Genomic DNA, 72,089 nt, shown 5'->3' on the forward strand with positions numbered 1-72,089 from the left:
TGTGACTCAACCAGACATTGCACATGTCGTTCATGTTGTTAGTCAGTTTGTTTCAACTCCTACAACCGTTCATTAGGGTGTTGTTCTTCATATTCTCAGGTATCATCGGGGCACTCAGTTTCAGTCTCTTTGTTTTCTTCTGTGTTGTCTTTATACTTGCATGCATATTGTGATGCAGATTTGAATGGTGATCCTAATGATTAAAAATCAATTATTGGGTGGTGTATTTTTCTTGGTAATTCACTTATATCATGGAAGAGTCAGAAACAAGAAGTTACATCTCAATCATCCACAGAAGTTGAGTATCACGCCATGACTTTGACTACTTGTGAAATTATTTGGCTACGTTGGTTACTTGCAGATATGGGTGTCTATTTGAAAGATCCTACGTCTCTATATTGTGACAATAAAAGTGTTATTCATATTACTCGCAACTCTATTTTTGTTGAGCGAACCAAGCATATTGAAACATATTGTGATTTTACTTGTCATCATCTTCAACTTGGACCTATATATTTACCATGTGTTCCTTCGACTCTATAGATTGTAGATATATTTACCAAGTTGCATTATGTTTTACGGTTTTGTTTTTTATTTGACAAACTCTCAATTCATTTAGCCGTAGCATTGTGAGTTTGAGGGGGGATGTTAGCATAAGCCCATTTACTTGTGGCTTCTAGGATTAGCTTTGTGTGTATATGTAAAACACCTCTTGTAACGTTTTATATGCAATCAATACTACAAAATCCCCTTCTTCATATATTTCTTTGTTTTCTACATATTTGAAGGTAAAGAGGGGGTTGTTTGGATTAAGGAAAATATAGTGTGATTTGAGTGGATTTGAGAGGAAAGTTTGTGAACATTTGTATATGATGTGATGACTATTATAAATTAAAAAATTGTTTTAATACATAAAATTATATTATTATTATTTACATTATTTATTTTATTATTATTATTATTATTATTATATTGTTATTATTTGGGTTAAATATGTTTTTTGTCCCTTAACTTTAAGTGAAAGTTGGAATTAGTCCATGTTCAAAACTTTGGTCCAATTTAGTCTCTCAACTTTCTAAATGTGTGAATTTAGTCATTTTAACCAAATTTTGTTAAATTTTTTTAATGTTTCAAACGTGTTTCATGAAAGTTTCTTAGCTAACATTGAAGTAGAAATATGTGAGACGATATAAATAACTCAAATGTTATCATAAAACACGTTTGAAATGTCAAATAAACTTAACAAAATTTGGTTAAAAATGACTAAATCCACACATTTCTAAAGTTGAAGGACTAAATTGGATCAAAATTTTGACAAGAGACTAATTCCATTTTTTATTGAAAGTTGAGGGATTAAAAACATATTTAACTCTTATTATTATTTATATTATTATTATTTATTTTATTTATTATTTTTATTTTAATAATAATAGTTAATATTTTATTATTTTTATTATAATATATTATTTTATTATAATAGTATAATATATGATTTTATTAAGTTTAGCTTCTTTATGTGTTCTTTCTTCGCAAATCTTCTCATATATGCAAAGAGAGTTTTAGCAAAAACATATGTAGTAGAAATTGCATTTGTGTCTTGAAATTCTAACTTATTAATCGGCCCATGTTGTGTTTCCGTTGTTAGAAACAAACACAACATTCAAATTCATCTACTAATTTTTTTTTTCTCAAATCCATCATTAGAAGCAAACACACGAAGGAAAATGATGTTTCTGTTTCGTCTTTTTGTGTCAAGTTTAAAACTATTGAAAAAAAAAAGGTTAAATATGCTTTTTTTCTTTAAATTTAAACATAAAATTGAAATTCATCTTTGTCTCAAACTTTTATACATTTGGTTCCTAAATTTTAAAAAATGTATGAATATAATTTGTTAATCTAATTGCATTAAAATTTTTTGGTCAAACACTGCTTCTATTGGTGTTTGAACTGTTTAAATGATTCCAGTTCAAATATCATTCTGCAATATCATTTGAAAAAACGAATAGCTTAGTTAGGTTAATCCATTTATTTTTAGGGTTGTGAACCAAAATATATCAAAATTTAGGAGAATCATATTTTAAAAAAAATAAAGAAAAACTTTACAGTGATCAAAGAGATATTTTATTTTATCTTTTAACTATAAAGAAATATATTATTAAATAAATTTTTTCTCAAAATATATGTTTTTTAAAATTTTCATAAAATAACAATTACATCTTCAAATTTTTTAGGAAATAGTAACACTTTTTAATTTTTAATAGGTTAAATCATTCCAGAAGTCCCCATTTTTGTAGTGAAATCTCAAGTAGGTCCCCCCATTTTCATTTGACTCAATTGAGTCCCTATTTTTGAAAATTCGTTGCAATCGGTTCCTTTCCGTTAGTTGTCCAGTAACGGTGCTAATTATGTGCCACGTGTCAACACGTGGTTTTTTTGATTTTTTTTATAATTTTTTTTCAATTTTTTTGCAATTTTTTTAAATTTTTTTATAATTTTTTTTTTTAAAAATTAAAATTGCCACGTGTCAATCTGACATTGTGTCACGTGGCAGAGACAGTGTAATGTGGCAGTGACAGTGCCACATGTCACTATTGGATGTGAAAAGTCTCAATGTAATCCCTATATTTGTTATTTTGTCTCAATTTGGTCCCAGTTTTGTTAAAACTAAATCAATTTCATCATGTATCAAATTTAAATTTTATATAAATTTTACAATGGTATTTTTATTATAGTTGATATTTTTAACAAAATTAAATTTATTTAAATGTATATTTTGCACTGATATTTATTTAAATTTTATTTTAAATATTTATATATCCTTAATTTATAGATAAATGTTAGAGTGGCTTTAAAAATAAAAACTTTATAAATTCAAATATAAAATCTTTCAAAAAAAATTATAACAATTCTAACATTTGTCTATAAATTATTGATATATAAATATTTGAAACAATATTTAAATAAAGTTTAATGCAAAATATACATTTAAATAAACTTAATTTTGTTAAAAATATCAATTATAATAAAAATACCATTGTAAATATATATAAAAATTAAATTTGATATAGGGATGAAATTGATTCAGTTTTTAAAAAATTGGGACCAAATTGAGACACAATAACAAATACAGGGACTACATTGAGACTTTTGACATTCAATAGTGGCACGTGGCACTGCCACTGCCACATCACATTGTCTCTGCCACGTGGCACAATGTCAGATTAACACGTGGCAATTTAATTTTTTTAAAAAAAATTAAAAAAAAAATTAAAAAAATCAAAAAAATCACGTGCTGACACGTGGCACATAATTAGCACCATTACTGGACAACTAACGGAAAGGAATCGCAATGAATTTTCAAAAATAGGGACTCAATTGAGTCAAATAAAAATGGAGGGACCTACTTGAGATTTCACTACAAAAATGGGGACCTCTGGAATGATTTAACCTTTTTAATAAAATCGCATCTGTCTCTTTTTTGTTTTAATAAACTGTTACTTATTTTCTCTTATTTTATTTCAAAATGATATATTAACTAAAGCATAATTAAAAATATTAGAAATTTAAAAGTTAAATATTTTATAAATAAAAATTGGATGATTTAACTATGTAAAAATTGTATTAATCTCTTCTCAATTTTGTTTTTCTAAGTGGCATTTCTAATTTTTCTGGTTTTGAAATTAACAATTGCTTATTCTTTGTGTTATAATTAAAATAACAATCATTCTTTATCGTATTTATGTTTTACTTATATTTGTATTAAAATCATATATATTGAATATAATTACAAGTTAAGAAATCTAATACTATATACAATTGGGAACTAACAAAAGGTAAGTTTTTCAATTGAATAATATATCTGAGCTACTTCTCATTTCAAATTTTTATCTACAAAAGGAAAAAACGCTGATGTGTCAAGCTCTCAGCATTTTGAAGGTAGAAAAAAAATTGAAAAACAAATGGAAAAACGAAAGTTTTTATTCAAACTTCATTCTCTCTTGGAAAAACGAAAGTTTTTATTCAAACTTCATTCTCTCTCTTCCTCAGTCTTCTCACCTTCCGCATTCTCAATTCTTTCTCTCTCTTTCTCATTTTCTCTGCTTCCGCCTTCTCACTTCTTTCTCTCTCTTTCTCATTCTCTCTGTTTCCGCCTTCTCACTTCTTTCTCTCTCTTTCTCTGTCTCTGTTGCTCCGCGTTCATCATGGTTTCTCTGCCTTTCTTAGCTTCTTATCTAACATCTTCTTTTGTTCATCTTCTTCTTTTGATCGCGCTGTTTTTAAATCGCAAAAAACCGACTATGGAGATGCTTTATATTTTTTTCTGAGCTTTCTTCTGTTCATCTTCTTCTGTTCATCATGTTTTTTTTTTGTTTACAGGCTTCAACTGAAGATTACAAACACATGCATGTGAGATTTGCCGTTCATAATGAAAGATTTTGTTTTTTTGGAGATCTTTATTTTTTTACTGAGATCTAAGTGATTCTTGGCTTGATCTTATGTTTCAGGTGTTTAAATCCTTGAAATGAAGAGTACAACCACATCCATGTGTTTTAAACTGCAAAAACCGACTATGGAGATGCATTATTTGTCTAATTTCTTCAGATCTGTAGTTATTTTTATGGTATCTCTGTTTTTGTCATTCTTCGCAGATGAATGAAATGAGAAGATCTGAAGATATCGTTTTTTTACTCAGATCTGAAGATGTTGTATCTCTGTTTTCGTTTGTGTTTTTACCTTTCTCAATACTTTCTCAGATCTAACTTTTTTGTTTTGCGTTGATGGTATTTTTCTTTTTTTACAGGTCTAATATGGGTCACTGCGACATATGGTTTTTTTACCCAGATTTCGTTTTTATTTTCAGTTTTATGAAGCAAACAACTCATATTCTTCTTATATTTACTTTGATCTAACTATTTTTTGCGTTGATGGTATTTTTCTTTTGTTGACAGGCTTCCAATGAAGAGTTCAAACACATGCAAGAGTCTTTTTCGCTGTACAACTTAACTGGTACGTAATTTTTTGGTTTGGAGTGATGTTTTGCTCTCAGATCTACTTTGTATTTGTTTTATTTTTGGTTTGGAGTGATGCTTAGCTCTCAGAATCATGAGCACTGTCAAGAACACCAAAAAGGTAAGAACTTTTCTACTATTTTTCGTTCTTCTACCATATTTATCTTCTTTTCTTTGTCATATTTATCTGTTTGATGGATGTATTGCTCTCAGATCTACTTTTCTTTGTATATGTTTTGCTCTCAGATTCATAACCATCAAGAACATTAAAAGAGATTTTTTCTTCTTCTCCAAGATCCGAGTACTTTTTTTATGTTTTTTTGTCTTTGATGGATGAATTTATTTGACAGATGGATGAAATGTGTCAAGAACACAATAAAGGTTAAAGGTTGAAACTTTTGCTCTTCTCGCAGATCTTTTCTTCTTCTCCCATATCTGATAATTTTTTTATGTTTGTTTTTTCTCTGAAGAATGAATATTTTCTAGCAGATGGATGAACTTTCCAATAACACAATAAAGGTAGGTCGAAGTTTTTTTATTCTTCTTACTAATCTTTTCTTCTCCAGATCTGAATATTTTTTTTATGTTCTTTTTTCTCTGATGAATAAATGTTTTCTGTAAGATGGATGAACTATTGAGGAACATAATAAAGATAGAAACTTTTGTTCTTCTCGCCAATCTTTTCTTCTTCTTCCAGATTTGAATATTTTTTTTTGTGTTTTTTCTCTCTAAATATATGCTTTCTCGCAAATGGATATGTTTCAAGAACACAATAAAAGTATAAGTTTTTGTTCTTCTTGCGAATCTTCTCTTCTTCTCCCAGATCTAAATACTCTTTTGAAGTATTTTTTCTCTGATGGATGATTTCTTTATGTCAAATGGATGAAATGTTTGAATAACACAATAAAGGTACAAACTTTTCTTCTTCTTGCGAATTTTTTCTTCTTCTCCTAGATCTCAAACACATTCATATTTTTTTTAATGATTTTCACTTTCGATTTTTTATTTATGAATTTTTATATTTTTGAATTTTTAGTTCTCTTTGACTGAAGTTTTTATTCTACCACAACGAAGGTTATCTTTTTTTCTTTTCTTCATTTTCTACATTAGAATTTGTTTTTTCCAAAGGTTCCATTTCAAATGTTTAAATTTAATTTATTTTTTATTATGCGTTCCATTTTAATAACTCTAACGTTATTATTTATATTTATGGTTGGAATAGTCATATCAACACATTTATAATTTTGTCTTTATATATGAATTAAAATTAATTTATTTTTGTATTTATTTAACCATAATTTTTGCTATTTAATAAGTTGTGTAAGTGCAGGATAAGCAATAAATGTGAACCATCATGGTGTACAATTGTGACTGTTAGAATAACCATCATTATCGTATTCTCTTTATATAAACTACGAATGTTGAAATGTATTTATATCTCTCAATCTATTCACATTCTATGAGTAGCAATCTTCTCCCACTTCATTCTCCATCTATAAGTAACAATCTTTTCTGTCTTCTCTTATTGTTATGGTTAAATATCAGTTAAAATTAACGTTTTTTTATCACTTTTTCTATGTTGTATACTGTCTTAAAAGTCGTAAATTATGAATAAATTTATCAACACTTATCTGTATCCATTGTAATCAAAGTAATGCCAAGAAATAAATATTTAAATTTAATTAACTTAATTAAATATTACAAGTGAATAAGCAAAATAAATAATTAATAAAAATAAAGTTTGGATGAGAAATATTTATAACAAAATAAATACTTAAGAAGAAATAAAGTTTGGAGATACCTTTATTATGATGTATTCATATTTGTCAATAACGTTTAATGGTTAATAACGTTTACAAAGTTTAGTGGTCAATAACGTTTACAAAGTTTGAACTTCAAGAACGATAATCGCTGATTTTTGAAAGTGATGAAGACAAAATCAACAAAGATATCATAGTTATTTATCTGTTTGATTAATTTTTTCTATTTCATTTATTTTTCATTGCAAGTTTTTTATTCTTATTTAAAAGACCTTTTATGTTTACAATGTTTCATGTTTTCTATTTTATATTTTAAAATAATATTGTTTTGAATTCTAATTTTAACCATTATTAACTATTTTATATTACTTACTTTAAATACATTTATTTACCAAAATAAAAATTAAGACTTTTATTTTTTGTTTTACCTAGCTTATTGAAGAAGCTTTTTATACTTTTCAAAACTTAATTTTTCTCCTTCAAAAATTAAAAGATATTGAGAAGAATAAAAATAACTTTTCAGTTTCTCCAAATACTACTTCCAAGGTAAACTTTTGAGAAGAATAAAAACAACTTTTCAGTTTCTCCCAACACTATTTCCAAGGTAAACTTTTGTCTCTTCCAATGTGTTTGTATCATTAATTTGCATTAATTATGAAGAAACAAATGACTTTTCATGTGTCTCAATGCAATGTTATATTTGAATTTATTGTATTATAATTTTAAATGAAAAATGTTTTAAAAGATTTACCTACCTTTTTGAAAAATTTTTATACTGGTTTCAAAAATCTTATCACCTTCCCATAAAGTAAAAGTCATTTTGAATTATCAAATCTCTAATGATATCTGATCTAATATGTAATAAGTTTAACCATTATTAATCGTAAATATTACAAATAAATAAATAAATAGTAAATAGTAGGCAATAATTAACTTATAATAAAGAAGAAAGATAGAAAGAGAAATAACAAAGAATAGATAACAAAATAAATAAATATATATTTATTATATATAATATATAATAAATACATATAGTTTAGACTTTATGAATTTGTCCATAAACAAATAATAAATTTAAAGAACTTGATTGCATACCTTTATCAAAAATTTTATTCTACATTAAATGAGTGTGCATCTTTTCATGCATCGAGTTTAGCACAAACATTAAATGAGTGTGGTATGCACTTTTCATTTTCTTTTTCATTTTTTCAATTGTGTGATACAATGAACTTTTATGCAGAAATGTCAACTGTTTTTTGTGATTTGGTCGACAATGTCAAGTTTATTCTTTTATTATACTTTCTTTGATTTTTTTTTATATGTGCAAAAAGTATAGTCATAAACAATATGTACTGTTTTCAAATTCACAACATTGTTAGTGATTTTTACTAACAATATTTTTTAAAATAAATTTTTTCAGTGATAAACTTATTTAAGTAAGTTATATTAGTAACCTTATTGGAAAAAATAAATTCAAAAGATGTATGAGTGAAAAAATAGAAGTAATCTTCAGTTACCAAAATATCTTATGGCAACAAGACATTCAAAAATCTTAATTGATCTTAGGTGTACAAAGTTATAACCTACAACTTTTTAGAAAATAATGTTTTTAATTATATAAATTATATATATATATATATTAAATAATAATAATAATAATTTAATTTAATACGAAAGTAAATACTTTCAAACATAAATATATAATTAAATATTTCACTGTATATATTTTGAAGTAAGTATTTTAAATAATAAATTTAATTTCATAACATAAAATTTACTATTTGACAATTATAAAAATAAACTAAATGCAAAGCATAAAAGTAAATCATAAATTATAATTTATTTTTATAATAAATGCATATCATTAAGGTGAAATCCAAATTTTCAAAAAAATTAAAATTAAAATCAAGATCACACTCCAATAAATATTTATTAAAGTTTAATAAGTTAAATTTATGAAGGACTCTTTCAACATTGACTTATTTTTATTTAACTTTCTTGAGAAGGTTTATACACCTTTTAAAAAATTTCATTTTTCCATACCTACTTTTCATCTCCAGAAATCAATTATATTGACAAAAGTATAAATAACTTAACATACCTCTTCTCAAAGATGATAGTTTGCTTTTTTTTGTTTCCATACACTTAAGATTCATATTACAAATTTTGAAATTTGAAATCCAAAATCACAAAAAACTAGAATAATATGGTGACAAAGTTTGATTAATTATTTAATTCTTATTTAATTGATTTGGTAGAACATATATCGTCAATATTAATTAATTCTGACAGTGACATATTTTGAAAGTATGTTTTATATGAGTATGTATGCCCACCAATTGAAAATGACAATTTCATAATTAAAATTTTAAATTACTTTAATATTGTAGTCGGTCACTCAAGTGTTATATCTTGGAAGCGTTTTGTGTTTTCAAAATGTCTTTGATTTAAGTAAGGTGAAAAATTCTCTGAAACGATTTTTTCATGATTTAAGTCTTTATACTTAAGCTTTTTAATTATTTATTTTACAAACTTCATTTATTTATTTTTTCAATTATTATTTATATTTATTTATTATTATATTAAATGCAATATAATCATTGTTTTTGGATTGCTAAATCACTTTTTCATATTCATATTTTTAAATAAATATTAACATAATTGAAATACTGATAAATGACGTACGCATATTTGTTCAATTTATTTAATGATTTAGGGATTTAGTTCTTGCATACAAACTTCAGAATTTCAATATAATTATTTTTTTTATATTTACTATGTATTTTTTGATTCATTTATTTATTGGTTATGATAATTAAAAAATAATCTTAAATAATATAGTATTTGGGAACAAAATCTTAAAAATAAAGAGTTGAAAAACTTTGATGATTCTTAATAATAAAATAATATGTTATAATTCATAATAATATTCAATAATAATATAATAATATATTCTGCATTAAATGAGTGCACATATTTTCATGTATTGATTCTAACACACACATTAAATAAATGTTGTTTTCTAATATACGCCTTTTTCCAACACACATTCTCCCATCTCTACCAACCATAAATATTTTGGATGAACATTAAATTTTATCAAAAAAAATAGATATGCACTTTTCATTTCCTTTTTCATTTTTTCAAATGTTTGATACAATGAACTTTTATGCATAGATGTCCAACGTTTTTTCAAATTCCATTATTTGGTTTACAAGGTCAAGTTTATTCTTTTATTCTTCTTTCTTTGATTTCTTTGATATGTGCAGAAAATAGGGATAAAAGCCAAAAACAATGCATACTATTTTGAAATTCAGAGCATTGTTAGTGTCTTTCCTCAACAATATTTTTCAAAATAAATTTTTTTAGTACACTTAAGATGCATATTACCAAATTTAAAATTCGAAGTGGTAATAAAGTTTGAATTTGAAATTTAAAATCGCAAAAAAGTATAATAATATGATAACAAAGATTGATTAATTGTTTAATTTTAAATTAATTGATTTGGTACAACATAAAGTCAATATAAATTAATTCTGACACTGACATATTTTAAAAGTATGTTTGTAAAATAATAATCTCATTTCTCTATGTATAAGTGTTTGAAAATGACAATTTCATAATTAAAATTTTAATTTTTTTAATATTATAACTGATTATTCAAGTGTTTCATAATTTAAGTTTTTCATAATTTAAACCTTTTATTTATTTATTTTACGACCTTCGTTCATTTATTTTACAAACTTTCAAATATATACAACATTCATACATACAAATTCTAATATATGTTAAAGGCATTGTAAAATGTATTTTGAAACTAAATATAAATAGTTTATTAACAACCGATATGTTTTCTGCTTTTTAAATTAGTTTTTTGAAACTAAATATTTTTGATATATAAAATAATAATGTTTGGATTTAAAATTTGAAATTGTAAAAAACCGTAAATAAAATTAAATTTAACATTTAAAATATAAAACATGTACAAAAATTTTAAGTTTTTCTAAAAAATATTCTTAATGTTTCTCATAAAAAATACAAAAATTCATAACGATATAATAATTATTATAAAATATAATAATATTTAATAAAAATATAATTATAAAATAACACAATGATATCAACCTAATAATAATAATTAAAATATAATGTAAAAATTACAAATTTTTTTAACTTTAAAAATATGAAAATACTCAACATTTAAATTTTAATCTTATTTTAATATTGTGAAATTTGAAATATATATAGTAATAAAGTTTGAATTTGAATTTTGAAATTTCAAAAAGCTATAAAAATATTCCACTTAAGCTACAAAAAATATTTCAAAATGTAAAGTGAAAAGGCAAGGAGAGGCAAAATGGCCGGGCTGGTACGTTTTGACACCCTACAAAAAATTGTAACATTAAAAACTTTTTAATGAATTTTTAAATGTTTTTGAACAACTTTCACACATTTTTGACATTTCACAAAAGCTTAAACAATAATTTAAAACATAATTTTTATAACATAGACATACGTGTATCATTGCAAAGTGAAAATTATAAATTCTTGAAACTTTTAAAGATTTAAAATTCACTAATGATTTCAATTTCAATATTTTTTTTTCTAAATTAAGATTCATATTGACAAATTTAAAATTCAAAATATAAAGTAATAAAGTTTGGATTTAAAATTCTAAACTGTAAAAACTATAGAAATATGGTAACAAAATTTAAATTTGAAATTCAATATCCAAAAAGAAATAGAAAAATGACTCCAAAAGAATAGTCTATTCTTTATATCTTTCTACATTGGATTTACATACGTAGCTTTTGATCGTTTATATCTTGATGTTTTGTTTGCATCGTCTATCTAATCTTTGTATTTTGAAAGAATCCATTATTTAAATTTATATACACGGCCTATCATTTATAGTTTTATATTGTCTACTCTTTATATTTTTTTATTGTCTATTTTTGTATTTTTATAGAGTCTACTTAACAATTTATATATCGTTCATCATCTTTATTATTAAAAAATCAACTATTACATTTTTCTACATTATCTATTAAATATTTTATTTAATTTCTTAATTTTAATTAACTCGATTTTAATATATTATTTAAAATAATTATATACAATATATTTTGTTAAAAAAATATATAAATAATTTAAATAAATTTTTATCATAAAATTAATTAAAAATTTATTTAATTTTATAAAAAAAATTATTAAATTTAATTATATTTTTAATTTTTAATTTTTAAAATCTTGTGCCCCGTGCATTGCACGGGTAAAAGTACTAGTTTAATACAATATTAAATAATTATTTATTTATTTTTATATTAAATTTTTTTTTTGAGATTTATAATTTTAATAAGAAAAATATAAATGAGTGACAATGTGAGTTTTTTAGATATTGTTAATATAATAACTATTCTTTTTCATCTTTTATAAAAAAGTATTTAATTTTTACACTATAAAACTATACCTATTCCGTTTTCTAATTTTTATTAAAGCTTTTGGTTATTATTTTAGATTTAAATAAAATAAGAGATGTAAATATTATTTATTTAAAACATAAGAAAAATGAATGTTTAAAAAAAAAACTATAAGAAATACAACATTGTTAAAATTTTAAGAAATGAGAGTATTTATTCGAAAACTAGAGTAATTTTTTTCTTTTCACTCACTAATAAAAGAAAAATGTCCATAAAATTAGAAAAATGATGAAAAAAATGTTTATGTATAGTAAATATTTGTGGGTTTAATCCCACCCATTAAAATTTTAGAGATATAAAATTGATTTGATGACTTTGAAGATGAAAGTGGAAGAGATTGCGGATTTAATTCTTCCAACAACAAAAAACTAACCACCAATATTTTCCATAAAAAAATAGATGTATAACTAACGTTGTCGAAAAGAAACATATATAGTAGATATGCAATGTTCAATACTTAAAAAATAAATCATGCAAGAATATTAGGTTTTCTTTCACCACTTTTTTTCCTAGTTTAGTTCTACAAATTTAACTTTCAATTGTATCAAACATTTCTTTTTCATTTTTTAAGTGAGTTTAAGATATTTAAGAATTAAAAGTTTGAATATGTTTTGAAACTTTTCAAAATTAAATTCTAAAGTACACGTAAACAACAAAAAATATCAAAGTGGCTTAAAAAGTTTATTGAACTTTAGGTTATCATTGTGATGTCCAGCGTGCAAGGTTGCTTTGAACGAAAGGAAACAACAAAAACAAAACGAAACGTTGCTTCGTGGATACTTTCATAGCTTAATTATTTGAATTGATTTTTTATTTTCTTTTCGGTTTCTGCACACTCCTCACTAAAATAGTAACATACACTTACAAAGAATGTTTTAAGATGAGTTTGAAAATGCAGTAGCTATTATTGAAAGTTCCATATGCAACAATATTTTCGTCTATTATTTATTGTTAGTGTTTGTCTATTTGCATCACCAAATGCATGGATTCATTGAATCATGTTGTGTCTAAGATCATCGCCACGCTTCAAAAGCACTTTTCCCTTCTCTGACTTTTGTTACAACTACTACCACTACAAGGTGCGTTTCATCAACCAATCTCTCTTTTCCTCTCTTCATTTTAGGTATGCAATACTCATGATGGGAATTCTTGTTCTATGTCAAAACTGTTGATTCTTATCAAAACTATCTGCTTATTGGTTATGTTCTTTATTTTGTCTGCCAAGAATTTTCTTACACAGGATTACCAAATTAGTTTATTGAAGAAAAGATAATTGTTACTACTACTGTGTATGCTTGTTTGTGAAATTCGAATCCTTTACGTATGTGTATGTGGCTCGATGCATGAATTACAACGAATTTCTTGCTGAACTAAATTTTGTTTTGCTGCATTTTTTACTTTGAAGATTTGTTGCTGTTTGTGATTGGTTCGTAAAATATATTCTGTTAGCATCTTGTTGGGATGGCACGATCTTCGATGGATGAGATTTCAGACTCTGGAGCATTTGTGAGATCTGCTTCCACTTTCAGAAACTGGATTTCAAGTGACCCGAATTCGCCATTTCCACCGGAATCAGGGAGGTATCATCTCTATGTATCATATGCTTGCCCTTGGGCTTCTAGGTGCCTTGCTTACTTGAATATCAAAGGACTTAACAAAGCCATCAGTTTCTCGGTTAGTTAGTAGCCTTCATGATGAGTGTTTTTCAACTGGAAAGAATACATGCTTACTTCATTACGCGATTTCATTTCCTTCGTGTTGAATGAACAGGCAGTCAAACCCATCTTTGAAAGGACTAAAGAATCAGATGAGTATAAGGGGTGGGTTTTTCCTGATTCAGAAACAGAGGTGCCTGGAGCTGAGCCTGATAGGTTGAACGGAGCAAAGAGTATTAGGGAGCTTTATGAAATTGCAAGTGCTAACTACACCGGGAAGTACACAGTTCCTGTATGAAGATACTATACTCTGTCTTCTTTCATGATTTTTTTTTATTTGCTTTGTTGGGTAGACTTTTTTTATTACCAACTAATGAATTTTGATCTGCACAGGTGTTGTGGGATAAGAAACTCAAGACAATTGTTAACAATGAGAGCTCAGAGATAATCCGCATGTTTAATACTGAATTCAACAACATTGCAGAAAACCCCTCCATTGACTTGTACCCCGCTGATTTAAAAGCCCTAATTGATGAAACCAATGAGTGGATATATGATAGTATAAATAATGGTGTTTACAAGTGTGGTTTTGCAAAGAAGCAAGAACCACACAATGAGGTACGAAGCTATTTTTAACCTTTTTCTAGCAACTGTTGGTTCTTTAATGTTTGCACTTGTTTAAAAACTTGTGTATTCGGTGACTGCGAATGTTTATCTGATGCTTTCTTTCTGCAGGCTTCAAGACAATTATTTGAATCTCTGGACAAATGTGAGAATCTATTAAGCAAGCAACGCTATATATGTGGCAACACACTCACTGAAGCAGACGTTCGCTTATTTGTCACTCTTATCAGATTTGATGAGGTAAAGTGTGCGTATGGGTATTTATTTTAGACATTTGGGAATATATTACTTGTATTATACGAATTATAACACAAGAACTAAAGCAGAAACAAAGCAAAGAAAAAAAACAAATTAACTTTGTCCTCGGTCTTTCATAAAATTTAATTTCCACACCCTTTTGTTCTTTTAAGTGATACAAATTGATCACGAAATGCTTAGTCTTTGCATGAAAAGCAAGATCTTTTGTTGTTACAGTTGCAACATGATTATCTGCATGGTTTGTTCTGGCTCATTTTGTTTCATATTTTTATTTGCTAGCATTTTTCTGATCCAAATTGCTTGATTTCTATATCATTTTTTCCTACATGTTCTTCCTTCAGATTAAGTTTGTCTAATTTAACCTATGGCACTTCAAATTCTTAAGCTTTCTATCGCCACAGTCCATTTTCCCTTGCCTCAAATTAAATCACTAGTTCCAATTTTCTTTTTAGAAACAATAGTTTTCTTATCACTGTGAAGAGCTTGTGGTTATTGGTCATGTGGTTTGTGCAGCAAATGTAAATCAGCCATGAATCACTAAGAACTATTGAGTGCTCTATGCTTCCAAGTTTACCACAGTTTCCACACTCAACATTAGGCCTCCACCAACACTTTCTTTGTGGGTGGTTCATCTTTAGTATGGACATTATTTATAAATCTCGTCCTTATTTTTGTTTTTTTTGTCATTGTTAGCTTTGTCACTCTTCTTCTCATTGTTGCTCTTCCTTCTTCCTGAACCTTCTGTTTGAGCTTGGAGAGCACCCATCAGATTGTTTTTTCTCTTCATTCTCCTTTTTTTCTCGTGTGTGCAATGCATTTTCAATTCTTTTCTAAAGCAAAGAAGATATGAAAAAGCATCATTATATAACTTGCATTTCCAATTACGTTGACACCCCAAGTTGTATCAATCATTTGCAGCATATCCAAATTTTATAAAAAAAATAACAAATACAATTCGAATGGGGGATTATCCCAAAACCCATTCAGAAAACAAACCTAAAACTAGGTAGATTCCATTTGTTCCTATAGAAATCAAACTTAATAGAACCAAGAATACGATCCACCTCCTAGTACATTCGCATCTTACCATAAAAGAAGCAAGTTTATCAATTCAATAGTTTAGCTCCCAATATATGTGAGACACCAAGGAATTGTATGTTTATACAGCAAGGAATCTCACACTCTTAAGCTTTTACAACATATTCTTCTAACAGTTACGAAGATACAAAATAACTGTATGTTGGTCGGAGAAAGCTTTCACCACCAACATAGAATCACTTTCATGCCATAGGCTATGCATCCTTCTCAATTGCTATTTCAGGAGCACGAATAGCACTAAATATTTCTGCAAATGTAGCTGTTTTCACAAGCTCCTTTATATAGCATATCTCTTATATTTCCAAAACCCAAAATCCCAACACCAAGATTGAGGATAGCCCATACTGAATCATCAACTATTTTGTCCCAACCAAGTCTAATCATTGAAACCCTATTCATGTCAGTATCAAATTTAATTCACAAGCCATTATTCCTGCGAAATTTACATACTTTACTTCATGTGACCAGACCACAAAAGTTTATCATCTAAGAATGAAGCAATTTAAACAGACTAGTAGGTTACTGATAAACCTGAAACTGTGTAGCAACAAGCTCTGAATGACATAAGTATACGTTTCCCTTCACATGTATGACAAAGAGCTACCTTTTCACTTTTCTTACTTATTTTTAACCGTCAGCAAGGGTTTGTAAATACTACCTACGAGGCTTACCTTTAATCAGAGGTACACCAAGTTAAACAAAGGGAAGATCACCCTGTTTGAATCCAAGAAAGGAAGAACATCTCTCTTTCCTAGTTGCTGTCCAATTCAGCACATAAAACTTTGGTTTTGGTGGATTAATGGCTTTGTAATAAGTGGTATTAGGGGTCTGTTAGCAAAGTTAGAATTATAGAAAAAACAACCCGCTGATACCATCAGTACCAGCAGCACTTTTATTAAGCAAAAACTGCATGACTAACCTCCTCCATAGTGGTAATCTTATACCAATGTTAATATCACCTCATCAATCGAATTATTATCACTATATTCATTATTACTGAAAAAGATAGCAAAAAAGTAATTAGCACCATGATCCTCCAAGTCGTTGTTGTCACTGATATGTCTATCCTCGATTTTTCAAAGAAGAGGTATGTTTCATTGCTTGATTAATATTGACAGACCGATGAAAAAGGGAAGTGTTTTTTCACCCTCAATATGCCATGTAGATCTAGCCTTTTCCCTCCACATTTCATGTTGGACAAAGCATTTTTTTTTTCTGCAAAATAAAGTCATCATTTTCAGCATGAGAATCCAAGTTTGTTTGAAACCTAGCCAGATTATTCATAGCATTAGTGACTGTGTCATTCACATTGCCAAAGACATTTCTGCTCCAATCAATAAGCCTTCTCTTAACTTTTATCATCTTTTGATTCAACATATATGACATCCAAACCAGGAAGTATTCCAAGCATCGGAGACCAACTTCTCACAATCAGGCTGTTGCAGCCACGTAGATCAAACTTTAAAAGGCAAAGAATTCCTTTTGTTTGATTCTGACAGAAAAAGAACAGGAAAGTGATCAGAAAGGTATTTAGTTTAAGTATTACAAGAGATACTATTCCAGGAAACAATAAAATCTGAATTGCAGCAGGCTCCATCAAGGCGTTTGTCAATCCTAGCAGAGCCAACGCTACCATTGGTCCGAGTGTATAGCCAATAGTGGGAAAATAATGCAGATGATTCCCATCTATATAAGCTCCAAATTCTTTAACAGGAAGCCTAGCCACAAAATTGGAACAGCTATGCTCATGACTATCTAGGACCACATTGAAATCACCGATAAAACATCAAGGACCAGGATTAGTACTCACAAGAATAGATAAATCATGCCACAAGGATCTTATCTACGCTTGATTAATATGCGGATGCATAGATGGTAGCAATATGAGAAGTGACATTAGCAGCAAAAGAAAGGGTCACAAATTGATCGAAAAAGCTCAGCTACTTAACATTATTAGTAAAACGCCATATATTTGAAATTTCCCCAATATTTTGAGTAAACAACTGAAATTTTCAAATATCTCCAAAAGTTGACCTCAAATTATCAGTGCTAACAAAGGGTTCAGCAAGAAACAGAAAACTTGGTAGTTAGATGAACAAATCTTTTAATTGGGACTTCTTATTATTCCCAATGCCCCTAATATTCCAAAGTAAATCTTTCACCATTGGTAATATTGAGATTTTCACCCCTAGCTTGCGTTCAAATGAGTAAAGCCTCCTTTTAGAACTCAAAATTAAATCAAATCGCTGGTAGACCCAAGTTAGTGAGTCTGTGTTTCGTGACCATTTTTCTTGTATAAATATGGAGTTTGTCCTGTCATAATCTTATTCCATTTCTATCGTGAGATTAAAAACTCAATTTTCTACCCCAGGCTTGGAAGGTACATAGTTGTTGCTCTGAGTGTCGTCTTCCAAATGTAAACATAAAGAGAAGAAATACATTTTCTATAGTTCAGACTAGTCTGTTTTTCCTGCTTTTTGTGTAATGCTTTACTCTGAATCAGACTAATGAAAACAAATCATCTCAGTTAGTTCATTGTTTTACAGTGGCTATAGATAATGAGAAAAATATAAACTTCTCACTTCAAGTAATTGACCTCTTATTATTGTAGGTTTATGCAGTTCACTTCAAGTGCAACAAGAAGCTGCTGCACGAATACACAAATCTTTTCAATTACACTAAAGACATTTTCCAAATTCCAGGCATTAGTAGCACAGTGAACATGGAACATATCAAGTTGCATTACTATGGAAGCCATCCTTCTATCAATCCATTTGGTATTGTTCCTGTTGGGCCAAATATTGATTATTCTGCTCCTCATGACAGAGAAAGGTTTTCTGCATAGGTGGTTGTTTTGTATAATTGTAAGATTTTTATGAGAATTTTCCTGTATCTTCCAAGTGATTTGCTTTGTTGAAAAAAGTGCAGAATCAACTATGCTTTGTTGAAAAACGTAATTTCAAAATAAACTGAGGCAGGTCTCTGATTGTGAGTATACCTCTAATGTTACAATTCTTCTGTGATCGAGCTTCATTGATTTGTTTGTCAAAACTGTTTGAATTGTAGCCAGACACATCCCACAAATCATATTATTAAATGGGTTGGAAAGATCACCTGTATTTGGTGTTGGAATTTGAGCTCGACAATTTAGCTTGTTGGATCTAAAAGAAAATGATAAAAGTGATAGTAACTAAGGTACAGTGATAGAAACCTTTAGGAAAGAACTTGAAGAACAGAAATTCACCTGGAAAGAGTGCCATGTGATCAACTAGTTCTTGTTGTAGTTATTATTATCAGCTATCATACCAGATATTATATCTATATGCAATTAAATTGTACAATTTTTATTTTTACAAATAATAGAGATAACAAAGAGAATAGAGAAAATGTAGGTTATATGATGGAAACATAGAAAGAGGGAGAGAAAATAGTGGCATTATACTGTCAGGAACTCTCTTCTCTCTTCCTTGTATCACTCGTCTTATCTTTCTTCTGTCCTTGTTTGTGTACTGAAAAAGTTGTATAACTTTTTGTTATAATTGAGTGAAAATCTGTGGTTTCTGAGTTTGCTCTGTTCTGACATAATTTGTAACAGTGTATTAGCATACTTCGAATCTAATAGCCTCTTAAAATCGTGCGTTGGAATTTCAGGTTCTCCAAATATAAAAGATATATTACATAAAAAAGTTTGTAATTTATTTTATTTATACCAGTGAAAATATATGTACTACTCTTTTTAATAACAAAAAATAATGAAAATATAATTATAAATATAAATATAAATAATTTTTAAAATTTAATTGTAGATAATTTTTATTTTTTTTATTTAAAAATATTAATTAAATTTTAAGAAAAAGTTGTTAAATTTTAAAAATTAATTAAGTTTAAATAAAACAAAAATTTGAAAGATGAAAATGAAAAAAAAAATACAAAAAAGAATCTCTTGTATATAAAGAAAAAATACAATACAGTATTAAATATCATAATATCTCATTTTTTACTTCTTAAATCTAAATAATAATAAAAAATACTCTTTGTGTAAAACGTATTAAAAAAACTGAAAGATTTCTTAAAATTTAATTCAAATAAAAGATATTTAAGCCAGCAAAGTGACAATTAAGCTATTGTTAGTAAATGTATTACAAGATTGTGAAGCGGAAATATAAATGCCTTAAATGAAGTCTCCATAAAGTTTTGTCACAGAAGGACTAGTGTAAGGCCCATTTATTCTCCTCCCTTATACTCATTTTCAGAAACCTAGAACTGTTGTCGTCTCCCTCCGCTGTCATAAAGAGCTCTGTTAGAGTTTACACTTTCCCGATCGAACAAAGCTCAACCCCGTTCTCATATTCTACGTAAGTATCCTTCCAACCGTGCTCATAGTTCTACTACTGTTACGCTAGGCAACTCATTTCCCTGTTTCTCATTTCTTTCCAGCACCTTGAATCGCTCTTTGAGTTGACGTTCTCCGCTGTTTAGGGTCGAGGTCTCGTGCTAGCCATTTCTAGGTAGGGAAGCTATGGCTTAATCTTATATTTCGTTTTCTTCCATGTTGTTGGCTGTTTTTCGAGTTTATGTTGATTGGTGTGAGGTTATGTTAGCTGTGGACGCATGAATATGTTGTGTTGGGTTGGTGTGGGTGGTTGTTGCAGGAAAACAGTGGCGAGACCTGATAATCTCGCCCAAGCGAGTCAGTCTCGCCTAGGCGAGATGAACAGGGACTCGCCCAGAACCTTTTGCGCGAAAGAGTCGCTCAGGCGACCAGCTCAACTTTTGAGCGAGCGAGCATCTCGCCCAAGCGAGAGGGGTCTCGCCTAAGCGAGATCCCGCATTGGTTTCCTGATGCTTTTTCGAGCCCTCGCCTAGGCGAAGGGGGCTCGCCTAAGCGAGACCCTTCAGCCTGAGCGAGGGGCTGGGCGAGGCAGTGCGCTGTTTGGATGCTTGTTTGTTCTTGGATGATTGGTAATTGTTTTGGTATGAATGTTATGATGAGAAACATGTATATAATGGAGTGTTATGTATGTGTGGCATGATTCATAGATTTTAGATGATGGGTTTGGTGTGAAATTTGCATATGAACTAAATGAGATGATTATTACTAAAGTGGCACGATAATGAGATGAGTTGAAATCCTATGTGCATGGATGGGTTATAATGAGTTGGAATGAGTTGGACCTGGAAACATGAAAGGTATTGGCTTTAAAGGTTGACAAAATGAATATATCCTTGCATGGCGAATACTATTTGACTGTGTGATCATGTTTTGTCTGTCTCAGTGCATAATCTCTTGGGGTCTCTAGGTGAGACTTTTAGGGTCGCGCTTCAGTGGTCGGGACGTAATTCCATGGCCCCTGTTAGTGGGTGTCCATGGTGGTGCCCCATCTGTATAACTAGGTAAGAATTCAAGGTAAGGTTGCATCCTGACACTCTAAGGAGTCAGTTAGTCTCACCTAGAGCAGACTGACTCCTGTGGTGAGAGTAGCAGGAGGCCTGAAATTCTCTAAGGGCTAACCTTGTGGTGAGGAAAATTGATTTATTGTAACACTGTAACACATAGCTCGGGGGTGAGCAGAGGTATCCACCACAAGTGCAAGTATCCGCTGAATCCGACCAAGTTATACGTATCTGGATGAGTCGAGTCGTGTCTTAGTGTATTGTTTGAGAAGTCATAACATGCTTGGGTGATATGTGTGTTGGCATGGTGAATATATATATTTGATCGTATAGATGAAATCTTTGGTACTCTAGCTTACCCTACTTCTTTGTTGTGTGTTCTGCTATGTGGTACTCTCTTTTGCGATGATCATTAACTTGTTGGTGTGAGCAGAGGCGAGGAACACCCATGGACGACAGGGAGGTGATAGCTCCGCCGCATAGGCTGGACCTTATTTCTTGATGGGCTTTTCCTTAGGGCTACGACCCATGTATTGCTTCACGTTTTATTTTACTGTACTCATTTGTTAGACTTTTATCTAGTTTTCTTTGGGGCATTGTGGTGTGCCTTGGATTGTAAGGAGTTGAGTTTTGAACTCCATAACTACACTATTATGTTATCCTTTTGTAATGCTTCCTTTGATTTTGTATGTTAAATTAAATGGGGTGTTACAAGTAGGGTTTATAAAAAATCTTCACCTGTTCAGAGAAAAAAAAAGTTGAAATATGTGATAAATGATGTCATAGTAGAACACGAAAAGAAGATGTGGAGAACAATAAAGCAAATGACATGAAAGATGAAACATCATTTTTAACAATTGGATTAATCTTATTATCATAATTCACTGCATAGTAGAGTTTTCCAATTCTTCAAGGAATGTCTTCGACTATTATTCATTGTTGACAAATGCATTTTTTTTTATATTGACTTTTTCTTTTTCCTTTCTTCGACTATTATACATAGTTATAAACTCAATATTATTGCTATCATCACAAGTATATGCCAATATATGTATGAACTCACGATATTTAGTGATCAAAACAATGACATTTTTTTTCAAAACTAAATTGAAAAATAAAACTTTTGTTGGGACAAAAACATGAATACCTTATTTATAAATATTAAAAACAAAAAGTAGTGTCTTTATGAAGGAGAGAAATAAAAAGTGACATATTTAAGTGCTACACTAAAATTGATTTATATTTTCGTGGACATGTTATGCATATTTGTGTTGGTTCTAATAATTTGTTAGAAAAAATTGTTAATTCGGTCATTTCTAATGTTAACATGATTAACCAAGTTTTTCATGTTATTAAATTACAATAATTTGATGGGGAAAACAATAACAAACAATATACCAGAGAATGCAGCGGATATAATTTCCCCTAACTTGCAAGAATCTATGAGGAGCAATAATCAAAGAGCAGCAATAATAAACCACCAAAAGCACAAATAAAGGCACCAAGATTTTTAACGTGGAAAACCCCTCAAATCAAGGGTAAAAACCACGAGTCGTCCAGACCAAAGAAATAGCTTCACTATGATCAACAAGAGTACAAAAGAGTCTTAATCAATAGCACAAATTAGTGCCAACACCCAACCAAATAACAAAGCAACAAAGCTTTCAAATAGAGAAGAACAAGAGAGGAAAACCTCTACAAATCACTGCTGCAGTGCGAAATTAATATCTCCCAACTCAGACCTCGTATCAAAGATCCGACCGGTCAGAATGAAGAGCAATGAGTTCCGAACCTGCTGTAAAAATTTCAGCCCGATCCAACGGTGAACGAATCCGCAGCGCCGAATTTACTGCGACAGCTCTATGAAAAACGTGAACAGAATTTTCCCTCTACCTCTCCCTCTATGTGTTAGGGCTTTCAGTGTATTCTGACTCTATTGTTCTGCCTCTCTCTTTATTTTATAGCCTCCTCTCCACTAGGTTTAAGTGAGACATGGGCTTCTCAAATTTTGGGCCTTTTCTCCACATAGGAAGGGAGCCCAATACCCAACAAATCTCCCCCTCACAACTATGTGGAGATAACCGCCAAACCGGCGATCTCACAACAAACTTCAAACTTTCCTCTTGGCAATGCTTTAGTCATCATATCAGCACCATTATCATCTGTATGAACCTTTTTCAACTCCAACAACTTAGCATCCAAAGCATCACGTATCCAATGATACCTCACATCAATATGTTTGGATCTAGAATGAAAAGTTGGATTCTTACCAAGATGGATAGCACTTTGGCTATCAACAAACAATGAATAGTTATCTTGCCTAAAACCAAGCTCCTGCAAGAATTTCTTCAACCATAACACCTCCTTGCATGCTTCAGTAATAGCAATGAACTCTGCTTCTGTAGTAGACAACGCTACACACCTTTGTAGTCTTGATTGCCAAGCCACAGCTCCCCCTGCAAACTTTATCAAATAGCCCGAAGTGGACTTTCTGGAATCAATATCCCCAGCCAAATCTGAGTCTGAGTAACCCATCAAAGTAGGTTTATCACCTCCAAAACAAAGCTTCATATCAACTGTACCATGAAGATACCTCAAAATCCATTTCACAGCATTCCAATGCTCTCTACCTGGGTTTGACAAAAATCGACTAACTGTACCAACAGCATGTGCAATATCTGGTCTTGTACACACCATCGCATACATCAAACTGCCCACCGCAGATGCATAAGGAACTCTACTCATATTGGTCTTCTCAACTTCATTTGAAGGACTCTGTTTAACACTCAGTTTAAAATGAGTAGCAAGAGGAGTACTCACAGCTTTAGCATTTTCCATCTGGAATCTCTGCAACACCCTCCTAATGTATTGCTCTTGTGATAGATAAATCTTCTTTTCTCTCCTATCACGTGAGATATGTATGCCAAGAATCCTTTTAGCAGCTCCCAAGTCTTTCATGGCAAAAGACTCGCCAAGTGTCTTCTTTAACCTGTCAATTCTGGAAATATCTTTCCCAACAATAAGCATGTCATCAACATATAATAACAGGATAATAAAGTCATCATTAGAAAACCTTTTAACAAAGACACAATGATCAGAAGTAGTCTTCATGTAACCCTGCTCACACATAAAAGACTCAAACTTCTTATACCACTGCCTTGGAGCCTGCTTCAAACCGTATAGACTCTTTCTTAGTCTACACACATAATCTTCCTTGCCTTTAACAAGAAAACCATCAGGTTGCTTCATGTATATCTCTTCCTCCAAATTACCATGAAGGAAAGCTGTCTTCACATCCATCTGCTCAACCTCCAAATCAAGAGTAGCAGCTAAACTTAGCACAGTTCTGATGGATGACATTTTCACCACAGGTGAGAAAATCTCATTGAAATCAACACCCTTTTTCTGTCTGAAACCTTTCACCACTAATCTGGCCTTGTACCTTGGAAGTGTAGAATTTGAATCTTGTTTCACCCTGAAAATCCACCTAGTTTCCAATGCCCTTTTGCCCTTAGGCAATTTCACCAAGTCGTAAGTGTGATTATCATGCAAAGATTTCATCTCATCTTGCATTGCATCCAGCCACTGTTTCTTCTCTTCACTATCCAAAGCCTCTTCAAAACACTCAGGTTCTCCACCGTCAGTCAAGGTTATGTACTCATCACAGGAATACCTTGTAGAAGGTTGTTTTTGTCTATTAGACCTCCTGAGTTGGACTTGAGGTGATTCAGGTATATCACCAAGATCGTCATCATCATCATGTTCCTCTTGAGCATCATCAATTGGAACCTCTACTCCACTTCCAAACTGTTGATCATCAACATCACCATGTTGCTCATTGTCTTGAGCTTCCGTTTCAACATTCTCCAAATTGTGAGTGGGCAACCTCATCGGATTACCATCAGTGAGATTACTGTCTTTCTCGGGTGTGGTCTTCTTCACCTTATCAATGTCTTCAATGGTCTGATCTTCCATGAATTGTACATCACGGCTTCTAACAAGCTTCTTCTCAACAGGATCATAAAACCTGTAGCCAAATTCATCCTCACCATAGCCAATAAAGATACATTGCCTTGTCTTTTTATCTAACTTGGATCTTTCATCCTTAGGAACATGAACAAATGCCCTGCAACCAAAGACACGCAAATGATCATAGCTAACATTCTTACCAAACCAAATTTTGTCTGGCACCTCAGTATTCAAAGCAACTGCGGGACTGAGATTAATAACATGCACAGCTGCAAGCAATGCCTCTCCCCAAAAGTGCTTAGGCAACTTTGCTTCTGAAAGCATACATGTAACCCTTTCAACCAAGGTCCTGTTCATCCTCTCCGCTAGACCATTCAACTGAGGAGTTTTAGGAGGAGTCTTCTCGTGTCTAATACCATGCTGCCTGCAATAAACATCAAAAGGTCCACGGTACTCACCACCATTATCACTACGGATGCATTTCAGCTTCTTGCCTGATTGTCTCTCAACCATAGCATGAAATTCCTTGAACTTTTCAAGTACTTGACCTTTCCGCTGAAGAGCATAGACCCATAGCTTCCTAGAACAATCATCAATAAAAATAACAAAGTAAAGTGCACCACTAAATGACTTTACCTTTAATGGGCCACAAACGTCAGAATGCACCAATTCAAGCAATTCTGACTTCCTTGAGGGTGGATGCTTCTTAAAAGATACTCTGGTTTGTTTACCAGCCATGCAATGAGAACATTTCTCCAATTCTGCATTTCTCAATCCCATAAGCACATCCTTTTTAGCTAAGCAGTTAAGCCCTTTCTCACTTATATGACCAAGCCTCCGGTGCCACAAAGATGCCTCCATATACATAGCATTCACACTGTCTTTAGCAACCAAAGCTTTAGTCCAGTACAATTTAGATTGTTTCTCCCCTCTGGCCATAACCAAGTTACCTTTAGTGAGCTTCCATTTACTAGAACCAAAGTGATTGTCATAACCACAATCATCAAGCAACTGCACAGAGATTAAATTAAAACGGACATCCGGAGCATGTTTGACTCCTTTAAGCAACAACTGCACTCCCATGTTGGTTTGCAGGCAAACATCACCAACACCAATCACTTTAGACTCACCATCATTACCCATCTTCAACACTCCAAAATCACCAGAAGTGTAAGATGTGAAGAACTCCTTCCTAGGTGTAACATGCAGTGTAGCACCACTATCAATAATCCACATGCTCTCATCAGATACAAGATTAACGGACTCAAAGTCACGAAGAAGAACAAGATCACCATCTGTAGCAGTAGTGACACGATCATCATCATCATGATCATTCTCTCTCTGTTTGCCCTTCTTGTCTTTGTTCTCCTTTTTCCACTTAAAACAGTATTTCTGAATGTGTCCAGTTTTATGACAAAAATGGCACTCTAAATTCTTGTATCTTGACTTGGACTTGCTCCTACTCTTCTCTCTACCACCTTTATGTTCCTTTTTCTGACTTCTCCCCCTAGCTTCTGTAACAAGCATCTCAGACTGAGATGAAGAACCATGTGCCTTCCTTCTCATCTCTTCATTAAGAGCACCGCTCTTTGCCATCTGAAAAGAAACAACACCATTCGAGGCAGAGTTCGTAATTGAAACCCGAAATACCTCCCAAGACTCTGGTAGAGTATTAAGCAACCATAATCCCATAACTTCGTCATCAAACTTTATGCCCATTCCTGACAATTGATCTAGGAGCCCTTGAAACTCATTTAAGTGATCAGAAATAGAAGAATTCTCCCTGTACCTCAAATTCATCAAGCAATTTAACAAATACAATTTATTATTGCCCGACTTAGAAGCATACAAAGACTCAATCTTCTCCCACAAAGCTCTGGCATGTGTCTCATTAGCAATATGATTATAAACATTATCTTCAACATATTGCCGAATAAAACCACATACCTGTTGGTGCTCAAAGTCCCATTCTTCTTCAGACATAGAATCTGGCTTCTGTGTAGCAAAGACCGGAAGATGCAATTTCTTGACAAATAATAAATCTTTCATCTTGCCCTTCCACAAATGATAATTTGTACCATTCAAAGCAACCATCTTTGCATTTGCCTCCATCATTCAAGCAAGTAAATATAGCCCAACCAAGAGCTCTGATGCCACTCTGATGGGGAAAACAATAACAAACAATATACCAGAGAATGCAGCGGATATAATTTCCCCTAACTTGCAAGAATCTATGAGGAGCAATAATCAAAGAGCAGCAATAATAAACCACCAAAAGCACAAATAAAGGCACCAAGATTTTTAACGTGGAAAACCCCTCAAATCAAGGGTAAAAACCACGAGTCGTCCAGACCAAAGAAATAGCTTCACTATGATCAACAAGAGTACAAAAGAGTCTTAATCAATAGCACAAATTAGTGCCAACACCCAACCAAATAACAAAGCAACAAAGCTTTCAAATAGAGAAGAACAAGAGAGGAAAACCTCTACAAATCACTGCTGCAGTGCGAAATTAATATCTCCCAACTCAGACCTCGTATCAAAGATCCGACCGGTCAGAATGAAGAGCAATGAGTTCCGAACCTGCTATAAAAATTTCAGCCCGATCCAACGGTGAACGAATCCGCAGCGCCGAATTTACTGCGACAGCTCTATGAAAAACGTGAACAGAATTTTCCCTCTACCTCTCCCTCTATGTGTTAGGGCTTTCAGTGTATTCTGACTCTATTGTTCTGCCTCTCTCTTTATTTTATAGCCTCCTCTCCACTAGGTTTAAGTGAGACATGGGCTTCTCAAATTTTGGGCCTTTTCTCCACATAGGAAGGGAGCCCAATACCCAACATAATTCTATTATAAAAAACTCATAAGAGTCAATTAAATATAATTTTTTTTCTAATTTAAAATTGTTTTTTATTATGAGTCTTTATGTTTGTCAATTTGGGTTATTAGATATAGAAATACCAAAATATAGGTAAGTGAATCGTCCTCAAAAACTCATAAAACACTAATAAATATTTGTTAGATCTAAGAGGATCAAACCCTAAAAAAATTTTGAGTGATCCAAATAAATATTAGTTTTCTACCATTTCTATATATCATCATTTGTCTTGTGAAAATTCTTCATTTCATGCACACAAAGGAAGTGAATATAACTATCAGTATGTAAAAAACATACTCATATATGTTAAGCAACATTTCATATAAATCATATAAAAGTTTTTATCTAATAGCATCCTTTGAGTCTATTTCATATAGATTTTTTCATTAAAGGATACTTAATGCACTTCCTCTTATTTCTTCTTTTATCATTTGACACACAATATTTAAACTTAAAAATTAGGTTTAATTAGTCAAATGGTACCTATTTTTATTTAAATGTGTCAGTTTGGTACCAACGACCCAGACGTACCCGGTTGGCCTGACGACCCAAATAGGTCGAGTAGGTACAACAATCCAAATGGGTGTGACGACCCAGACGGACCAGGCAGACTCGACGACCAAGACGGGTCGGGCGGGCCTGACGTCCAAGATGGGCCAACCGGGCTGATAACCCAACCAAGCTGAGCACGATCCACACGGGTCAGACAACCTAAAGGTGTCGAAAGGGCTCAAAGACCCAGACGTGTCGGCCAGGCCCGATGACCACATATGAGCACGACCGACCCAACAACCTAAACGGGCCTGACTGACCCATCGACCCAACAAGGCTGACTAGCCCAACGATCTAGACGGGCCCGACCGGCCCGACGACCTAAACGACCAAACAACTAAGACGGGCCCGATTAGCCTAACAACCTAGACATGCCCGACTGACCCAACAACCTAGCCAGGTCGGGTCAGCCTAACAACACAAACTAGTCGGGTAGGCCCAATGACACAAACAGACTCAATGACTCAGATGGGTTGAGCGAGCTTGACAACCTAGTAGGGCCAAGTCGGGCCAATGACCCAGACGGGCTGAGCCAGGTTGACAAACTTGACGGGCACGACCGACCGGTATGAGTCGTCAGGCTTGTCTGGATCACCAGGTCGACCCAGCCTGTCTAGGTTTCTTGGTTGATCCAGTCTATTTGGGTTGTCGAGTCGAACCAATCCGATTGAGTAGTCAGGTCAACCCGGCCCATCTAAGTCGTCAAGTTCGTTTCCAAATTTATCATGAACTCAAAACATAATTAAGCCTAAAATAAATATTGTTAAAATTAAATTTTATCTCACAAGAAATTTAATTATTTTTTCCAAACAAGAAATTAAAATATAATGTATTTTAATTTCTTTATCCAAATAAGTTATTTAGAAAATGAAGGAAATTTAATTGCAAACAATTCAAATACAAAACATTTCAGTTTCTGAACATTGAAATGCTTCATATTGAAATGCACCATCCAAACACAAGGTTAAGGTATATTTAATTCAACTTTCAACGTATTAAACATGCATATACCGATTACTCCAACCTTTTATACTATATAAAAAGAAATTAAGAGGAAATAAAGAAAATAATAAAATTTTGTTTTAATTTTTGTCAGGATGATTCAATAGAGTCTTTTGGACTTATTCAATGTCACATCATTTATATTCACACTGTCACGTTCTAAATTATGTAAATACTAATTTTGTGTATAAAAAATACATTGACTCTAAGAAAACAAAACTATATCTAAATTAAAAAATTTTATGAGATCGCTCAAATAGTTTCAACTAAAATTTAGACAAAAATACTATTAATAAAAAGGCAATGCAAGAGACAAAAAGTTGCATTGTGTTAATCTAAATTAGAAAAAATATTGGGTTAACTAAATTTAATGTTGCCCATCATGTGATACCAATTTTCACATCTCTATAATGAACACAATTATTTTTCAAAGTAAATTTTGATTGATATGGTTAGGGATATCAACGGGCCGGGTAGGGTACGGATAGTAGCTCCCCCGTACCCTACCCGCTGGATAAATATTCGCCATGTACCCGTACCCATATCCGTCGGATATCCATTATGCGGGTACCTGTCTATTTTTTTCATATCCACGGGTATCCACGGGTACCCGCGGGTATTTACAAAAATATTTAAAAAAATAAATATTTAACTATAATTAGTGCTTGGATCAACAAGTCTTCTTTCTTCGATTGATTCTTGAAAAGCAAACAAATAAAAAATCAACTACCAATTTATATTGTAGTTTATTTTTGAATAAAATATTAAAGAAATTACTAACTTACCGATATCCACCTCTTGCAACATTGTATAAAGTTTCATGTTGTCCAATTTTAATCTAGAAGAGCCTTAAAACATAAGAAGTTCAGTAAAAATTTCTAACATTCACTTAATTAAAATATCTATTTAAAAGTGTTAATTTCATTACCTTCCATGTTGGTCCATAACCAGTATTCGAGACACATCAATGCCTCCAGTATCTGGAAGTAATTTACTCTGTTGTGGGGTAAGAATCTAACCACTATTATTGAATGAGGACTCATAATGTTTTTTACTAATATATATAAGGGTATTTTTCTGAATTAAAGTTTAGCGGGTACGGATATCCACGGATACGGATACTATGATACCCGTACCCGCCCCGTTAACATGCGGGTATCAAAAATACTAGTACCTGCGGGTAACGGGTGATGGGGAAAACAATAACACAAACAATATACCGAAGAATGCAGCGGATATAATTTCCCCTAACTTGCAAGAATCTATGAGGAGCAATAATCAAAGAGCAGCAATAATAAATCACCAAAAGCACAAATAAAGGTACCAAGATTTTTAACGTGGAAAACCCCTCAAATCAAGGGTAAAAACCACGAGTCGTCCAGACCAAAGAAATAGCTTCACTATGATCAACAAGAGTACAAAAGAGTCTCAATCAATAGCACAAATTAGTGCCAACACCCAACCAAATAACAAAGCTTTCAAATAGAGAAGAACAAGAGAGGAAAACCTCTAAAAATCACTGCTGCAGTGCGAAATTAATATCTCCCAACTCAGACTTCGTATCAACGATCCAACCGATCAGAATGAAGAGCAATGAGTCCCGAACCTGCTGTAAAAATTTCAGCGCGATCCAACGGTGAACGAACCCGCAGTGCCGAATTTACGGTGACAGCTTTGTGAAAAACGTGAACAGAATTTTCCCTTTACCTCTCCCTCTATGTGTTAGGGCTTTCAGTGTGTTCTGACTCTATTGTTCTGCCTCTCTCTTTATTTTATAGCCCCCTCTCCACTAGGTTAAGTGAGACATGGGCTTCTCAAGTTTTGGGCCTTTTCTCCACATAGGAAGGGAGCCCAATACCCAACAAATCTCCCCCTCACAACTATGTGGAGATAACCGCCAAATCGGCGATCTCACAACAAACTTCAAACTTCCCTCTTGGCAATGCTTTAGTCATTATATCAGCACCATTATCATCTGCATGAACCTTTTCCAACTCCAACAACTTAGCATCCAAAGCATCACGTATCCAATGATACCTCACATCAATATGTTTGGATCTAGAATGAAAAGTTGGATTCTTACCAAGATGGATAGCACTTTGGCTATCAACGAACAATGAATAGTTATCTTGCCTAAAACCAAGCTCTTGCAAGAATTTCTTCAACCATAACAACTCCTTGCATGCTTCAGTAATAGCAATGAACTTTGCCTCTTCAAAACACTCAGGTTCTCCACCGTCAGTCAAGGTTATGTACTCATCACAAGAATACCTTGTAGAAGGTTGTTTCTGTCTATTAGACCTCCTGAGTTGGACTTGAGGTGATTCAGGTATATCACCAAGATCATCATCAACATCATGTTCCTCTTGAGCATCATCAATTGGAACCTCTACTCCACTTCCAAACTGTTGATCATCAACATCACCATGTTGCTCATTGTCTTGAGCTTCCGTTTCAACATTCTCCAAATTGTGAGCGGGCAACCTCATCGGATTACCATCAGTGAGATTACTATCTTTCTCGGGTGTGGTCTTCTCCACCTTATCAATGTCTTCAATGGTCTGGTCTTCCATGAATTGTACATCACGGCTTCTAACAAGCTTCTTCTCAACAGGATCATAAAACCTGAGCCAAATTCATCCTCACCATAGCCAATAAAGATACATTGCCTTGTCTTTTTATCTAACTTGGATCTTTCATCTTTAGGAACATGAAAAAATGCCCTGCAACCAAAGACACGCAAATGATCATAGCTAACATTCTTACTAAACCAAATTTTGTCTGGCACCTCAGTATTCAAAGCAACTGCGGGACTGAGATTAATAACATGCACAGCTGCAAGCAATGCCTCTCCCCAAAAGTGCTTAGGCAACTTTGCTTCTAAAAGCATACATGTAACCCTTTCAACCAAGGTCCTGTTCATCCTCTCCGCTAGACCATTCAACTGAGGAGTTTTAGGAGGAGTCTTCTCGTGTCTAATACCATGCTGCCTGCAATAAACATCAAAAGGTCCATGGTACTCACCACCATTATCACTACGGATGCATTTCAGCTTCTTGCCTGATTGCCTCTCAACCATAGCATGAAATTTCTTGAACTTTTCAAGTACTTGACCTTTCCGCTGAAGAGCATAGACCCATAGCTTCCTGAAACAATCATCAATAAAAGTAACAAAGTAAAGTGCACCACTAAATGAATTTACCTTTAATGGGCCGCAAACATCAGAATGCACCAATTCAAGCAATTCTGACTTCCTTGAGGGAGGATGTTTCTTAAAAGATACTCTGGTTTGTTTACCATCCATGCAATGAGAACATTTCTCCAATTCTGCATTCCTCAATCCCATAAGCACATCCTTTTTAGCTAAGCAGTTAAGCCCTTTCTCACTTATATGACCAAGCCTCCGATGCCACAAAGATGCCTCCATATACATAGCATTCACATTGTCTTTAGCAACCAAAGCTTTAGTCCAGTACAATTTAGATTGTTTCTCCCCTCTGGCCATAACCAAGTTACCTTTAGTGAGCTTCCATTTACTAGAACCAAAGTGATTGTCATAACCACAATCATCAAGTAACTGCACAGAGATTAAATTAAAACGGACATCCGGAGCATGTTTGACTCCTTTAAGCAACAACTGCACTCCCATGTTGGTTTGCAGGCAAACATCACCAACACCAATCACTTTAGACTCACCATCATTACCCATCTTCAACACTCCAAAATCACCAGAAGTGTAAGATATGAAGAACTCCTTCCTAGGTGTAACATGCAGTGTAGCACCACTATCAATAATCCACATGCTCTCATCAGATACAAGATTAACGGACTCAAAGTCACGAAGAAGAACAAGATCACCATCTGTAGCAATAGTGACACGATCAACATCATCATGGTCATTCTCTCTCTATTTGCCCTTCTTGTCTTTGTTCTCCTTTTTCCACTTAAAACAGTATTTCTGAATGTGTACTCATCATGATCAACAACTGCACTCTAAATTCTTGTATCTTGACTTAGACTTGCTCCTACTCTTCTCTCTACCACCTTTATGTTCCTTTTTCTGACTTCTCCCCATAGCTTCTCTAACAAGCATCTCAGACTAAGATGAAGAACCATGTGCCTTCCTTCTCATCTCTTCATTAAGAGCACCGCTTTTTGCCATCTGAAAAGAAACAACACCATTCGAGGCAGTGTTCGTAATTGAAACCCGAAATACCTCCCAAGACTTTGGTAGAGTATTAAGCAACCATAATCCCATAACTTCGTCATCAAACTTTATGCCCATTCCTGACAATTGATCTAGGAGCCCTTGAAACTCATTTAAGTGATAAAAAATAGAAGAATTCTCCCTGTACCTCAAATTCATCAAGCAATTTAACAAATACAATTTATTATTGCCCGACTTAGAAGCATACAAAGACTCAATCTTTTCCCGCAAAGCTCTGGCATGTGTCTCATTAGCAATATGATTATAAACATTATCTTCAACATATTGCTGAATAAAACCACATACCTGTTGGTGCTCAAAGTCCCATTCTTCTTCAGACATAGAATCTGACTTCTGTGTAGTAAAGACCAGAAGATGAAATTTCTTGACAAATAATAAATCTTTCATCTTGCCCTTCCACAAATGATAATTTGTACCATTCAAAGCAACCATCTTTGCATTTGCCTCCATCATTCAAGCAAGTAAATATAGCCCAACCAAGAGCTCTGATACCACTCTGATGGGGAAAACAATAACACAAACAATATACTAGAGAATGCAGCGGATATAATTTCCCCTAACTTGCAAGAATCTATGAGGAGCAATAATCAAAGAGCAGCAATAATAAATCACCAAAAGCACAAATAAAGGCACCAAGATTTTTAACGTGGAAAACCCCTCAAATCAAGGGTAAAAACCACGAGTCGTCCAGACCAAAGAAATAGCTTCACTATGATCAACAATAGTACAAAAGAGTCTCAATCAATAGCACAAATTAGTGCCAACACCCAACCAAATAACAAAGCTTTCAAATAGAGAAGAACAAGAGAGGAAAACCTCTAAAAATCACTGCTGCAGTGCAAAATTAATATCTCACAACTCAGACCTCGTATCAACGATCCAACCGGTCAGAATGAAGAGCAATGAGTTCCTAACCTGCTGTAAAAATTTCAGCACGATCCAACGGTGAACGAACCCGCAGTGCCGAATTTACGGTGACAGCTTTGTGAAAAACGTGAACAGAATTTTCCCTCTACCTCTCCCTCTATGTGTTAGGGCTTTCAGTGTGTTCTAACTCTATTGTTCTGCCTCTCTCTTTATTTTATAGCCCCCATCTCTACTAGGTTAAGTGAGACATGGGCTTCTCAAGTTTTGGGCATTTTCTCCATATAGGAAGGGAGTCAAATACCCAACAACGGGTATCCATTTTTAATATCCGTTTTTTACCTGTTGCGAGTTTTATCCGCGAATACCTGCGGGTACGAATTTTTTTGACATCCCTATATATGGTAGAAAATGGTGAAGAAAATCTGTGAAACATTGTGGCTATTATTGGCAAGCATTGACTATAGGTAGCTATATGTCTAAGGGCTCTGGTCTGAACACGTATGTGGTCATTTATAGTGCAAATATGACCATTAATAAATGTGTGGTACCTGAAAGATGAAAATGATAGTCTTACTCACAGGCTGACTTCTTCTAATGGACAAATTATACAGTAATTTTATTTTACAATAATATAATCCTCTTAATTCTATAAATTTGTACGCATAAAAAAATAAAGCAACAAATTTTTTGGACATATGTATAATTTATGTAACATGCAAAACGTTATAGATAACATCAATTGTCTAGTGAAAAGAATTAAGTAAGTTAAGTTATAATTAAATTGTGACGCTCGAGTTGTTACACTTTTAAGTAAAAAAATTTTACGTCCTGATTATTGGTTATAGCTTTTGGTCTAGTGATAAGTGTTTGATCCTAACAATTGATATTAGAGTCAAGGTCACAAGTTTGATTTCTGGTGGACAATTTTTAAGAGAAAGATTTTTGCGAATTGCATAATTGTCTTGTGACGAATGCTAGATGGACCAGATCACAATCAAATCGTGACACTTCCACTGTTACACACCAACTACTTGTGAGAAGTCAAATTATACTAAGTAAATTTATGCTAATATAAAAAAAGGTAAGTTTGAAAGGGTTTAGAAAAAAAAGATAGGAAAGATTGTAATTTCAATTTTATCGCTTACAAAAATTAAAAGTTGCTGATAAAATAATATAGAAACGTATTCAAATTAATTTTGAAAAGATATTCGGTTATTAAAAAGATAATTTCTTTTATAGTACTCTAAGTTTTAGTGTGAGGAGGGATTTATTTTGTAGTACTCTTAACTTTTTAGCCTAAAAAATTTGTCTTCTAGTCCTTCATATTTTTAGTCTCAAGAGGTTTTTTAGAATTTTTGTATAAATACAAGGCAATTCTGACATAGAAATGGGATTAGAATTCTCTGACTTAAATCATTACACTTCAAACCAAAACAATTGGTGTTCAGCATAGGATCCGATAGAACATTTTCCAACGTCGTTCCTTTTATTAGAGAGGGAATGAAGTTCTTTTTTCGTTTGAGATGCCGGTGTTGGATCTAAAGTTTCAGGTGTTTCTTTATTTCTAACTCCCAAGGAAAAAATAATTGTGATATTATGTAAAACCTACAAAATAGAAGGACTACAGCGATCCTTTCGTAATTTCACAATAATAAAAATATTTAACATTTTTTGAACTTGTCTTTTAATATTAAAATTATTACTTTAAGATAATACTCGAATGATTAATTTCATAAAAAAAACCGTAAACTTGTATTATTTATGTTAAAATTATAAGTTATTGTTTCAATCTCAATACATATCATTACTAATAACAAAAATATACATTAATATTTATTTTTAATTAAAAATATATATTTTATATCTCTTAATTATTTTTCTCAATTTAAAAGATTTATGATATATATATATATATATATATATATATATATATATATATATATATGCAATCGTCTTGCTTTTAACTTTCAAATTGCAAAAAATATATATATTTTACAATCTTATCCAGATAATTTTTCTTGCATGAAATTACTTATTCCCGTCTTTTTATATATTTTTTCACTTCTATATCCCAATTTTAATTAGATACTTTTTTGTCTAAATTTATTAACTGCGGTAGCATGCTCATTAGAACATACTTCTCGATATAATATTGATCTGAATGAGATTTATTCAGTACAAAATTATACCTTGAAATAAATATGTTCTGTTAAAAAATTGGTTAAAGTAGAATATTGTTCGGTACTAATATTTTTTTTTCCTCATCACGTTTTAATTTCGTTAATATGATATTTTTTTTCTGATGCCATTTAAATAATTAACAGTAATAGAAAATAATTTTCACATGTCATTTTGTGATTTCTTAATTTTTTTTTATTTTAAAAAATGTCTACCTATGTGTCAATCCATTGGTTCATTAGTGTGTCAAAATCAATGTTTTATATTTATTATTTCTGTTTAATTTAGTCTAATTTTTTTTTTTAAATAGAACAAATTTTTCTCCTCTTTATATTGAGACCAAATTTAACTTTTACATAAATATTATAGTAATGTTTTTATTAAAATTCACATTTTTATTAACTTTGATTTAGGATTACAATTAGTTTAACCTCTTAAAATTTTAAATCAGTGGTAATCCTCATTCTTAACATTTTCATTCTAATTATAAAATAACCGTAACCTTAAATAAAAAATATTTAATAAAAATGTGAATTTTAATAAAAATATCAATATAATATTTATATAAAAATTAAATTTAGTCTCAATTAAAAGAAAGATAAATTTACTCTATTTAAAAAAAATTGGGACTAAATTGAATGAGAATAAAGAATATATAAACCAATGTAACATCCCAAATTTTAGCAGCTTGAAACTAATAAAAATAGGGAGTTTATCATAGTTCCAAACCAGATAATCTAGTGTACACAATATATTAATACAATCTTACAAAAGATATGACTATAAAAATATATCAATTATACACTTAAACTAAAGTCGTAAACTCTATGCTTAAACTGACCACTACTAAAGCTCCCACTAGAAACCTCCTCCTCAACCTAAAACGATGGCTTCTCATCCTCTAGAAGTATCTTTGACACTGCAACCACATCTGCTCCCACCAAAAAGGTGATCATCGCAAAAGGAAAACATACAACACGAGATAGAAACACAGAAAGCAAGGGTAAGCTAATGTAAACAAAGAAATATTCATATGAAAACTTAACTCAGTTTACCAACATAACACACAGAGGCATACATATAAACAAAGATACAATTGACACTAAACTCAATTATCCGGATACATGCAAGTGACATCGGACCTCTTGGTTGCTTGCACCGGTGTATAATTCCCAAACTCTACAGAGTTTAGCCTCAAGGGGTTATCACTCAATCATCACACTAGGTAAGTCTCCTTCGTGCCAAAGACTTGATCGAGACCAGTGGCTAAGACCTCCTGCTACTCCTCATGACATAACTCATTATACTCTACATGAGCCTTAATGGTTATTAGAGCGTCAAGATACCTACCAAAACTGAGTCTTTATGTCCTTGCATACTCTACCTCATCCATACTTAGAATTTCTCCACGAAATTCCACCATAATTCATATATAGCAAATCCATATTCACCCAATCTCACTCAAAACATACCAAGACAGTCAAATTAATCCATTTCAGATCATTTAATGCAATGAAACACATCAAAATAGCAAACACATGAAATCTGGCAGCTCAGCGCTCAACCTCAGCATTAAAATTTCGTTCCAGACCTGCAGGGGTCCCAGCGTTGGGGCACCGCTCGACTGGCCCTCAGCCTTATTCTTCTCGCATTTTTCAATGCTAGGCACCACTGGGTTGGCGCTCAGCGTTGATCCTCTCGCATTTTTCAAGGCTTAGCCTTCAATTCTGAGGCTTAGCCTCACACCAGAAAACAACACAGATTCTGGTTTTCGTTGGGAGATGTTTCACTTGATTTCATGACACAAATTGGCACCTCCATGGCAGTGTTGTCTAGTTTTCAAAATGGATTTCAAGCAAAGTGAGATGATACCAATTAGAGCCATGATACAAGTGTTCATTTTCCAATTTAACCTCAATTCACACAATGCAATCACAATTTCACTTATACCAAACATCAAACAATTCACATTGCATCACACTTCAAACAATCAATTCTGATTACACATAATTACATTCATTGTATCCTCTAATTAAATTCAATTATCAGCTTTCCTTACCTGTTATCATGCTCAGATAATTTTATAAACGTCAACGCCTTAGAAACGTCAATGTCTCTAACTTCATAGGATGCTCTATCTACATATAAAAACATCACAAGAATGATCAGGACATACCTTTATAATCACTAATCATCAAAGACTCGTACTGATGATTAAAACGTCGCATGCAAGCGGAAGAGAGCTCACATGCAACAGAAAACAGAAAAAGACTGAAAAGAGAGCGGAAACTTAACTTACGCGAGCGGAGAAACTGATCGGTCCAATTTAAAGAGCTTGCCGACAGAATCTACAGTCTCGGTTCTTCAATCGGACGAGCAGAGATGCAGAACCTCTAGAGAGAAGCTCTAGCAAAGTGGTTTCTAGAGAGATCGTGCGTTTTGAAAATCATGAAACTCGTTTATAGCAATTCTATTGATACTAAAACCTTTTAGTAGTAAAATAATCGAATCTCACAATTTTTAAACCACTATCACTTTTAAAAACGCCATTTTCTAGGGTCTTACAACTGTGAGACCCTAGAAAATGGCGTTTTAAAAGTGATAGTGGTTTAAAAATAGTGAGACTCGATTATTTTAATACTAAAAGGTTTTAGTATAAATAGAATTGTTATAAACGAGTTTCATTATTTTAAAACACACTATCTCTTTAGAAACCACTTTTCTAGAGTTCTTTGAATTCTCTTCAGAGGTTCTGCCTCTCTGGTCGTCTGATTGAAGAACTGAGACCATAGGATTGATCCTCTCGGAGAGCTCTTGAAATTGGACCGATCAGTTTCTTCGTTCGTGTAAGTTGAGTTTTCGCTCTCTTTTTTAGTCTTTTTCTGTTTTCTGTTGCATGCGAGCCTTCTTCCGCTTGCATGCGACGTCTTAATTATCAGTATGAGTCTCTGCTGATCAATGATCATAACGGTATGTCTTGATCGTTCTTATGATGTTTCTATGTGTAGATAGAGAATTATGTGGAGTTAGAGGTGTTGACGTTTTTAAGGCGTTGACGTTTGTAAAGCTATCTAAACAGGATAACAGGTAAGGGAAGCTAACTGTTTTGCTTGATTTCGTATAGAAATCATTCTGATGACTTTGAATTGCATGATTGAGTGTTGTATGAGTGCTTGAATTGTGTAATTGAGTGTATAATTGGATTGTGCTAGATTTCTTTATTATTGCATGTGAGAACAGATTGGGAATCTGCTATTTTCGCCTAAGCGAGCAGCTCTCGCCTAAGCGAAAACACCAGAAACTCATCCCCTGTCTTTGTGCGAGATCTCGCCTAGGCGAGCCAGTCTCGCTTGAGCGAGAGTCACTCTCGTCTAAGCGAGACAGCATAGCTTGAGCGAGAATTTGCCCAGAGTTTGGGTTGTTATATATTTCGAGCCTTGCTCAGGCGAGAATGGCTCGTCTAAGCGAGAGAACTCTTTCGCCTAGCGAGACCTTCCAGCTTGGGCAAAAACCTTTGCAGTTGAGTGTTATTTTCTTGTTTCTATTGGACGAAGCTGTGTTTAAATGTTAAAATGTGAACTTAGTTATGATATGCATGAATTATTATGATTGGTAATATGTGTGGTGAAATTGCATGAAGTTGGAATATGAGAAGAAGTGGTTGAATTAGAATTTCAAGGGAAATTCAAAAGAGTATGTTAGTGTGTTTAATGACGTGAGGACTTCGTATGGGTTGGTATCCTGAAACTCCAATAATCATTCTCGCTCAGATAGAGCAAAATGGATTATGTCGTGAGGAGTAGCAGGAGGTCCTAGTCTTTGGACTTGATCAAGTCTTAGACGCGAATGGGACTTACCCTGTGAGTGGTTGGGTGATAACCCCTTGTGTCCAAACTCTGCAGAGTTTGGGAACCTTCACAGGTGCAAGCCACCTAGAGATCCAATGTCGCTTACATAATTCGGATATCGAGTCTAGAGTAATATATCTGCATTATCTTTATGGTAGACTATGTGATTCTGGTGAAAATGATAAAGATTGCATGATTTCTATTTATAATTGAACTTTATGATTCCTTTAATCATATTAGCTTACCCTTGCTTTCTGTGTGTCTGTCTCGTGTTGTATGTTTTCCTTTTGCGATGATCATCTATTCGGTGGAAGCATATGTGGTTGTAGTGTCAAAGGCGCTTCTGGAGGATGAAAAGTCATTGTTTTTCTCATTGAGGAGAAGGTTTCCAATGGCAGGTTTAGCAGTGGTCAGTAAAAGTATAGAGTTTACTAGTTTAGTTTAAGTGTTTAATTGATATATTTTACAGTCATATCTTTTGTAAGATTGTATTAATATATTGTATACACTGGATTATTTGTTTTGAAACTATGATGAAACTCCATATTTTTATTAGTTTCAAGCTGCTAAAATTGGGATGTTACATTTATGGTATCATAGCAGTTCGCCCTTAGAGTCCTTAGAATGACCTGAGGGTTCTGGGTTTGTCATGTCTTGTTTGTGTTAGAGTTCGAGTTTAGTAGAGTTTGTCTGTGAAACCGAAAGTATTAAGAACAGAAAATGTTTTGATAAAGTAATGAGGGTGCACACTCATCACTAGATCAAAGATTGTTTTCCTTTCTTAATTCTAATGGTTTGAGGAAATAAGAGAGATAGACAAAAAGCTCTGGCTATCAATAGACGTTGGAGTTTTGCTTTCTGTGTCCATGTTTGTTTTGTTGCACCTTTGTGGTTCGCATTTAGTGTTTATAGTTATAGAGGAATGCAGATTCAATGTCAACTTGACCTACTTACCTTTGTGAGGGTTGGATGTAGTTTTTGAGATAACTTTTGCCTCGAGGATATAAGTTTGTTGTATGAAGTAGATTGATGAGCGAGAAAAGTTAAGCTTTGGGTTAGTACACTGGATAAAGAGGTTAAAATTCAACATCAACGTTTAAACTAAGGAAGCATCAAGGGCAGGCTCACAAGATCGAATATCACAAGTTTCCCAAAAGGAGTTGAGTTCAGAGGTTAGAAATATGGAAGATATCAGTGTATGCCAGCTCAACAATGTTTGAGAAGACCAACTTGGTTCTACATTCCAAAAGTGTTGAGGTTCAGAGATAAGCAAATACAGGCAGTGCTAGGAGTTGTGTCATTGGATACAATCATATGGTCATATCTAGCGCTTTCTTGGATTAGTGAAAGAGAAGTAATTGGCATATCCTAGGTTGTAGGAAACGGTGAGATTGTTTGGCATCGAACAAGCTAAGAAAGATAAAGATCTTGAAGTGTAAAAAGACGACAAATCTCTAATGGAAGCTTAAGACAGAGCAGAGTTTGCGGATCAGTTAGGTAAGGTAATGTTTCCTAAGTAGAAAAATATAATATGAGGATGAGAATGAAGTGGCAAAAAGGTTTCATATTAGGTTCAATAATTAGAAGGAGATGCTTGGATCTTTTCAGTAGATAGCAGGATGTTTCAAGGAAAAGTAGTTCATGAGCATAAGCATTGACTTTGGGCTGAGGTGGAGAAATTCAAGTGTGGGAAGAAGAAGCGAACTGTTAAGTTCGATCTCTTGGGAACGATAAAAGCTAGAGAAGGCAGAGTACTGTAAATAATGAAAGGAGAAGGAAAAATCTTAAGTAGTTGGAATTGTGTCTACGATAGTTGGTGCTAAGCTATTAATGCAAATCATCAAATTCAAAAGGTGGTGTTTGGGATATGAGTTTTGGTTTCGTTCAGGATCATGTAACATTGGTGTCATCAATATGGTTAATGAGTTATGGTTAACTACAAGGAGGAGTTGGAGTTTAAGCTGGTAGTTTTTCTTCTATGGCGGACAAGTGAAGATTTCTTAGATGCGTGGTATGTTTCAAGGTGATCAAAGGATTGAAATTCAAAGTCAACTTGAATTACTTTCTTTACAAGGTTTTGTTGGGAGCATAAATCTCAAGGGTGACTTGGTTATTTTCTAAGCTCATTCTTGTGGAATGTGGTAGCAATGGAAGTGATGTTACTTGTTTCAAGAAGGTGAGTAAATGGTTGTGCATCAAGTATGGAACAAGTTGAAAGGTGAAGACAAAGTGTTATCGGTATGAGTGTTTATCTAGTAAAGGCCCGTGAAGAACATATGCAAGGGATCTCAGTGGTGAAGCAGTTTTAGTTATGTTATGAAGTAGATGTTAGAATAATTACCGACAAGCGATGGGGTTCACTATTGCATTGATATTTGAAACGTAACCAGTGTCAATAGTTTTACATTGGATGGTTTTGCTAAAAGTGTGGAGTCAAGACAACAGGTGGAGGAGTCCTTAGAAAAGCAATGGTTTAATCGTAGTGTGTCATCGTGAGTAATCCAATCTAACAAAGTTTGGAAAGAGAAGTAATTATATGTTAACATCTACGACCATAAGTAGTTAAGATGAGTGGAAAATGTGTTAAGGGAAAGGAAGTTCTAAGAGTGACTTTAAGTAAAGTTTTACAAGCAAGTCGTTATCAAGGTTTCGTGACAAGTTTCTCAAGTGTGAAGAGAGTCGTCAAGACGTTGAAGAAGAACATGATTGACGCTTCAATGATTGTTTATTCTTTGCGGTCTATTGTGGTTAAACACATCAGGTGTGAAAATGGTTGTTGATCAGAGTGACGCAGCAGAATAATGGTGGGATATACTTGTCAATAGTGGGAAAACAGAATAAGAGGAGATATCTTACTCATGACCTGGTGGTTGATGTGGTAGTGAGTTCTCTAAAACTACAGACGTGTCAGTGTTATAAAGATTTGTTAAAGATGTTTAGTGATCATCAACACCTAGAAGTATGGAGTTTCATAGAGGGAGATGGATAGGAAACGAGAGAGATGAATCAAGCTGTGGTTTTGAGTGTGCTATCACCTTAGAAGTGGAAAGTGCAAGTACATGTTTTAAGCAGAAAGATAATTGCAGTGGTTGGATCGACAATGAAGAGTAAGAATTGGTGGAGAGATGGTTGCAGATTAGTGGTTTAATAAATGCTGAGGAAGTGTTAGAATTTGGTGTCGTTGTTGTTGTAAGTGAAGGGTCTAGTTTGGAAGTAGGATAGCATTGTTATAGACTCTGCTGCTCTAGTCAAAGTCAGTATGAGAAGCATGAGGTCATGCAGATGGTGGTGGATAGGGTGGTCAAGAATGTTATGAAGTTGTGTGTGATCAAGTCAGATGAGTGGTGCCTCAAGGAAGAAACTAGATAATGGAAGGTGATAACAATCACGTTTTAGGTTGAGATCAGTTGCAAATCTTTAAATTTTGGTAGACACCTACCAGAAGTAGTGGAGAACATATGGAAGGTGAGTCGGCATATCAGACATAAGTGGGTTGGTTAGGTGTAAAGGATCATTCAAGTTTTAAGGTGGAAGGTGGAGAGTTGCTTTGAGAGTAGTGACTAATCCAATCTACATTGTTAAACATATATCGCTCAGCACAAAGGCAGAGTTTTCAGTAGGCTTAGGTGTTCCAATCGTTAAGTCAGTCATGTCTAGGTGGTTGTTGTAGAGAACATGAGAGCATGGTTTTCTTTCTATCTGACGAGTGAATTTTCGGGGACGAAAATTTTTCTTGTTAAGGAAAATGTGAGACCTTAGAAAATGGCATTTTAAAAGTGATAGTGGTTTAAAAATAGTGAGACTCGATTATTTTAATATTAAAAGGTTTTAGTATAAATAGAATTGTTATAAACGAGTTTCATTATTTTAAAACACATCATCTCTCTAGAAACCACTTTTCTAGAGTTCTCTGACTTCTCTCTAGAGGTTCTGTCTCTCTGGTCGTCTGATTGAAGAATCGAGACCATAGAATTGATCCTCTCGGAGAGCTCTTCAAATTGGACCGATCAGTTTCTTCGTTCGTGTATGTTGAGTTTCTGCTCTCTTTTTTAGTCTTTTTCTGTTTTTTGTTGCATGCGAGCCTTCTTCCGCTTGCATGCGACATTTTAATCATCAATATGAGTCTTTGCTGATCAGTGATCATAACAATATGTCATGATCGTTTTTGTGATATTTTTATGTGTAGATAGAGCATCTGTGGAGTTAAAGGTGTTGACGTTTTTAAGGCATTGACGTTTGTAAAGTTGTCTAAACAGGATAACAGCTAAGGGAAGTTAACTGTTTTGCTTGAATTTTGTATAGAAATCATTCTGATGACTTTGAATTGCATGATTGAGTGTTGTATGAGTGCTTGAATTGTGTAATTGAGTGTATGATTGGATTGTGCTAGATTTCTTTATTGTTGCATGTGAGAACAGATTGGGAATCTGCTATTTTCGCCTAAGCGAGCAACTCTCGCCTAAGCGAAAACACCAGAAACTCATCCCCTGTCTTTGTGCGAGATCTCGCCTAGGCGAGCCAGTCTCGCTTGAGCGAGAGTCACTCTCGTCTAAGCGAGACAGCATAGCTTGAGCGAGAATTTGCCCAGAGTTTGGGTTGTTATATATTTCGAGCCTTGCTCAGGCGAGAATGACTCGTCTAAGCGAGAGAACTCTTTCGCCTGGCGAGACCTTCCAGCTTGGGCGAGAACCTCTGTAGTTGAGTGTTATTTTCTTGTTTCTAATGGACGAAACTATGTTTAAATGTTAAAATGTGAACTTAGTTATGATATGCATGAATATTTATGACTGGTAATATGTGCGGTGAAATTGCATGAAGTTGGAATATGAGAAGAAGTGGTTGAATTAGAGTTTCAAGGGAAATTCAAAAGGGTATGTTAGTGTGTAAGGACGTGAGGACTCCGCATAGGTTGGTATCCTGAAACTCCAATAATCATTCACGCTCAGATAAAGCAGAATGGATTATGTTGTGAGGAGTAGCAAGAGGTCCTAGTCTTTGGACTTGATCAAGTCTTAGACGCGAATGAGACTTACCCTGTGAGTGGTTGGGTGATAACCCCTTGTGTCCAAACTCTGCAAAGTTTGGGAACCTTCACAGGTGCAAGCCACCCAGAGATCCAATGTCGCTTACATAATCCGGATATCGAGTCTAGAGTAATATATATGCATTATCTTTGTGGTGGACTATGTGATTCTGGTGAAAATGATAAAGATTGCATTATAATTGAACTATATGATTCCTTTAATCATATTAGCTTACCCTTGCTTTCTGTGTGTTTGTCTTGTGTTGTATGTTTTCCTTTTGCGATGATCACCTATTCGGTGAGAGCAGATGTGGTTGTAGTGTCAAAGGCGCTTCTGGAGGATGAAAAACCATCATTTTTCTCATTGAGGATGAGGTTTCTAGTGGAAGGTTTAGCAGTGGTCAGTAAAAGTATATAGTTTACTAGTTTAGTTTAAGTGTTTAATTGATATATTTTATAGTCATATTTTTTGTAAGACTGCATTAATATATTGTGTATACTGGATTATCTGTTTTGAAACTATGATAAAATTTCCTAGTTTTATTAATTTCAAATTGTTAAAATTGGAATGTTACAACAACCAAATAAAATCTAAGACATACAGCTAGTTTGAGACATAAACATTTAAAAAGAATTGAAAAAAAAGAAAATATTAAGACTGAATTTATACAACGGACCAAATGTGTACGTTACCATTTTGAAATATTATTCTCTTTTAAACTTAATGACTATGTGATAGTCTTGTTCTGAATTTATATATTATGAATAATAAAAAGAGAAGAGGGTAATGGTGGTTGGGGTGGCCTAGGAAAATAAAATTAGAAAAAAAAAAGTGTGTTTTTCTTTTGCTTGGCACCAAAAAAGAAAGGATTGCGTCGTAGCGTTGGCTTGCGCTTTTGGTAGTGCCTCCTTCAGGCGCTGACCGTATTAGCATGCGTAAGATAAGAGACTCCATTTCTGGTGGCTCCCACCCCTCACAAATTATTGCTTTCTTCACAATATACAAAATCTGTTTTAAATAATATGAAGCTTGATAAAGACAAGTGCATAAAGATGTAGTAGCTTGAAATATACATGGCAGATGCAAAAAACCTAAACCCATATCCTAGAATATCTTGTTTTGGTGCCACCATGGTTTATTCCATCTTTGTCTCGCTCCCGTATCTCACTTTTACTATAATGCTTCACTCTCTCCAAACACACCCTTTCTTTTCTCTTCACATACACCATGGTTTATGTTCATGTGTGTGTTAATAATTTACATATAATAACACCCTTTTCAGTCTTTGCCTTAATAATTTAACATGAGTCCAAAGATATCATGATTTGATGATTGAAAATTGAAAACCATGATGTGACTAATAATAGTGAAGATAATGTGAGGATAATGGGTGATTGGACTCGGAGAAAGAGAAAGCTAGATACAGACAAATGCTTCTTCTTTCTTTCTTTCTTTCTTTTTCAAATACAATTTTTCTTTTGCCTTCTTCTATTCTTGCTTAACCATAAATATTAAATTTTTTCCCTTTATTTTTGTTTTTTCACAAATATGTTTCTTAAAATTAGCTTATACAATTTAAGAGCTTCTTCACCCTCCTCATATACAATCTGAAACACTGTTTGTGTCCCCATCTTTCTTTCTCAACACTTCTATTTCTTTTGGATCTTAAATTATTCAAGTATTCAATTTAACTTCAAAAAATAACTTCTACGAGGATTAAAGGTAAACTCAGTTTGCTTCATAAAGAAAAGAAAATGAGTGTTCGTCTCTGTTTATAATATTTTAATAAGTATTCACATTCAATAACTTTTTTATTGTCATCTCTATATTTATGGTTTAATTAGTTGATAATATTTACATATGTGTATGTATTTTTACTTTTTTAATTAAATTTTATTTTTTTAATTAAAAATTTAATAAAAGATTGTTTTATTTAGTTTTCAAAAATGACTATCTTTATTTAAGTTTTTTTTCATTTTTATTCGATAAATGATTCCTAAAATGAAAATAGTAAGTTTAGTAATTTAAAGATATTAAGAAAAAAAACAAAGGAAGGTGAGCAGCAAATTGAAGAAAGAATAGAGACAAAAAAAGTACTTGTAATGTCATCTTACTAATGACAAAATCAAACTGTATAATATTTTAAAGAAATTAAATATTTGGTGATGGATTTATTTTAATAAATATTTAATTAAAAATATTTAAAACATGATTAAGTTTATATGCCTTTTTTTTTTGTTTTTATAGAAAAAAATAATATCTGTATTAACAATTATTTCGCTTTATATTTGACAACAAATTTTTAGTTATATCTAAACTTCTATTCTACGATATATTTTTTATGTATTAGTTTTTATTGCTTGTAAGTAACTTATTTAATTTTAGATGTTTTAACAATGTCACGGAGATTGAAATTAACTTTGTAAGACTATCAGAATAAATGAAAAAGTATTATAAAAAAGTAAAAATCTGAAACCAAAATTTCACAAATGGTGTTTATTTCTCCTATTATATTCTTCTAAACAAAATTCTTCTCTTATTTCCTTCTCTTTTTCTGAAACAAAACAATTGATGTTTTAATAAAGTTAAGCTTAATTAATAATTTCATTTCTATAGGTAGGTCTTTGATTATTATTTTTTCTCTATATTTCTTCTTGATTGGATTTGATTCTTAATATTTATTAAATTGAGTTAATATAGTCTAAATCGGCGTTAACCCAATTTAAAATGTATTGATCTGTCAGTCCAATAAAAGTTGACCACATTTGGATTATTAAAATAAAACTTAATATTGGAATTACTTTTAAAACACATAAAAATGTAATTTTTATCTTATAAATTAATTTTGTAAAATTAAATTAAATTAAAAGTAATTTTATTAATAAAAAGTGTGTAGATTTTTTAGTTAACATTAGGTCTCTTAAATAAAGTCTAAAAGTGAATGGTGAGTTGGTTTGTTTGTCTTCGTAACGGTTGATTTTTTTTTTATCGGCATGGTTGAATGTAATTTTTTGGTTGGCTTGGTTGAATGTATATGTAAGGAATTTAGTACTTAAGATAGTAAAATTGAGTTAAGAACTTAAAGATCAAGTGAATCCATATTTTGATTATGATTGAAGGTTACGTGGAATATTTAAAAATTCTTATAATATTTAAAAATTTTATAGGAAGTAACTTTTAAGTTTAATTTAATTTTACAAAACTAATTTACATATACTGAAATAGTTTCATTTTTATTCGATGTGGAATCCCTAATACACTTATTCATGTCAAGAAATATACTGTAAGGCCCACTAAATTTTCTTTTATTTTGTCCTAAATTCAAGGGGCTGTCCCAAATCTGTTGGGCTTAGAGCAGGCCATAGTGAGTCCAAGTCCATAAACTAGCCTAACACTCTCAATTCCATCTCACTTTCAGAAAACACCAGTACTCAAACCCCCTTGTTCTCAACAGAAGCTCTGTTAGGGTTTGATCCTTATCCTCCGTCAAGTTTGCTCAAGCTCATTCGACTCCACGTAAGTTGCTCTTTAGCTCATACTAGTTTTTCCCTAGTCTCATTTTCATATTTACTTTGAGGCTCATCTCAAGGACCTCATTCTGTTCTGTTCTGCTATTTTTCCAGCTCACTAAGTCGTTCCCGGAGCTGTGGTGCTCACTGTTTTACGTATACGAGTCATTTGGCTAGCCCTTTCCAAGTAAGGGAAGCTAGGGTTCACTTGTGTATTACGTTTTTCTTCTTGCGTTACTGCTATTCCACTATTGTATGGCTTATGTACTGTTGCGAACTTATGAAATGCATTATTGAGCTTTTTGGATCGTGTTTGTGGGGTTGTTGCACGAGAGAACAATGGTGAGAACTGGTTTTCTCGCCCAAGCAAGCACGTCTCGCCTAGGCGAGACTAATAGAGGCTCGCTCTGGTTTTTCTGCGCGAGCTGTCGCTTGAGCGACGAGTCTCCATTTTGAGCGAGGTGTAATCTCGCTCAGGCGAGGATGGCTCGCCTAAACGAGAGATCGCAGGAAGCCACTGTTCCCCTTTTTGAGCTCTCGCCTAAGCGAAAGGAGCTCACCTGAGTGAGAGGACCCTCTCGCCTGAGCGAGGAGCTGGGCGAGAGTGCGTATTGGTTTTGTTTTCTCCTCTGTCCTTATATGTTTGCCACATGTTTGGATGAATTAATATGTTAAAAGCATGGAATGAGTGATGTGCATGTATGGAATTGGTTCATGGATTGAATATGATGAGTTTGGCATGGTTTTGGTATGGAATATGAATGAAGGTTGGTTATAAAGTTTGGCATGAGATTGGTATGCATGATAAGTACCTACTTGGTTGGTGAAACATGATTCATATGTGGTTAGGACGTAATTCCATGATAGTTTTGTGGTGGTGCCTCAATTGGTTAGGGCGTAATTCATTGAGCCTCTAGGTGAGACCTCATGGTGGTACCTCAGTTGGTCGGGACGTAATTCCATAACCCCTATTAGTGGGAGTTCATGGTGGTGCCCCATTTATATAATTTAGTAAGGATTCAAGGTAAGGATTGGATCCTGACACTCTAAAGAGTTAGTTAGTCTCACATAGAGTGTACTGACTCGAGTGGTGAAAGTAACATGAGGTCTGGAACCCATTAAGGGCTAACCTTGTGTGTGGGGGATGAGACATTGGAACAATTAGCTCGGTAGAGCAGTAAAAGCCACCACAAGTGCAAGCATCCGCTGAATCTGACTAACTATATGTATCCGGATGAGTCGTGTATGAGTCTTAGTGTATTGTGTGCAAGTCATAACATGGTTGGTTGACATATGCATCTTGAACTATGAAATTATATGTAACTGTATGATAAATAATTTTCTACTCTAGCTTACCCTTTTGTTTGTTGTATGTTCCGTTTGTGTGGTTTTCTCTCTTTACGATAATCATAAATTTATTAATGTAAGCATATGTGAGAAATACTCGTGGTCAACAGGAAAATGGTGATTCCGTGGCTTAGTCTCTAGGATGGCTTCCGCTTGTTTGAGTTTTATTTCAGGGCTATGGCCCATGTATTGTCTTGTCATTTAGTTTGGTTTTAAATTATATCGGTCGACGTATTTCCTTTTGTATCGGCATCGTGTAACACACCATTTAATTTAATATGCGAAATTAAAGGAAGCGTCACATAAAGATAACGTACTAGCGCAGTCCTGGAGCTTAAAACTCAACTCCTTACAACCCAAGGCACACCATGATGCCCAAAAGAAAACTGGATAAAAAGTTTACAAAATGTATATAAATCCAAGGACAAACAAGTACATGGGCCACAACCCTAAAGAAAAGCCCATAAAGAAAATTAAGCCTAGTCCACGCGAACTATGCAGCAGAACCATCACCTCCCTGTAGCCCACAGGTGTTCTTCGCATCTGCTCACACCAACAAGTTGATGATCATCGCAAAGGAGAGTACCACACAGCAGGACACACAACAATAAAGTAGGGTAAACTAGAGCACAATGGATTTCATTCATGCAATCAAATATATTTTCACAATCCCATATACACATATCAACCAAGCATGTTATGACTTCACAGACATTACACTAAGACACGACTCGACTCATCCGGATACATATAACCTGGTCGGATTCAGCGGATGCTTGCACTTGTGGTGGATACCTCTGCTCACCCCCGAGCTATATGTTATAAATGTTACAATGAATCAATTTTCCTCACCACAAGGTTAGCCCTTAATGAATTTTAGGCCTCCTGCTACTCTCACCACAGGAGTCAGTCCGCTCTAGGTGAGACCGAAAGGGTCTCGCTCAAGCGAGAAGGACTCTCGCTTAGGCGAGCTCCCCTTCACCTAGGCGAGAGCTCGATAAAACTAGGCAGAATCAAACGCGTCAGCTCGCTTAAGCGAGCTCTCCTCGCCTGAGCGAGGCAGTCTCTCGCTCAAAACCAGAACCACCCGCCTGGGCGAAAGCTCGCGCAGAAGGCTTGGGCGAGCCTCCGCCAGACTCGCTTAAGCGAGTCTGACTCGCCTGGGCGAGATTACCAGTTCTCGCCTTGATCTCACCTGCAACAGATGCATTTTCAAATCCAAGCAATCATACAAATTATTCCACGCACCAAAAATAACGATCAACCCATACAAACATCAAGCAAGCTCAAGAACAGGCCAAAAACAACTTAAACTCAAAACCCTAGCTTCCCGTACCTGGAAAAGGGTTAGCAGAGACCTTGACGGCACGACAGCGAGCACTGCAGCTTTAGGAATGAGCTAACGAGGTGGAGTAGGAGCTAGGTTCGAGTTAGCTCGAAGAAGGCTTAAGGCAAACCCTAGCAGAGCATCCTGTGAGGGGAAAGGAGAAGGTGACGGCTGATTTTGTGAAAGAGTGAGAGTGGAAACGTTAGGGCAAACTTGGGATCAGCTTTATCGTTTGGGCCAGCTCTTTGGCCCATCAGATTTGGGGCAACCCTTTTTGTTAAAGGTTATAAAAGGAATAGGGCCTTACACATCGTGGTGTCTCCTTGATACTTTCTATTTCAAGTACTTTGGATGTTTGTAGGAGTGACTTTATAATCCGAAACTTTACTCTTCATATTGTAATGTGTGACATGTCATTTAAATGCTATTTATTAATGGGACGTTACATATACATCTTGATTATAAGAATAAATATTAGTGGATAGATAGATGACAACTTGATAAGAGAAGTCATAAACAAAAACATATTATAATATGTTTTAGATATTTTAAGAAGTGAACTTTAAATTTAATTCAATTTTAAAAAATTGACTTATAAATTATAAATGAGGTTGATACCTACTTATATATTATAAATATTTTTTTTTCTAATCAATATAAAATCTCTAACAAAAACTTTTGATTTTAAATATTATATATATATATATATATATATAACATTTTAATCTAGATAATAATAATGAATCAATATCCCAATATTAATATCAAAAAATATATAGTAAAACTATGACATTTATTTAATATATATTATTTTTAGTTAAACTCGGTTATAAATATTTTTAAGTATAATATAATTTTAATAAAAATTTCACAATGTCAACAAAAATAAATATTTGATATTTAAATAAAAATTATAATAGTTTAGAATTAAATAAAAATATACATGCAAATACTTCTTATTTGGCTTATTGAGTGTTGGAATAACATTCTTTTTTCATTTGGATTTTCTTTTGATTAAAAACAAAGTAGGAAAACATTTTATATTATACGGATTTAAAATTATAATAATGAAATATTGTAACAAGTAATAATTTTTTTATGTGAAAAGAAGTTAATGAAAGTGTGTATATCATTTAAAATAATAATAATAATAATAATAATATTATTATTATTATTATTATTATTATTATTATTATTATTATTGAAGAAAACATAGAATGTCTTTATTGTTTATCATAACAGAAAATAATAAAATTATTATTGTTATAATTATAAAAGTAAATATAAATAATTTTTATAATTTTACTATACAAAATTATTTTAATTTACAAAAATAGTTATATTTTAAAAAAATGGATCAAATAAAAAATATTAATTTAATAAAGGTGGATAAAATTGGCAAAAGTAATTATTTTAATTTAAAAAAAAAATATTATTTAGAAGGTAAAAATGAAAAATAATAATAGTATAGATTATTATAGACTATGATTAATATTTTAACAATGTTTATATTTTGATGAATGGAGATAATTATTTTGGTAACGTTTTAATTTAAATGTAGTAAAAAATTTACAGTTTTAGTAAAAAAAACTTTAATTTTATTAATTTTGTTTGAATTTTATTAATGGTAAAAATCATTAAATATGTGTTTGGTTTAGTAACTTTCGAAGGGCCATTTTATCCCAGTTATTGTTTTACAAATTTAAATATTGAGTGTTTTTTGTAATTGAATATTTTTTCTTTTAATAAATATAGATGGCAATTATTACTAAATTAAATATTTATTTAGTTATATTAATCATTAACAGAGTTTAAACAATATTGTAACATCCTATTTTATTAGTATAAAACTAATTAAATAATAAAAGTACATAAAAAAGATTTCCTTCGTGAAATCTTCTATATTATTATGAGTTCATATCCTCACAATACATACTTTATACTTCATATCATATATTCTCAAGTATATTACGCAACAATTTAACAATACATATACAAAATATTAGGGATTTTAAAAATAAAACTACAACTTCCACAAAACTAAGAATTATGTTCTTTCATTCAAATTAAATATAACTGAATCAAGAATGCAATGCAAAAAGAATCAATTTAATTGAATAAATGCAAAAAAAGTTATGCATCAAACAAACAACATGGGTCAAAGTTGTTAGAACCTAAACTACAAGAATCTTATGTGAACAAGTTCTCTAACTACAAACTTAGGAATCTTATGTGAAAAAGTTCTCTAACTACAAACCTGCAATCGAAGATCTGAAGAGTCAAAGTACATAATAATATGTCTAAGGCCAACTATAAAACTTTCAACTTGATCCGATGACGGTTAACAATGTGGAAGTTCCAATTTTTTTGAGATAACTCAGAACAAAAAAACCCAACTCGCCCAACAAAGAAACCTTTCTACCAAAATTGATTTTGGCGCTTGCTCAGTGAGTTGTTTGCTCGCTTAGTGAGTTTGGACAATGCAAAAGCCAAATCTCCTACAATTTGACCATACCAGATGATCAAAAACCCAATTTCAAGCATTATACATGTTTCAAACACATCAAATTTGTGGTAAACAAATCAATTCGGCCAAAATCATCACATTCACCGCACACACCATAGAAAGTCATACATTTTATAATAAACTAAAGCCTTAAAGCATATTAATTTCATAAAATTGAAGATCATATACCCTAATTCAACAATCCACAAAAAATCAAATACGTAAGACCAAAGAATTAGCTTCCCCCACCTCAATTGCTACCTTTGAGCTCCTTAACACTTTTTCACTGTTTCACTCCCTAAAAACCTAACTACACTATAAGAAGATCAAATTAATAATCTGGAACATGACAAACTCATAAACATACAAAGAGTTCATGGAAATATAGAAAACTCACGTATAACTCAAAAAGACCACAAAATTCGACTATTGAAAAAGGTAAAAGAGCAATTTACTCTATTTTTATTTTTGATCGAATATAGTAGAAGAGCTTTTTACGAAAATTCCAACTATGAGCTTGAATTGTCAAATAGATAAATTAGGAGAAAGAACTCATAAAGAAAATGCACATGATGTTAGAAGAAACTCTTTTCTAAAAGAAAAAAAGAGTTGTGTGATGATTTTCTATTATACTATATTTTAATACTTATTATACTTAACTTATAATATATATATATAAAAGAGAATTATGATAATCGTTGAGATATATTTCACCATAGAAAAAGACTCTTTTACCGTATGCAAGATTATTAAGATGTACCTATAACCTATTATAATATGAGCTGCTCATTTAAACTCAGCCTCACTTTATAAAGGACTTTAAATTTTGTAAACTACATCATTCCAACAAAACCTACTTATTAAATGGGTCAACTTGTACGTACAAATATACATGACAAAAAAGTAGCATCAATTTGTATAACAATAATGTTCTTAATCCAATAAAGAGTACAAAATCAATAAAATGAAAATATTGAACTTTAGATTAAAATAAACATAACTTGGATTGTAGACGAAACTCAAGTAAAACTCGTTTAACTTATGGATTGCGGTGTGAAAATCGAATATAATAATATCCAAATTAAAAATTTACAAACAAAAAAAAGAAGTTAAACTTATACCCGCACAAACTGCAAAATTACACAATGATTTGTGAACTTTTATTCAAATACCCTCACTCTACCCATCCAACCCAAATTTATAATTTTATCACAAAAATGGTAAAACATAAACTACATAAACGCGGATAAACCAAAAATGTTTTTTACGTAAAATATTAGGTTATTTTTTAATGAAAAAAAGGTAGTAAATCCATTTAGTTCACTATTGATAATTTTACAATTAATTTAACTCAAAACAATAATTAAATGTTTATTTGCATATATATATATATATATATATAATATTTCTCATATAGAATAAATTTTTTAATTATTTATTCATATAAAGATATTTCTATTTTTTTCTAAATATAAATCAACATAAAACTTATTCAATGAAATTCAACAATCATAGAAGTATTTAGAAGCCACTACTTTCATCTGGTAAGTGTGCTTTGGCCACATGTGGACAATGTAAGTAAAAAAAAAATGTTAAATTGAGTAAAGAGCACAGAAGCTACTTTAGAAGCTTCTGGTCTGGTACGACCCTACACTATATTTATTTTATTTAATAACAGGTGCAGATTCTGTATAGTTGAACGCGAAACGAAACATATTATAATTAATTTTTTATTATTAAATTTTTTTAATATATAATCATTATATAAAACAGATTAAATGAACCACCGACTGGGTGGTTTTATTTTAACTTCTCAATTAAGAAGTGAATTTTGTGTAGTGGCAAAAAAATTATACATATTTTTTTAAATCATTACTAAAATTTGTTATGAATTTTTTCCACTAAATTTGGTTACTAACTCTTTATTTGTTTTATAGAATTTCCATTATTTGTTTGTTTTTAAATTCATAAAATAGCATCATATTAATTAAATTTTTTAATATTTTAAACTTGCACTTTTACATACATTCCATATATTTATAAAAAAAATAATTTTTAATTTTGAATCCTCTTATATATTTCTTTCTTTTACGTTTGAAACTCGTTATGTTTTTTTTTTCTCTTATTCCATAACTCATTTTGCTTACTGGTGTTAGACCAAATTTGGAGCTTAGTTTCCTTTTAAATTAAAAGGTTTAGTAACACTTTTATAATCAATTTATTAATTTCTTACAAAATCGATCCCAACTATTTTTTACGCGCGTTTAGTCTCTTATGTATCAAAATTTTTTTTATAGATTTTGTATTTTTATCATATTTCAAACGTTTTTGATATTTTTTTTTAAGTAGGGTTAAATATGTTTTTGTCTTTTAAATTTTATTGAATTTTAGAATTAATTTATCTTCGAAACTTTATACCAATTTAGTCATTCATTTCTAGAAATATGTGGATTTAATTTTTCTTACCAAATTTTGTTAAGTTTATTTGATATTTTAAATGTATTTTATGATAATATTTGAGTTAACATTGAAGTGAAAATGTGTAAACGATGTAAATAATTCAAATATTATCATGAAATGCGTTTAAAATGTTAGATAAACTTAACAAAATTTGGTTAAAAGGACTAAATTCACGCATTTTTAAAGATAAATGACTAAATTAGTCAAAATTTTTGAAAAGGGACTAATTCCAAATTTTACTAAAACTTGAGGGAACAAAAACATATTTAACCATTTCAATTATGAATGATTATTCATCACATGCTTTTTAAAAAGGTTAGTTTTAATTATTATAATAATTGCATTAATTATTTTTGCTTGCATTCACTTTCTTAGCACCATTTCACCCCGAAAAGAATTATAGGGTTTTGTTTTATAATCTAGAGATAAAAATAACTAAAATAAAGGTGAATGTTTTATTATTTAAAAATTATATATAATATAAAATAAATTTATTTTTTGTTTATTTAAATTATGTTTTCTCTATAAAATATAAAATCTTTGATTTTTGTATATTTATGAGGTTTTCATCGTGTCATATTTTTGGCATGGTCTATACAGAAATGAAACAAATGATAAGATATATAAATATACAAATTTTACGCAATACGCTTCTACGGAAACAATAATAAGGTATCAAGGAGTATATATTATTTCTTATCCAATCCTTGATTTCCTAAGACGGATACTCTTTGATCATGTTGAGCACGCCTTCACGTCTTGTTGTCGGATTGAACATATTGGAGATTACTTGTAGAAAATGACTCTAACGATCAAGTTAACGAGAGCTCTCAAAAGTCAAATCACAATTTGGAATTAATGAAATGCGTATCTTTAATTGTTGGGGTTCACCTGTACTTATAGAATATTAATCATAGATTACCTGGTTAGTAGGTTAGGCCTTTATTGGGCTTGTTGGGTCTCCTTTGGGTTTATGTGGGCCTACAAAGGGCCCAAGTATTAGGCTCATGGATCGATTCTGCGCATTTGGCTGTTATTTCATAAGTTCAGAGTAGGTGGTCCACGCCGATATGTAACTTTAGTCGTTATGTATGCATTAATTTTGTATACAATTGATCAACGATGTAATCCAAGCAAGACTATAAGTTGGCGGCTAAGACCGAGTATTCATTGTCGTCGGCTCTATCTGCATAGTATAGTACACAATACTTTTGATATTTTGTATTATATTGACTCAAGTTAAATTATTTGGACATAGATTTATTGTTGAATTGTTTTGATATGATGTGGTATCTGAGTTGTTAACCTTACATATTTTGTTATTTAATATATTAAGTGTTTTGAGTTTAATTGAATAAAAGTAAATATAGGTGAAATAGTACATATGGGAGAAGTTGTTTAGACTGAAAAAGTACTTTTTAATTTAACTAGATTCCAATACTTGGTTTGTGTAGTTTGTTAACCACACTAAAGAGATCATATTTGATTCAAATGGGGAGATTCAATGCTCAAGTAATAGTTGATTGATTGAGCAAGAAAAAGATTATCTTAATTCTTTTTTCTTTGATATTTTAATCACTTCAACATTGTTTTTATCATCTAGAGTTCAAACAGAAGCCAAGACAATTCCATTTCCTTTAGAGGAAAATCAATCAAGTAAGATGTTTAGATACAACAATATTCCTGATAAGGTAGAGACAAAATTTTATATGATTAAAGACGACTTCTTCATAAGCATACCAATTTGTGACAAGTAGGAAATGAGCTGATGAAGGATTATCTTGTTTTCTTTTTAAGATTATTGAATATGGTGTAAGTTGATTAAGAAAGCTAAGTGAAATCCCCACTGGACATTAAGATACCAAGTTATCTAGATGTGAAGGTTCCTTTCATAAAGCTCAAGAGAAGAAGATGATGGATTGATTCAAAACAAAAAGGAAATGGAAAGCACATAAACCATAGAAAACCAAGAATAATTAAAGGAAGAAGAAAACATAAAATGGAAAGGAAAGAAATGGTGAAAAATGTGAGAAGCACGCCACTACAAGGCTAGGCTAGAAGCCATGACAACCTTGAAGATGAGTGGATGTGTGCCGCCACTTGCTATGCAAGATAAGGCTTAAAAGTATTCACTCCCATGGGAGGAAACTCTCACAAATGGTTGAGACACAAGAGTGTTTTTACTTCAAAATGTTCAACCCTTTTACATGTCTAGGAGAACCCCTTATATAGAAGAGTTTAGGGGCCTCTAAGCAAATAAAATATACCTAAGGATGTCTCTACAAAAACCTAACCCTAGCTCCTAGAAACTAAGTCAAATAAGGTTACAAAAAATGAGAGACAAAAGAGCTAACTGTGGTGTGTGCAAGGCTAATTTCGTTCTAGCACAAAAGGAGACAAAGAATGTGTCTCATATGTCTCCAAAAAGTGGCCAAAATGTGCTAAAAACAAAGGAGACCAAAGGTACATAGGTACACTTGCTTCATGTCTTTTACATTATGCTTTATGCCTTTGCTTTACTCTCTCCTCCACATCATTTATGCTCCCCAATCACCATGTGCCACCTAACATTGCTTTCTTACTCCTAATTAACCTACAAAGCAAATAAACATAGATTAACATGTTGACTTAGGTCAAGTCAACTATAGTCAACAAGTCAAACTTAGTCAAAGGTCAATAAGTCAACTAAAGTTGATTCAACTAAGTCAACTTTGGGAATCAAAAATAACAAACACAAACGAAAGAGATGAAGAATTAGTGAACTTCCTTTCTAAACATGCTTAGTCTTCTTAAGCATGTGTCTCCATCCTTGGTTGGGGTCAATCCTTCATCATGAGCAAAGTTCAAATTATTTAATCCGCCTATAAAATAAATAAAGGAAGTCAAAATTTGAAGTTAAGAGTAATTGCATAAAATTAAAAGTTATATATTTAAATAAAGCAAGATAGATAGAGATAAAGGATATATAATTAAAAAGATAATGTTAAAGAAAGAAGGTATGCAAATACAAAAAGTGTAACAATCCAATTTTCCAGAATAAAATATATGCTCTTAGGTCATTACTTTATGATAAACAGAGTCATTGACAGACGCATATAATAATGTCTAAATATAATTACCATCAATAAAAAAATTATGGTTCAAAAAGACATTTAGATGAACATTTTTAAACAAATTGACTATAATTAATACAGTTTTCCAAAAATGCTATACATCAGCACCTAAACTAACTACTACGTTAGGCCTTCAATGACTTTCCTCAACTCCTGTGCGACTACCACCATTTGTGCCTATCCTTGGTCATGTATTAATATATGATCATTACAGAACAGAAAACCAAACAAACACAATGGAAGAAGTGCAAAGGTAAACTAATACATTTTAAAAACAAGAAACTTAAAGTAAAAACAATAATGACTTATTATTAAAAAAATGAACAAAACATATTTTTGACGTAAGAATAATTTCTTAGCTTACTCTTTCCCAAGTCTCCCTTATTGCCATCACCCTACATGTGTAATGGACATTCTTTATTTATCATAACCAGTCATAAACTTTAGTATTTTCTCATATCAACTATCACTCTACTACCTTCAAGATTTCAAATAGTTTTCACGCCATTTCATTCACCAAAATATCACAAATAAATGAACCACAACTAGACATTGCTTCCATAAGACAAACAAGTGTATTCAATAGATTCGTGGAACTTTCTTTCTGTCATACTTACTTACCACTAATCATTCAAATTATAATCACATCCAACTTCACCAAGTCATGACAAGGTTAAGTTCACTAGCTCCTTAAGTATGATCCTCTTTCATATCATATCGTTCGCTTTGTGAAGTTTCCTTCGACTCTCACCACCTAGATATCTTTCTCTATGTGAGTTAGATACTAAAAGAGTAAAGATAGTCTCACTCATGGAATCACCTTTCAATAGACTTTGACATACATACAATAATAGTAATTTTCCCTTGAAAATACTACCTTGACTCAGATCTCACAATACCAATCCAAACAAAGTTCATAATACTAATGTCTCAAACTTTATACACACAACAATCAACCCATAACCCAACCCTCTCAATACCATCCATATCACACTTTAACACAATGATCAATGAAAATCATAACAATATTTTCTTCTTTTTTTCATAGTTCAAACATTATTATAGTAGTTTTTCTTTAACTATTATGTGAAATCACTTGTTTTGGGTACTTTATAAAAGACCCTTGTCTACATTGAATGAGTTGTTTACTTTTTTTTTTTTTGGTTTTGTTTTTGGTTCACGATGGTGGTGCAGTGCATGTACTAGATAATCATCCATATATACATTTAATTGTTAAGGCAATTGTAGCATTGATGGGACACTTGCAACCTAGCCATTTCTTGTTTTCGTGGCAACTTTATGCCTAGACCTCCAGTCTTTCCCCAATTTATTTTTCTTGTTCTTTATTCAATTCACGACAACATCATCTGTAAGACTCGAGAAATTTAAATAATTAAATAAATCATTATTTAATAAATGTGGGTCGTGGAAGCATTTGGATACTATGTTGGAGTTTCATAAATTATGGATTTTTGGATAACTTTCGATTAATAAATGTTTTAAAATTTCCCGCGTTTCTGGGAAGCGAAGTATAATAAATGAGGTTTTCATCATATTTCTTAATTTTATTACTTAAATTAGTAATATCTGACCGGGATGTTACATCATCCCCTGGTGATCACGAGGTAGCGTAACCCACTCTTTTAGATCCAACCAACTTTCATTTTTCGTTTGGCTCTTGTTTCCTCTTTATGGTGGTGTGATGCAGCTTGGTTCCGATGTTTGATCCCCTCACGTGACGAGTTACCTTGCAGAAGGAAACCCTTGGGGTTACATGAATATTTTTGGTTTCTCCCATTATTGTGCAACCACCTCCTTTCTCCTTCTCTTCCTAGCTTTATCTCTTAATACTCATGCATAAACGAGTTTATTCTAGTGTTGTGAAATGACAGGTTTTCATGGACCCATTTCCTTTTCTCTTATTTTAGGTTTGTAGTGTAGTTGACATCCGTCCTTTAACATGTTGGTGGACAACTTTTTGTCTGCAATACTAGTTATAAATTGTGGTGAAGCTTTGGGAAGGGACCTACGACCTACTGATAATATGCCTCTTTCTTTTTCTTTCACATTTTTTTTGTGGTGCAGTGAATGTGTTAGTATGCTATATATATTTATGAGTTAAGGCAATTAATGCTTGGATGGCATTGATGTACGTGGTAAAGGCTTGCACATGGTTTTTTCTCTTGCTGGTAGGACGTCAGGTTCTTTTGAATGCAAAGCAAGGTAATACAATCTAAACCCTTCTAGTGGGTCTGCGGTGGTGCACCCAAAAATGTTGCACGGCTACCCCTTTTAGCTTAATGGTAAGTCTTGGTGCTTGTGTTCATAATATTGCATGATTTTTGTGGGGAGACCAGTGGCTTAACGCCTTAGGCAACCAACCCGTGAGGATGAAGAACTACTAGTCTATTGGTTGGTTTTATGCGTAGATAATCGTGCTTTAGTACTATGAAACATAGGGATTATGCTTAATAACTTTGATTGTTCTTCTTCACTCATGGGGCCGATATGGGAAATTCCATGCAGTCTTGTCATTGTAGGGTGTTGGTTAAGGGTTAGTTTTGTCCCATTGGTTAGATCACATTATGTGATTTTTGGGTACAACCACATGTGTAAATTGGTAATGCATATATCATGAGGTTTTTAAGTAGTTTCCCAACGTGTGGCCCTACTGTTGGTTCAAGTGCGCTTGATCTTACTTGGGTTTGCCTGTTAATAGAATTTAATTGATGGTTTGGTGCTTGATGAAGAATCGTCTCAAATTTGGGAATGAATTTCGTCTTGAACGAAAATGGGTATGAACCCTAGAACGAATGGGGAAAAATTGGAGGATGTCGATTTAGGGGTTTTCAGAACGGGAGAAAATCACACCACTTGGAGGAGGTTCCAAGATAAGTGAGGAAGATCTGCCACTTTGATTCAGAAATTCAAAGATAAGGATCGGTGGTTCTATAGAGAACCTCGAGACTTGAAATAAAACTCAAATTTTCATATAACTCAAATATGAATACAAAGTGTTTCACAAGAGCTTATTACTATGGGCCAAACACTAAAAAGCCCAACACGACTAAAAGGTCCAATAAGGCCCAAACAAAAACATTACAAAAATTATAAAAAGATTTCCTATTCTATGATCTGAAGCTAATCCGAGATATTTTTGAAGGTCCTAGGCATGATTCCATCAACTGCTCCAAAATGCATATGCCGACCCTAACCATGCCTCCATTAGTGCTTTAGTTGATCTTTCCATTTTGGTTAGGATTTAACGCTTCAAGGGCCTTAGTGCCTACTTTGTTCGTTTATTGCTTTCTTGTGGGTCTCAAGGTCACTCTCCACTCATGTATGTGAGAGTGACCTTGAAAGATAAGTTGTTGGGAGGTTTTTCGTCGTACCTAGAAATCCATAGATGATTCTTTCGCCTGTGCGAAATAGTGGAAAAAGGTCCTCTTCGCCTGTGTGAGGCAATGGGAGAGGATGAGTTTGATTGCTACACTTTCTCACCAGTGCGAGACAGTGGAGAGGGAAAATATGTTTCGCCTTAGTTCTGAGTCGTTGCCGAGTATAGTGCTCAGTGTGAGATTCACTAAAGTTTTTACCCGTAAGTCTTTGGCCTAGATTGATTCGACTTGACATTGGGCTAGGACTGACTTGGCTCGATGCTTTGTCCTAGCTAGACCTTTGACTTGAATCAACTTGGCTTGACCTTTAGATAAGGCTAACTCATCTCCACCTTCAACCTTGACTGACTTGTCTCAACCATATGCCCGGAAAAACTTTTCTCGACCTTTGACACAAATCTACTTCCCTCGACCTTTGATATGGGTTGACTTGTCTAGACCTTCGACTTGAGGCGACTTGTCTTGACCTTCAACTTAGGATGACTCGTCTCAACCCTTCGACTTGAGTAAACTCAACTTGGCTTTAATCTTGGGTCGGCTTGACTCGACCTTCAACCCAGGTCAACTCGCCTTGAACTTTTGTCTTGGCCGACTCATTTTGATCTTTGACCTGTGCCTACTAGGCTGACCTTTGACTCATGCCTATTAGATTTGATTTTCGGTCAAGGCTAATTCTGCTCGACCTTTGACCACGATATACTTGTCTCACCCTTTGGCTAGATTCTTAGCCCAGATTGACTTGGCTTGACCTTTTGTTTATTCCGTCTTGGCTTGACTTTCAGCTCATACTGAGTAAGCTTGACCATTTGGTCCGTGCCGACTTTAGCCGACCTTTGGTTTGTACTAACTCGACTCAACCTTTGACCCGAACAAACTCATCTCGACCTGCGACCAAGGCAGACTTGTCTCAACCTTCAACTTGGGCTTATTTGTTTCAACCTTCGACTTGAGCTTGACAAAGGGCATGGGTTGATTCAACTTGACCTATGACCCAAACCGACTTGACCCAACCTTCGATCCTCTCCAACACGACCCAACCTTTGGCCTATTTGGACTCGCTAGACTTGTATTAGCCTTTGGTCCAGATCGACTTGCCTCGACCTTTAACCTAGGCTGACTTGTCTTGACTTTCGATTAGATCAATTCGTCTCAACCTTCAAATTTGCCGATTCACCACAATCTTCAGCCTACTTGTCTCGACCTTTGGCCCCGACAACTTGTCTTAACCTTTGGTTTGGACAGATCGTCTTGATTTTTAGCTTGGATTGACTCGTCTCAACCTTCAGCATGAGTCAACTTAATTCAACATTTGACACAGACTGACTCTACTCGACCTTCGATTCGAGCTCGCTTGACATTACCTTTGAAGGTTTTGTATTTAGAAGTTAATAAAGTCTTAATGTCAAATTCGACCTTACCCTGTCTAACTTTAAAAGTGTTTTAAAAAACTACAGATTTTTCAACCTATTCATTTAGATAGACAGATACTTATCTAATAGTAGGTTGAGAGACTCATGATTTAATCTAATACCACTAATATTGTATTTCTGATTATCAAACATCGAGTTCATTCCAAAATAGGAATATAAAGATAAAATTCATTACATGCTTTCTTAACCAAACAAATATTGTGACCACACTAAAAAATAAATTGGTGGATACGGTCTAGATAAAATCGTGCCAACATTTTTTTAATATAAATTCCTATGTGCTTTACGAGGCCTTGAATCACTTAAATTGTATATTATGCGGCAACAAAGATGCACTTGTTTTCAAGAGCACTTGACGGGGAAGGAGAACCTGAGCAAATTGTATAAAAGGTAGAGATAAACCAGAAATACAAGTTCTTACTATATATTGCTTAATATTTTTATATTTATTCAATGTGTAAATTTTGAAGAAAATTAAGGAAAGAAAAATAAAAATGTATGAGCATGTGAGAGGAAAGAAGCAAGTGGAGTAGACAAAAATGTAAGGGCAGTGTTGGGTAGGTTGAATTTTGTTTATAGGTAAATAGATAGAAAGATGAGAAATGAATTATTAAGATTGAAAGGGTGTGCAACTTTTGGGGAGCAAACAGGGATGGCCCCCTAAACCCCACCCACATAAATAAATTCATAAATATCCAATAAATGTATATTATTTTCCTTATTGCCTGGGTGCCCATGTCTCCTCCATTAAAATTTCCCCACTCATAATTGTTACCTGTGACGGGAATAGGATCTCCATAGCTCAAACACTTCAAGAATATTAATTAAAAAACACCAGAAAAGGGCTAAAAGAATTAATATTAATAATACATTGTTTATTGTATTGACATGTAACATAGTAGATGGTAGATACTACATACACATATATTAATGCTTTTGACAATCCACAAGTATAGCTATTAGCTAGTGCTCTTTCATCATCATCACCATCACCATTCTTTCTCTCTTTCTCTCTCCTCCCTCACTCTCTCTCCCAATCCTCTCCCTCGCACTCTCTGCACGACACAGCCAAGCTTGGGAATCCTTCTCACTATTCTAATGCACCCTATTGGACTTTGCTCTGACCAAGAGATACCCTTTTTCTGCAATCCTAATCTCCTAGATGTTTCATACAGAATTTACATCTACTAGGGCATGAAAACCTTCAAGCTCCTTTTTTTCGACTCCATTTCCATTGCTCCAACATTGCTGATCGGTGAGTTTTCTTTGCTTCGGCCTGGAATTTTTTTTTTCTTTTTCGCAACCCTTTTCGAACAAGGGGTTGCGTTTTGTTTTCGCCCTGCTTGGGCTTGAGTTCAGAAGCTTTGAGTTTGTTTTTTCTTTCTTTCTGAGATGGGTCTGTTATTGCACACACTGTTCGGCCATTGTTCCATTTTGGGTACCTATTTCTTGGAATGGCTTTCTTTCTTTGCTTTGCTTTGCTTTAATCACTCTTTCTCTATTCCGATGAAAGCATCTTGCTTGTGACGGGGTTCGGATTTCTAGGATGTTAATGCATGTGGCGATTTTGGATTCTCTTTTGTACACTTCATGATGAATCGCTTGTTTCCTATAGTTTTTCTTCTGTTAGGTTCACTTTGAATATATCAGTTGAAGATTTGGTATGGCTTTGGCTTTAACGGGATTGAAGTCCCAAATTTTTTTATGTAGTGCCAACGAGGTGTTGATGTTTTGTATGAAAATGTATAATCGATTAATCTTGAGTACCACTGTTACACTTGAGAGCTTATATTTTATGTCTTCACATGATAAATTTCTGTAGATGCACCGGCCTTTACAACCGAAGAACTTGCCTAATGATCTTGATTTCCCTTAGTTTGTATTTTGCTCGTGTGTCGATTCCCGTTTATGTTGTTTATATTATGTTCGTGAAATAGTAAATTTTCACTTGTTAGGTTTACTTTATCCTGATGAAGTTCACTTCGTGTGAACCATTTTCTTCTGCTGTATAAGCCTATAGACAGGTCTGTATAAAATATACTCTCCGAACTATTTTCTCCACCTATTTGAAACTGGTTTGTTAATTGAAAAAACTTTATAGTTTGAGTATAACCGGACATGGTGTTTTTGATTTGAATAAGTGGATTCGGGTCTTTCATTTTTGAATTTTATTGAGGATACGTTTGGTGTGATGTAGGAGAATTGACCGATGAACCGATTGGACTTAAGAGCTCATCATTCTGGATCGACACAATCAGAGGAGTCCGCTCTGGACCTGGAAAGGAGCTACTATGGTCATCTCAACCCTTCGTCTAGCCCTTCACACTTGCAACCTTTTGCTGGAGGTACCCAGCATTCTGAGAGCAACGCTGCCTACTTTTCATGGCCTACATTGAGTCGCTGGAATGATGCAGCAGAAGATAGAGCCAACTATTTTGGGAACCTTCAAAAGGGCGTGCTGCCTGAAACTTTGGGTCGATTGCCAACAGGACAGCAGGCCACTACCTTGCTTGAATTGATGACTATTAGGGCATTTCATAGTAAGATCTTACGCAGGTTCAGTCTCGGCACTGCAATTGGATTTCGAATTAGAGGAGGTGTTTTGACTGATATTCCAGCCATTCTAGTCTTCGTTGCTCACAAAGTTCACAGGCAATGGCTCAACCATGTTCAGTGCCTACCTGCTGCCCTTGAGGTGGGGAATTTTGGTTCTTCTGGCTATGTTGCAGGTTTCTACATGGCTTTAGTGGATCTCCTCACACTTTTGTTGTTTGCCAATTGGTTGTCTTTGTATTATGTATTTAGTATTTTAGAAATAAGTAACATGTTGCAACTATGGTTTGTGGATTTATAAATGGGAAAAAGAGAAAATACTATAGAATGCTAGATATGGGAAATTTTTTAAATGTCGGCTTGCTAAAACTTTTCACTATTCTTTTTAACTTTTCAGGATTATGTTGCAAATAAACAATGATTTAACATAAGAAACAGGTGCTGGCTATTTAGAAATTTTTGGGACACCCAATGATTGTGTTATTAAGGCTAATAGCAGTATGCTTCTCCACATGCTTATAAGGCACTAATTTGTCAATATCATTTTTGGCCTACAATGGTCTCTTATCAGAAAATGATTAACAAATTTCTAGTTTAAAAAAAATAATCTTCTCCCAAATTATGTGTGTATGGAAATCTGGTTGCATTAACATAAAACTTTTCTTCATGTTTTAGATATCAAATGCTGATAGAATAGTCTACCAAACTACAATGTGTTCTTTCCTTTTAGTTTTTTGGCAATTTATTTAAACATATTTTATGGATGAGCAGTAAGCATACATATTTCTTATGGTGATAACCTAGCTTATTATATAATGTATTTTCCTCCAAAGTTACCATCTTAAATCAACAATGGAACTTTTGCACTATTATTTAAGATCTATAGTTTGTTGTAATTTTCAATGAGGCTTTTCTATTTAATGATGCTGAAGTCACTTCTTAATTTTCCAAACAGGGACCAGGAGGTGTTTGGTGTGATGTGGATGTTGTGGAGTTCTCCTATTACGGTGCACCTGCACAAACCAGTAAAGAACAATTATATACGGAGCTTGCTGATGGCTTAAGAGGAAGTGATTCATGTGTTGGCTCAGGTTCTCAGGTACTTCTGCTTTGAAGAATCAATTTCCTCTGTATTACATTTTCTGCGTACTAAATGCAAGTAAAAGGAAAATCGTGTTTCTTAATTTGATTCTGGAGAAGAGATTATCATTCTTGCTGTTATGGTCTTTATCCTTTTATTTTTATGGAATTGAAAGTGGTAAATATTTTGATATTTAGCACATTTTCCTTTTCCAAATAGATTAGACAATCATGATACCAGTTTATACAATTGGCATTTATCTAAAAAAAATTGACATTTCCTCCTGATTCAAACCATGGCATGATAATAAATTATTTTTTTTATACGTATTATAGATTTTATTTTATGTTTCCACCCATTCATTGGTCTATGATGGGAAATTCACGAGGAGGTGTTATTGGTGTACGATTGAAGTATGCATATGAATGATAAAATGCAGAGTTGTTATTATTGAAGTATCCAATAATAAGAATTTGTAGCTGGTAATCTATAAATCTGTCTTATTGATGGGATTACTGAATTGACAACTTTCATTTCTTGATTTTTTTCTTAACAATTTAGGTTAAGGTGTTTTTTTGTTCCTAGCTTTTTGTACTGGTTGTATGGACCTGTACTATCAAGTCACCTAAATTAAAGTTACAAATTTCTTGTTTTTAATGGACTGAGATAATTGTTTTCATCACAGAAATGTATTTCTTAGATACATTTCTTAAGTATGAAATGGTGGCTAAAATGGTCGAGCAGTCATAGTTTCAAACAAATAATTCTCCATTTAGGGCATTTGATGGTTATACCGTGCTGTTGACAGACAGCTTTATTCTTTTACTGATTAAAGAAACGATGCTATACGAAACTCATTTTCATTCCTTTTGTACTTTTAACATGTTCAGATACTGCTTTGCTTGGATTTGTTCTTATTTTTATTTTTTTCACATTTTGATTTCTGCTCCTCATTACCTACCTTGAACCTCCATGTAATACTGGCATCTATCTGAAGTCTTGGTAATTATTTCCCTTTCTTCCTTTATAATTTCTTCCCCTTTAAGGTTGCAAGTCAAGAGACATATGGAACATTGGGTGCTATTGTCAAAAGCCGAACAGGAAATCGAGAAGTTGGCTTTCTGACAAATCGTCATGTGGCTGTTGATTTAGACTATCCAAACCAGAAGATGTTTCATCCATTACCACCCAGCCTTGGACCTGGTGTATATCTTGGTGCAGTTGAGAGGGCAACATCATTTATTACTGATGATCTTTGGTATGGAATTTTTGCGGGAACAAACCCAGGTAATGTGGTTCTAAGCTGGAGATGATCATGAATATTTTACTGGTGGTGATCAACAAGATGAAGTTCTCAGTCAAGCTATTTGTGCATCTTAAAATTTGGGGTCTAACTCGTCTTTAATGTAAATAATAGGAACATAACTTTTGTTCCTATTGCATACATAATGAAGTTGAGTTTCTTTCTATGATGCACTAATAATTCAATTTGGATCACGTATTCGACGGATACGTATCCATATTGGAATACTATAAGATACTTTACCGATATTTATTGGATACTTTTATGATGACAATAGTTCATAATTTTTTATTTTGTCAATGTTTAATACATATGATTTTAATTCGGATTCAAACAATAAAATCATATATTTATCATGTTTTTCAATATACATATATCACGTATCATATCCTATTATTTTTAAAATAAATGTGTCGGCATATCAGATACGTGTTGCATTCGACACATATCGTATCCGTGCATCATAGGTTTCTTTATATATCAAGATGTTTCTTTAGTAATTGTTTTGATATTCTTAGAAACTACTAACTTGGGAAAAAGAGGATCATTGTGCCTCTTTGTATTCTTTAAAAAATAAATTAAAAATAAAAGAGCAATCTGGAGGTTAATTAATAAATAGGTGAGTGGTTTGTGGTGTGCTGCTGGAGGATATGAATGATTTAGGGAGTGTAATTACTGAAGTAGAACGAGAGAGAACAAAGACTAAATAAAAAAAATAAGATTGTGGGAGAGAAATAACTGTTCACACGGTAATAGTTTCAAGGGTAAAATAGAGTATACAATATGTGTACGCTAAAACTTTATATCCCGTTTCTATTTAGTCATAGATGCAAAAGAGTACTGTAAAGAAGTACCATACAGAGGAAAGCTACATCTTAATTTCCTAAGGGAATGACTTGTACTCAGAATTTGAAAGGCTTAGGCTAAGGTTTTAACAATTATGGTTTTACAGTTAGAGGCGTTTCTGTCTAGAGAATTATCTTGAAAAGTGAAATCTGTTACGGTGGAAGGAAATCTAATGTTGGGAGTTTTTCTGCTAATATTTTCTGAGGCATTATATTGTTTTGCTCGACATGAAAATATTGTGCTGAATAATCCATGGTGTTCTGCCTGCAGTTCCCCACAGTAATGACTACACTGATCTATTGTCTTGGTTGTGCTTGAGATCTGATGAGCCCTATAGTGTTATTTTGGTTTTATTTTCATCCCCCCATTACATTATACGCTAAATCTAATTTTTTCACCCTACCTGGAGATGTTTCACTTTAATGGTGATTTAAGTTCTTATATTGTCAAATTCATGATATTCTCATTTCGATTTTGTTGGTTATGATTCTGGCTTAGAATTCTGTTGGATCCCAACCCTTGACTGATGCACATGCACATTACAATTTTGTATTCATGCAGAAACATTTGTGCGAGCGGATGGGGCCTTCATTCCATTTGCAGAAGATTTCAATATGAACAATGTAATTACTACTGTAAAAGGTGTAGGTGAGATTGGTGATGTAAACATCATAGACTTGCAGTCTCCAATCAACAGTCTCATTGGAAGACAAGTGGTTAAAGTCGGAAGAAGTTCTGGTTTGACTACAGGGACTATAATGGCTTATGCCCTAGAGTATAATGATGAGAAGGGGATTTGTTTTCTCACTGATTTTCTTGTTGTTGGTGAGAACCAGCAGACATTTGACCTTGAAGGTGACAGTGGAAGCCTCATTCTTTTGACTGGAAAAAATGGGGAGAAGCCGCGCCCTGTTGGCATTATCTGGGGTGGGACAGCTAATCGGGGTCGATTGAAACTAAAAGTTGGTCAACCACCAGAAAATTGGACAAGTGGAGTTGATCTTGGTCGTCTTCTTGATCTCCTTGAACTTGATCTCATTACTACAAATGAAGCTCTCCAAGGTTTGGTAACATTCAGTTAATAATGCAGTTCTCAATATTAAAAGGCTGCACTTTCCAGTGTTTTATGGCTTCATAATTGTTTGAAACTTTATGATTTAGGCAAGGAAAATGAAGAGAAAAAGGCTAGCTATGTATTTTAAGATTGATAGTAAGATGTTACATGTAGATGATAACATTATCGCAATGCACCTATGTATACTTTTAATTAGGTCAAGCACTGGACTAGTAGTACTTCTAGTACAATCCCTTATATTACTACTGATTAAAAACTACTAATATATTTTCTAACACCTCTCCCCCGCTGAAGTTGATTACAGGTACCACACCCAT

General features: G+C 33.0%; 2 protein-coding genes and 1 long non-coding RNA gene across 8 annotated transcripts in view; all 3 read left to right on the forward strand.

The window, feature by feature from the left end:
- Positions 1-13,028: 13,028 nt before the first annotated feature.
- On the forward strand, positions 13,029-18,935 carry LOC114177825 (glutathionyl-hydroquinone reductase YqjG). 6 transcript variants are annotated; one of them, XM_028063386.1, is made up of 6 exons: positions 13,029-13,328; positions 13,699-13,923; positions 14,020-14,196; positions 14,298-14,522; positions 14,640-14,768; positions 18,496-18,935. In XM_028063386.1, exons 1-6 carry the CDS (start codon positions 13,248-13,250, stop codon positions 18,727-18,729), a joined length of 1,071 nt encoding a protein of 356 aa, XP_027919187.1. In that variant the 5' UTR covers positions 13,029-13,247; the 3' UTR covers positions 18,730-18,935. The 6 variants fall into 6 exon arrangements, with proteins under 6 accessions (XP_027919187.1, XP_027919189.1, XP_027919193.1 ...); XM_028063388.1 differs by having other exon boundaries at positions 13,075-13,328; positions 13,655-13,923; XM_028063392.1 differs by lacking the exon at positions 18,496-18,935 and adding an exon at positions 17,280-18,434 and having other exon boundaries at positions 13,174-13,328.
- Positions 18,936-19,984: 1,049 nt separating this feature from the next.
- Positions 19,985-22,008, forward strand: LOC114175011. The gene is made up of 3 exons (XR_003602797.1): positions 19,985-20,239; positions 20,322-20,392; positions 21,712-22,008. It is a non-coding gene; the product is annotated as an uncharacterized LOC114175011 (long non-coding RNA).
- A 43,836-nt stretch (positions 22,009-65,844) lies between these two features.
- Positions 65,845-72,089, forward strand: part of LOC114175806 (protein NARROW LEAF 1-like) — a 12,632-nt gene continuing 6,387 nt past the window's right edge. The window contains exons 1-5 of the mRNA XM_028060612.1: positions 65,845-66,169; positions 67,112-67,609; positions 68,423-68,566; positions 69,595-69,835; positions 71,259-71,759. Coding sequence (XP_027916413.1) covers positions 67,124-67,609; positions 68,423-68,566; positions 69,595-69,835; positions 71,259-71,759 — 1,372 coding nt within the window. The 5' untranslated portion in view covers positions 65,845-66,169; positions 67,112-67,123. The remainder of the gene's footprint in view (positions 66,170-67,111; positions 67,610-68,422; positions 68,567-69,594; positions 69,836-71,258; positions 71,760-72,089) is intronic.

This window comes from Vigna unguiculata, chromosome 3, assembly GCF_004118075.2.
Source record: "Vigna unguiculata cultivar IT97K-499-35 chromosome 3, ASM411807v1, whole genome shotgun sequence".
Classification (NCBI taxonomy): domain Eukaryota; kingdom Viridiplantae; phylum Streptophyta; class Magnoliopsida; order Fabales; family Fabaceae; genus Vigna; species Vigna unguiculata.

Excerpts from the sequence above, each read along its gene's own strand:
- LOC114177825 (XM_028063386.1), top strand. The coding sequence starts at position 13,248 with ATGTTGTGTCTAAGATCATCGCCACGCTTCAAAAGCACTTTTCCCTTC. Across the intron at positions 13,329-13,698 it reads ACAACTACTACCACTACAAG|CATCTTGTTGGGATGGCACG; the intron begins GTGCGTTTCATC and ends ATATTCTGTTAG. Across the intron at positions 14,769-18,495 it reads CTCTTATCAGATTTGATGAG|GTTTATGCAGTTCACTTCAA; the intron begins GTAAAGTGTGCG and ends TTATTATTGTAG.